The 72,089-nt window shown below is 43.3% G+C and overlaps 1 protein-coding gene across 2 annotated transcripts; it reads left to right on the top strand.

Annotated features, from left to right (window-relative positions):
* Nucleotides 1-20,508: 20,508 nt before the first annotated feature.
* MTG1 (mitochondrial ribosome associated GTPase 1) lies at nucleotides 20,509-60,935 on the top strand. Of its 2 annotated transcripts, none has more exons than XM_040320767.1 (12): nucleotides 20,509-20,665; nucleotides 20,764-21,048; nucleotides 30,743-30,807; nucleotides 33,551-33,655; nucleotides 36,554-36,634; nucleotides 42,407-42,463; nucleotides 42,632-42,722; nucleotides 42,876-42,937; nucleotides 46,404-46,500; nucleotides 48,035-48,116; nucleotides 58,214-58,326; nucleotides 59,739-60,935. In XM_040320767.1, the coding sequence occupies exons 2-12, from the start codon at nucleotides 20,964-20,966 to the stop codon at nucleotides 59,834-59,836; spliced, it is 936 nt and encodes a 311-aa protein (XP_040176701.1). In that variant the 5' UTR covers nucleotides 20,509-20,665; nucleotides 20,764-20,963; the 3' UTR covers nucleotides 59,837-60,935. The 2 variants fall into 2 exon arrangements, with proteins under 2 accessions (XP_040176701.1, XP_040176702.1); XM_040320768.1 differs by having other exon boundaries at nucleotides 20,509-20,675.
* The last annotated feature ends 11,154 nt before the right edge of the window (nucleotides 60,936-72,089 follow it).

The raw sequence follows: 72,089 nt of genomic DNA, 5'->3' as shown, positions 1-72,089 counted from the left end.
GACACTTTCGTGTTTAGGCACACAGGCTTGTTAACTGACCCCCTCAGTTTAGTTGATAGAACTCCTTCTTTTCATATAGGGTGGAGCATTCAGTTAAACAGATGGAGATCCGAAGCAAAAAGAAAACTCCAAGATAACAGCCATATGCAAATAAGAAAAAGAGAGCACAATAGTGTGATACTGTAACACAACTTTTAATAACACACTACAAATCTCCCAAAGAATGCACTCACAAAGGTAACTCTTGTTACAAGCAGTGTATAAATCCAAAAACTGACACGGTGTAAAACAAAAAATAAAGATATCCTCCAGGTGAACTAGTGGTCACAGCGGACCAACGAATAGCCCAAGTGTTACTCACAGCCCTTGTGCAGGTGTACTGGAGCTGCTGCTTAGGTAATTGAGCTGGTGGCAGATTAGACCATTCCACGTTCAAGCTTAGAAAGTTAGGTGTGCGGTTGTGACTTCAGTAATCACTCCCCGACATGTTTCATCGAAATGATTTCTTCATGGGGTTACTTACCAGCTGTCTAGTGCCGCTTTATATAGTTGCCAGGGTCCTCCCTCCCCCCTTGTGTTAATCAGTAGGCACGCATCATAACAAGCTGCAGCTGAGTGGACTTACGTTCCTCCCAGCCATGCTAACATGCAGTTGATCCGCTCATCCAATCAGAGCAGCATCATCGTCATGACGCTGTAGCTGGCATTCTTCCAACGTGGTGGAGGCCCTCAGTGGCGACGTTGGTGTATTACACCACATCCCACTGCCTAGTATCGAATGTAATGTCTAACCCCGATGGTTAAACTGGGGTATGACACTCAACCTGCCTGCAGTGTATTCCATAATGGAGGGATGAAAACCAAATATTGCTGACTGTCAGCTTTTCGGATGTCCCTATGACCACAAGTTACCTCTAGGGTCTATGCATACAGAGTATAGCAATATAAATTCAGAAACACAGAGTACATTGGCTCTCATTATTTAAGCACAAGAGCCAGCCAATTAGTGGTGTGTATAGTTATGAATGACATGTATACATATATAAAATATATATTATATAGCACTCTAAAATCTACAAACACATCTCTAGACAATAAGTGTATATACAAAATATAAATGATATTTTAAAAATTGTATATAAAAGAGTTGCAGATATTGTTATCCATATTAAAAATGCATAAAAATATTAGTTAAAAGATATTAATAGAAATAAACAATATATATAAAATAATACATATATTTTTAAAAATGTTAAAATTATTTAAAAACATTATATTAAAATGAATACTGGAAAAAGATAATAAACTGGGCCATGAGCTGTAAATGACATGTGTATAAATATACGTTAGTAAAACAAATAAATGCTCTGGTTTAGACGTAAGTGGGTGTACTACATCATCCCCATATGCATGCACTCATCAAAACTCTGATCATGACGGGTAGCCCAGTTGTTTGGCCCCCTTATATAAACATAGCTCATGATCATCCTATATATGTAAAAACGCATGTCTCAAATCTATTGCTCATAATTTAGGCATTGCTAATGAAGCAATTCACATCCAGTTCTATGTTTAGTCCCCTCGGAAAATGGCTTTTTAACAGGAAGATCCATTGAGTTTCGCGCTGCGACAGGTCTCTCACCCTATTTGAGCCTCTCCACGAAGGGTACACACAGTCAATGCCGCAGAACTGAGCTAACGAGGGGTCTTGGTTATGTTTTTCTTTAAAGTGGACTGACACACTATGATACTCGAAGCCTTTCTTAATATTCGCAAGGTGTTCAGCCACTCGAATCCGCAATAACCGCTTGGTTCTCCCTACATAAAGTAGCCCACAGGGGCACCAGATCAGGTATACTACGTAAGAAGAGTTACACGTAATAAATTCTTTAATAGAAAAACTCTTCCCATCACTACTCATGACCTGTTGTTTACCCCTGTTACTTGTTCGTACAGTTCTACAGCAGATGCATTTCCTACAGGAGAAAAATCCTTTAAGATCTATTCTAAGGGCCTGTTGGTCTGGGGGATCTAAAATCTTACGAACCACCTTATCACCGAAATTAGGAGCCCTAATTTATATATGTATACATGTCATTCATAACTATACACACCACTAATTGGCTGGCTCTTGTGCTTAAATAATGAGAGCCAATGTACTCTGTGTTTCTGAATTTATATTGCTATACTCTGTATGCATAGACCCTAGAGGTAACTTGTGGTCATAGGGACATCCGAAAAGCTGACAGTCAGCAATATTTGGTTTTCATCCCTCCATTATGGAATACACTGCAGGCAGGTTGAGTGTCATACCCCAGTTTAACCATCGGGGTTAGACATTACATTCGATACTAGGCAGTGGGATGTGGTGTAATACACCAACGTCGCCACTGAGGGCCTCCACCACGTTGGAAGAATGCCAGCTACAGCGTCATGACGATGATGCTGCTCTGATTGGATGAGCGGATCAACTGCATGTTAGCATGGCTGGGAGGAACGTAAGTCCACTCAGCTGCAGCTTGTTATGATGCGTGCCTACTGATTAACACAAGGGGGGAGGGAGGACCCTGGCAACTATATAAAGCGGCACTAGACAGCTGGTAAGTAACCCCATGAAGAAATCATTTCGATGAAACATGTCGGGGAGTGATTACTGAAGTCACAACCGCACACCTAACTTTCTAAGCTTGAACGTGGAATGGTCTAATCTGCCACCAGCTCAATTACCTAAGCAGCAGCTCCAGTACACCTGCACAAGGGCTGTGAGTAACACTTGGGCTATTCGTTGGTCCGCTGTGACCACTAGTTCACCTGGAGGATATCTTTATTTTTTGTTTTACACCGTGTCAGTTTTTGGATTTATACACTGCTTGTAACAAGAGTTACCTTTGTGAGTGCATTCTTTGGGAGATTTGTAGTGTGTTATTAAAAGTTGTGTTACAGTATCACACTATTGTGCTCTCTTTTTCTTATTTGCATATGGCTGTTATCTTGGAGTTTTCTTTTTGCTTCGGATCTCCATCTGTTTAACTGAATGCTCCACCCTATATGAAAAGAAGGAGTTCTATCAACTAAACTGAGGGGGTCAGTTAACAAGCCTGTGTGCCTAAACACGAAAGTGTCAGGCCATTTGTTGCGGTGAGTTTGCATTTCTGATGGGTGGTGGAAGCACGCAGTCACTGTGGTGTGGTGAAAGCACTTATTGAAGATCGGGAAGGATTTTTTCTTTTCCTTTGCTCTCCATTTATGAACTATTTATATATATTTTTTTGTTCACTTAGACAGTTCATGGACTTTATTTGCCAACCTGGTATTTTTTGATGCGATTTTTGCACGGATTTTTGGACACTTATATATTGACTCACTTAGAGGGTGGATTATTTATTTATTTTTCACTATGTCACTGTACCAATATTATATTTGTTGATATTTACATTTTCACATATTTTTTTGAGCGCTGTTTAATATCACATTTGGCACCTTATTTATAATAGGTATCACTGTATTTGCATATTAACTATTTTGGATTCTATAATTTTTAAAGCAGCAGCTCTTGCATATTTATTAATTTATTCATTTATTTTATAAATATCACTAGTGTTCACATTTATTCTCCAGCTACGCGCAGTGAGGGTGGCTCACATTAGACGGCCCTTATCTCCACCCCTTTTTTCTACAATTAGTGGGAATGCTTTAATAAGCATTCCCAGTATTGATATCCGTAAATGTATTATTCTTTTTATTCCGTACGTTTTTTGGTTCTGCGTAACTTCTGCATACTTTCAGCTATTGAGACCATTCAACTTTTAAAATGTTCATCTCGTTCAGCTAACGTAGGGACTTCTTTTTTTGTACTATTTATACTTTTTAAAATATTAAGCTTTTAGACACTTTTTTTTAACATTGAAGTCAATGAGAACATCCTTTTTACCGCTTAAAATCTCACGTGCTGCCAAAAGTTTCAGCTCCGTCATACTCTCACTTACAGACACCAAACAAACTTTAAAGCGGTCACAAAATATTCAGCTATCCGGCTATGACTTTTCAGATTGATATCTTTTATAGTTTTTGTGAAAAAGCAATTTACGTTTAGTGATTTTTTCAGAAAATTGTATCGATTATAATGTGTTCCTATGGGGATGATTTAGAATGGACGATGACATCACTAGAGTGGAGATCATTGAAAAAAAAATTATCTATAAAAAAAGGGGGAACAAATTGCTCTCACGCCCACAAGATCTACTTGTCATACACAATTTATATATCAAAACGTAGGTATTTTTGTCTGTTTTCAGGCAATGTGATCAGTTTTGTGATACGCATTTTACTTTTAGTTCCTGGAGCTTCTAAAGGACAAGAGTCCCAAAATTCCTCCCATTGACCGTCATGTTAAAACGTCTTTAACTACTTGCCGACCGCGCACCGTCATAATACGGCGGCAGGTCGGCTCTCCCAGGCGAGAGCCCGTAGCTATACGTCCTGCGCGTGAACGGCGATGGGGCGCGCGCGCGCGCCCCCCCGCCGTTCCCGATGATCAGATTCGTTTCAGAACTGATCAATCACCAGGTCCAGGCCAATAAAATCTGGCCTGGACCTGGTGATCACACTAACCAATGGTTGTCTTCCCCTGGCAATGTTTTGTAAACATTGGCAGGGGAAGTACTGCTCTCTCCCTCGTGCCGGTCTTTCCGTTCCAGTACAGCAATCAGATTTTTTTTTGATCGCTGTACTAGTGTCATTAGTGACAAAAATAAGTGTTTAGGTAATCAGTCTTAGGCCATAAAAAGTCTAGGGACCCCCCCTAACCCCCCCCAATAAAGGTTTAACCCCTTCATTACCCCCTGTCACCAGTGATCACAGTATAAGTGTCACAGGTGACGCAGTTTAGTTTGTTTATTTTCTATAGCATCAGGGCACCCGCCATATTTTTTGAAATAAAGTTTTAACCCCCTGATCGCCCGGCGTGTGATAAAAGTTTGGTTTTAGCGCCAGATAGGGTCTGCGTCGCCCCAGGCAGCGTCAGATTAGTGCCAGTAGCGCTAACACCCACGCACGCACCATACGCCTCCCTTTAGTGGTATAGTATCTGATCGGATCGATACCTGATCTGATCAGATCTATACTAGCGTCCCCTGCAGTTTAGGGTTCCCAAAAACGCATTGTTAGCGGGATCAGCCCAGATACCTGCTAGCACCTGCGTTTAGCCCCTTCGCCCAGCCCAACCCACCGAAGTGCAGTATCGATCGATCGATCACTGACACAAAACACAAAAACACATAACTGCAGCGTTCGCAGAGTCAGGCCTGATCTCTGCGATCGCTAACAGTTTTTTTGGTAGCGCTTGACTCAGTCGCTAACAGGTCAGGTGCTTTTTTGCCTGTGAATCTCACCACTGTACCCCTAAATTTAGAGCCCAAAATGGCAAATCGATGGTACAGTGATGAAGAGGCCTACTTGTTTATGAGCCTGTCAGATAGTGATGAGGAGGTCACGCATCTGTCAAATTCTTGCTCAGAATACGATCCTGTAGACGACAGTGGCTCCCTGACAGATAGCTCTGACGACGGAGTGGTCCCTGCTAGGGTCAGGCGTACCAGACCCCGATCTTCTGCTGTCGCTGAGGTGCAAGAACCGCAGGGCTCTCGTATGGAGGAGAGAAGTACTAGCGCCGCTATTCCTTCTGGTGAACTGGCAAGCACCAGCGGCCTAGTACATCCTGGTCATATATCCAGCACTGCAGTAACACTTGGTGACGTGGCGAGTCCCATAAGTGCAGTTCAAGCTGGAGAGGTGGCAAGCACTAGTAGTGTCCCGCTGCCACCAAGAAGAAGAAGACGACAAAGACAGGCCCGTCCCCATAGTGTCCTTCCTGCTGCATTCGCCAATCCTGATTGGGTACCCACCACTTCTGCAGCACCCGTACTTCCCCCATTCACTGGCCAACCCGGAATTCAGGTGAATACAGTTGATTTTACGTCACTGGATTTTTATTCGCTGTATTTCACCGAAGATCTCTATAGATCTATTGTGGACCAAAGCAATTTGTACGCTGGTCAATTCTTCGCAGCTAATCCCCAGCTGTCCCTTGCCAGAGATTGGAAGCCAATTACGGTTTCCGAATTTAAGATCTTTCTGGGCCTTTCCCTCAATATGGGCATTACTAAAAAGAGTGAGCTGCGGTTATATTGGTCCACGCACCCAGTTCACCATATGCCCATTTTCTCTGCCTCCATGGCCAGGACACGATACGAGCAGATCTTGCGGTTCATGCATTTTAGTGACAATGAACTCTGTCGTCCTCGGGGAGACCCTGAATTCGATCGGCTCTACAAAATTCGGCCCCTCGTAAACCACTTCAACGGTAGGATAGTGTGGGAATTGGTGTCACCCTTATTCGGAAAGGGGTACCACTTGTACGTGGACAATTATTACACAAGCGTGCCACTTTTTAGTCACCTTTTTGATTATGGAATTGGCGCATGTGGCACCGTGCGACCTAATCGCCGGGGCATCCCCCAACGGCTTGTAGAATCCCGTCTTAGTCGGGGGGAGAGAGCCTGCTTACGGTGTAATAATTTGTTAGCAGTGAAGTGGAGGGATTCACGGAATGTTTTTGTTCTGTCCTCGCTTCACGCAGACACGGCAGTCCAAATTCCTACGGCGACTGGTGTTGTGGAGAAACCCCTCTGTATCCACGAGTACAACCTTAACATGGGAGGGGTGGACCTCAATGACCAGTTGTTGGCGCCGTACCTAATTGCCCGGAGGTCCAAACGCTGGTACAAAAAAGTATCAGTGTATTTGTTTCAATTGGCTTTGCTGAACGCTCATGTGCTATACAGAGCTTCAGGACGGACTGGATCCTTCCTAAAATTCCAGGAAGAGATCGTCGAAGCCCTTCTGTTTCCAGATGGTGCTGTGCCCCACCTTCCCAACGCAAATGCAGTGAGCCGGCTGTATGAGAGGCATTTTCCTTTTGTCCTCGCTGGTACCCCTACCCAAAGAACCCGCCAAAAAAGATGTCGTGTCTGCAGCAAACTCGGATTTAGGCGTGACACCCGCTTTTATTGTCCCGACTGTCCTGACCAACCTGGTCTCTGCATTGGTGTATGTTTCAAACGCTACCACACACTAGTTGAGTTTTAGCGTAGGGTACAGCACCACACAGTCCTAGGCACACCAACACAGGGTCTCGGAATATGTGATGGCCATCACATTTTGAGAGACCATAATCTGCAACGTTCAGTTTATAGTTTTCATAAAAGTGAAAAAAAGTAGAAAAAAAATAAAAAAACACACAAAAACACAAAAAAAATATAAAATAAAAAATCCAAAAATAGTTGTGGTTGTATTTTTCTCCTCTCTTTATTGTTCTCTTATGTTCACTCTCTACTGTCCACTCACTATTGTTCTATATCTATTCTCTCTATTTTTACAATGTTTTATTGTATTTGCTTTGCAGGTATGGTATGTTATACTGTAATGTTTGTTTTATTGTTAACCATCATTTGCTTAGCAGGTACGCTATTCAGTTGCATCGCGGATTTATTTAGCGTGACAGCAACAGCGTTTGCTCCCACGATATATAAAGCCGCGACTCCAACGCTGTAGGAGGTGATTTCACCACCACAGTTAAAAAAAGAGCATATATGCCGAAGCATGGGGGCATTAGGGGCGGAGGAGCGATTTTGCTCCTAATGCCGCGTACATACGGTCGAAATTCCGACGGAGGCTTGCCCGTGGAAAAGTTCGACCGTGTGTACGCGGCATAACTTTTTTTGCGGGAGGATGCCCCCATGCTTCGGCATATATATTTTTTAGGCACAGGTTGCGTTAAAAAATGTTTTGTTTTGTTTTTGATATTTGCTTTGCAGGTATGGTATGGTAAGATCTTACTGTTAAAATGTAATGTTACTTTGTTATAATGTTAACCATCATTTGCTTAGCAGGTACGCCATTCAGTTGCAGCGCGGATTTATTTAGCGTGACAGCAACAGCGTTTGCTCCCACGATACATAAAGCCGCGACTCCAACACTGTGGGAGGTGATTTCACCACCACAGTTAAAAAAAGAGCATATATGCTGAAGCATGGGGGCATTAGGGGCGGAGGAGCGATTTTGCTCCTAATGCCGCGTACATACGGTCGAAATTCCGTCGGAAGCTTGCCCGTGGAAAAGTCCGACCGTGTGTATGCGCCATAACTTTTTATGCGGCGTACATACGTGTGTGAGCGGCATAACTTTTTTGCGGGAGGATGCCCCCATGCTTTGGCATATATAAATGGTGCATGTATGCCCATCATTAGAAGTGGGTGGATGAAGGGAGGTATTCTAATGGTGGGCATACCCACCGATCAATCTTTTTTTTGTTCAGCCAACAGGCTGCATGAAAAAAAAAAAAGATTACAATACATGTCCAACAAGAACCATCAACGTACTGGTATGTTGCTGGACTTTGAATGGTTATACCAGAATGATGCCTGCGGGTTTAGGCATCATCTTGGTATCATTCTTTTCAGCCAGCGGTCGGCTTTCATGTAAAAGCAGTCCTAGCGGCTAATTAGCCTCTAAACTGCTTTTACAAGCAGTGGGAGGGTATGTCCCCTCCCCGGATATAAACTGCGCCATTGGGAAAGTGGGAAAACATTTTATCACACCGATCTTGGTGTGGTCAGATGCTTTAAGGGCAGAGGAGAGATCTAGGGTCTAATAGACCCCAATTTTTTCAAAAAAGAGTACCTGTCCCTAACTATTGCTATCATAGGGGATATTTACATGCCCTAAGATGGCAATAAAAATTATAAAAATAATAAAAAAAAGTAAGGAACAGTTTAAAATAAAATTAAAAAAGCAAATTAAATAATAATAAAAAAAAAAAAAATAAAAAAAAAGCACCCCTGTCCCCCCCTGCTCTTGCGCAAAGGCGAACGCAAGCGTCGGTTTGGCGTCATATGTAAACAGCAATTGTACCATGCATGTGAGGTATCACCGCGAAGGTCAGATCGAGGGCAGTAATTTTAGCAGTAGACCTCCTCTGTAAATCTAATGTGGTAACCCGTAGAGGCTTTTAAAGGCTTTTAAAAATGTATGTAGTCTGTCGCCACTGCGCATTTGTGCGCAATTTTAAAGCATGTCGTGTTTGGTATCTATGTACTCGGCCTAAGATCATCTTTTTTATTTCATCAAACATTTGGGCAATATAGTGTGTTTTAGTGCATTAAAATAAAAAAATATGTATTTTTGCCCAAAAAAATGCATTTGAAAAATCGCTGCGCAAATACTGCGTGGTAAAAAAAAATGCAACACCCACCATTTTAATCTGTAGGGCCTTTGCTTTAAAATAATATATAATGTTTGGGGGTTCAACTTAACTTTCTTGCAAAAAAATAATATGTTTTTATGTAAACAAACAGTGTCAGAATGGGCTTTTTCTTCAAGTGGTTAGAAGAGTGGGTGATGTGTGACATAAGCTTCTAATTGTTGTGCATAAAATGCCAGGACAGTTCAAAACCCCCCCAAATGACCCCATTTTGGAAAGTAGACACCCCAAGCTATTTGCTGAGAGGCATCTCGAGTCCATGGAATATTTTATATTTTGACACAAGTTGTAGGAAAGAGAATTATTATTATTTTATTTTATTTTTTTTGCACAAAGTTGTCACTAAATGATATATTGCTCAAACATGCCATGGGCATATGTGGAATTACACCCCAAAATACATTCTGCTGCTTCTCCTGAGTACGGGGATACCACATGTGTGAGACTTTTTGGGAGCCTAGCCGCGTACGGGACCCCAAAAACCAATCACCACCTTCAGGCTTTCTAAGGGTGTAAATTTTTGATTTCACTCCTCACTACCTATCACAGTTTCGGAGGCCATGGAATGCCCAGATGGCACAAAACCCCCCCAAATGACCCCATTTTGGAAAGTAGACACCCCAAGCTATTTGCTGAGAGGTATGTTGAGTATTTTGCAGATCTTGCTTTTTGTCACAAAGATTTGAAAATTGAAAAAAGAAAAAAAAAAAAATATATATATCTTTCTTCATTTTCAAAAATAAATGAGCGCTGTAAAATACTCACCATGCCTCTCAGCAAATAGCTTGGGGTGTCTACTTTCCAAAATGGGGTCATTTGGGGGGGTTGTGTGCCATCTGGGAATTCCATGGCCTCCGAAACTGTGATAGGCAGCGAGGAGTGAAATCAAAAATTTGCGCCCTTAGAAATCCTGAAGGCGGTGCTTGGTTTTCGGGGCCCCGTACGCGGCTAGGCTCCCGAAAAGTCCCACACATGTGGTATCCCCGTACTCAGGAGAAGCAGCAGAATGTATTTTGGGGTGCAATTCCACATATAACCATGGCATGTGTGAGCAATATATCATTTAGTGACAACTTTGTGCAAAAAAAAAAAAAAAAAAAAAAAAGTTTGTCATATTCCAGCAACTGGTGGCAAGATATAAAATATTCCATGAACTCAAAATGCCTCTCAGAAAATAGCTTGGGGTGTCTACTTTCCAAAATGGGGTCATTTGGGGGGGTTGTGTGCCATCTTGGCCTTTTATGGCCTTCAATACTGTGATAGGTAGTGATCGGTAGTGAGGAGTGAAATCAAAAATGTATGCCCTTAGAAATCCTGAAGGCCGTGCTTGGTTTTCGGGGTCCCGTACGCGGCTAGGCTCCCAAAAAGTCCCACACATGTGGTATCCCCGTACTCAGGAGAAGCTGCAGAATGTATTTTGGGGTGTAATTCCACATATGCCCATGGCATGTGTGAGCAATATATCATTTAGTGACAACTTTGTGCAAAAAAAAAAAAAATTGTCATATTCCCGCAACTTGTGGCAAAATATTAAATATTCCATGGACTCAACATGCCTCTCAGCAAATAGCCTGGGGTGTCTACTTTCCAAAATGGGGTCATTTGGGGGGGGTTTGTGCTATTTGGGCATTTTATGGCCTTCAAAACTGTGATAGGTAGTGAGGAGTGAAATAAAAAAATTGCGCCATTAGAAATCCTGAAGGCGATGCTTGGTTTTCGGGGTCCCGTACGCGGCTAGACTCGCAAAAAGTCCCACACATGTGGTATCCCCGTACTCAGGAGAAGCAGCAGAATGTATTTTGGGGTGCAATTCCACATATAACCATGGCATGTATGAGCAATATATCATTTAGTTACAACTTTTTGTAATTTCTTTTTTCTTTTTTTTTTTTGTCATTATTCAATCACTTGGTACAAAAAAAAAAAATATTCAGTGGGCTCAATATGCCCCTCAGCAGATTCCTTGGGGTGTCTACTTTCCAAAATGGGGTCATTTGGGGGGATTTTGTGCTATTTGGGCATTTTATGGCCTTCAAAACTGTCTTAGGTAGTGAGAAGTGAAATCAAAAATTTGCGCCCTTAGAAATCCTGAAGGCGGTGCTTGATTTTCGGGGCCCCGTACGTGGTTGGGCTCCCAAAAAGTCTCACACATGTGGTATCCCCGTACTCAGGAGAAGCAGGAGAATGTATTTTGGGGTGCAATTCCACATATAACTATGGCATGTGTGAGCAATATATCATTTAGTGACAACTTTTTGTAATTTCTTTTTTTTTTTTTTTTTTTTGTCATTATTCAATCACTTGTTACAAAAAAAAAAAATATTCAATGGACTCAACATGCCTTTCAGCGGGTTCCTTTTGTACTTCCCTGCTATTTTAGCACCTCAAGAATTGAGATAGGCAGTCATATAATAAAAGCTGTGTAAATTCCAGAAAATGTACCCTAGTTTGTAGATGCTATAACTTTTGCGCAAACCAATAAATATACGCTTATTGGCATTTTTTTTACTAAAGACATGTGGCTGAATACATTTTGGCCAAAATGTATGACTAAAATTGAGTTTGTTCGATTTTTCTTATAACAAAAAGTAGAAAATATAATTTTTTCTCAAAATTTTCGCTCTTTTTCCGTTTATATCGCAAACATTAAAAATCGCAGAGGCAATCAAATACCATCAAAAGAAAGCTCTATTTGTGGGAAAAAAAGGACGCAAATTTTGTTTGGGTACAACATTGTATGGCCGCGCAATTACCAGTTAAAGCAGCGCAGTGGAAAATTGTAAAAACACCTCTGGTCTTAAGGCTGACAAATGTTCCGGTGGGAAAGTGGTTAAAATGTTCCTGCAAAACGCACAAAGACGCTCTTTTCTAAATCGCTGGCATGGCCACATTTTTAAGTTTATCAACATATCGATGCGTTCACAAGGGCCGTGTCTTTCAAACGGTGAAGTCGCTGTATTGATCGCATGTACGGTTGAGGATTTAATGAGGTTTGTTTGAAGGCGTAATTCATGTATTTGGTCTGTGAATTAAAAGGCGTTTGTAATGGAATTTCTTTCCATAAATAGCTTTCCTTACCTCAGTGCAATATTCCTCCTCACTGACCTGGGGGGGAGGGGAAACCTCTTGAGGGGGGAGGGGCGACCAGGAAGTCAGCATACTCTCTACTTTGCAGATAGAGAAAGGAGCTGTGTGTCCTAAAGATAGTGTAGTGGTTATGGTGAATGGCTTTGGTGCGGGCTCAGCAATTCAGCATTCCCACTCGCATTTTCCTCAGGGAATGCATTTTCTAGTTATATCTATAATTGCTACAGGTCAATATCCGTACTTCTTTCGGTCTTTCATGCTGGAAGTTGCCCTTACGCGATCATTAGAGCAAGTGTGCACTCAAAGGAAGCAAAGAGACTCCTCAGTGTAATAAACTTTGAAACAAATAAATTAAAAACAAAGAACTGTACTCACATAATATTCAGAGCTCACAGACCCTTAAACAGCATGTAAACACAAGAAGGTATATCAGGATGGCGGACAACGATGCTGCACCACAAATATCGTCACCACACTTCCGTCCTACACATTACATCCCATATCTTCCTCTGGGATAGGATCCTAGTGACAGTAGGTGGATAATCACATGCAACTAGTTTCAAAGCCATCTGTATACAATTAGTCATCTATATATATCATGTTTCTGTGTGGCTCCCTGTACCACGTTCCAATCGATATGCCGCAGGGTCAGTGCCATGTTAACGACACCCCAAATACAGGTCGCAAACGCAGTGCGTATGCCCACACTGGACCGCATGGTACTAAAGTACCATGCAATGCGGTTGCTGTGCGTTTCAAAAAGTAGTGCGTGACGTAGGCTCTTTACCATGTGATCAGCTGTGTCAAATCACAGCTGATCACATGGTAACTAGGAAATTGATTGGCTTTACCTCTACTCGTGCTGACAAGGCATGAGTAGAAGAGAGCCGACCGGCTGCTCTCCTGATGGGGGGGGGGGGGTCTGTGCTGATAATCCGCACATTGATTATCTGTGCAGACCCATTGAGGGTGCCCACTAGAGCCCACCAGGGATGCCCACTAGTCACCAGGGATGCCAGTGCCCATTGAAATGCCAATCTGTGCCCATCAGTGATTGCCTGTCAGTGCCTCTATTCAGTGCTGCCTATCATGCCATCTATCAGTGCCGCCTATAAGTGCCCATCAGTGTCGCTTATGAGTGCCCATCATGAAAAATGAGAGAAAGATGGATAGCCGCACTCCAAAGACCATTGAGGTTGTCTTTATTAACCAGTTAGCAACCGCCCTATAGACGAAATACGTCTACAAGGCGGTTGCTTAACTCTGGGAGGGCGTCAATGTACGTCCTCCCAGAATCGCGCGCCCTGTGGGGCGCGCACACAGGAATCTCCGTGACCGCCGGGTCCTCCGGACCCGGCTGATCACGGTAAATCGCCGCTGATAGCGGCGGTTTACCACGTGATCGCTCCGTCCAATGACGGAGCGATCACTAGTAAATAAACCGGCGTCATGTGATGACGCCGGTTCCTCCCTCTCCTCTCTGTACCGAACGGTACAGTGTGAGAGAGGAGAGGGGGAGAGCGGGTGGCAGCAGCAGCTGCTGCGGGCTGGATCTGTGACACATGCAGTCACAGATCCAGCCATCCATCCCTCCCTGTGCAATACTCTGCAATGCCCCAGCAATACTCTGCAATGCCCCAGCAATACTCTGCAATGCCCAAGCAATACTCTGCAATGCCCCAGCAATACTCTGCAATGCCCCAGCAATACTCGGCAATACACTGCAATGCCCCGGCAATACTCTGCAATGCCCTAGCAATACTCTGCAATGCCCCAGCAATACTCTGCAATGCCCCAGCAATACCCCAAAATACTCTGCTGCAATACCCCAAAATACTCTGCTGCAATACCCCAAAATACCCCGCAATACCCCACAATACTCCGCAATACCCCACAATACCCTGCAACGTTGCCTATGGGGATTCTTAGGTAGCGAAGTTTGGCGCCATTCCACAAGCGTGTGCAATTTTGAAGGGTGACATGTTGGGTATCTATTTACTCGGCGTAACTTCATCTTCCACATTTATGCAAAAGAATGAAGAAAAAATACAAAATTTACTAAATTTTATAACAGAAACAAAGAAAAATTCTTTTTTTTTTTTACAGAATTTTCAGTCTTTTTTCTCTTATAGCGCAAAAAATAAAAAACCCAACGGTGATTAAATACCACCAAAAGAAAGCTCTATTTGTGTGAAAAAAAGGACGAAAATTTTATTTGGGTACAATGTTGTATGACTGAGTAATTGTCATTCAAATTGTGAGAACACCGAAAGCTGAAAATTGGTCTGGTTATTAAGTGGGTTTACGTGCCCAGTGGTTACAGCAATAGAAACAAGGGAACAGCCGATGTGTTTCGCACTGGGTTAGTGCTTATTCATGGCCATGAATAAGCACTAACCCAGTGCGAAACGCGTCGGCTGTTCCCTTGTTTCTATTGCTGTAACCCTGTGATGTATTTGCTGTTCGTTTAATAAAGACAACCTCAATGGTCTTTGGAGTGCGGCTATCCATCTTTCTCTCATTTTTCATGCTTGCCTAGTGCACTGCCAGCACCCTCGGTATCCTGAGCCAGCCTGTGATTGCATAGCAGACCCACCTGGAGCGGTGATTTCTTTTCTATGAGTGCCCATCAGTGTTGCTTATCAATGCCCATCAGTGCTGCATATAAGTGCCTCATTAGTGCCCATCAGTGACAGAGAAAACTTACTTATTTACAAAGTTTTATAACCAACAAAGAATTTCAAAATTGTCAATCTTTTTTTCTTGTAGTGCAAAAAAACTGGTGATCAAATACCACCAAAAGAAAGCTCTATTTGTGGGGGGAAAAATATATAAAAATTTAGTTTGGGTACAGTGTTCCATGACAGCACAATTGTCATTCAAAATGCAACAGCGCTAAAAGCTGAAAATTGGCCTGGGCAGGAAGGGGGGGAAGTGCCCGGTATTAAAGTGGTTAAAAAGTATCTTGCCAAAATGACATTTCCACTGCAGAGGAGACCTGACTTGTATCATAGTGCAGATTTCTTCACCCACACAGAAAATAACATATCTGGGGGTGTTCTGTACACCAGCTATGTACACAACACCAAGTTGCATTGAATTTTACAGAAAATGACAGAACTGCAGTTTGAAAACGAAAGGCAATTTGTAAAGTATTAAATGACACTATGACTTCTGTAGCAAATGTTATATATTTTTTTTTATTTGCTACATTTTTTCCACAAAAGTGGTGTTACCCTTTAACCTCTTAGGCTTTGCACTGCAGCACACCATGCTCAAAGTAGGATGACCACATGTCCCGGATTGCCCGGGACAGTCCGGGCAGTGATGTAAAGGGGTCCAGAGGTGCAGGGGGCTGTGTGATGTAAAGGGGTGCAGAGGTGCAGGGTGCTGAGTAATGTAAAGGGGTGCAGGGTGCTGTGTAATGTAATGGGGTGCAGAGGTGCAGGGTGCTGTGTAATGTAAAGGGGTGCAGAGGTGCAGGGTGCTGTGTAGTGTAAAGGGGTGCAGGGTGCTGTGTAATGTAAAGGGGTGCAGAGGTGCAGGGTACTGTGTAGTGTAAATGGGTGCAGAGGGCTGTGTAATGTAAAGGGGTCCAGAGGTGCAGGGTGCTGTGTAATGTAAAGGGGTCCAGAGGTGCAGGGGGCTGTGTAATGTAAAAGGGTCCAGAGGTGCAGTTGTGGAGAGGGGGTACACAGTAGTAACAAAGAGATATTGAAGGATGCAGAGGTATGCAGGGAGCACAGTGGGGTGTTTTTACATTTTAATGTGGGGGGGGGGGGTGCCATAAATAGGATCCGCCCCGGGTGCCAAATGCTCTAAGTATGCCCCTGGGTAGACTCAGGAGCAAGGAAGTGACCATAAGGACCCCGTTTCACACCAAATGCGGCTTTGAAATCACTCAGTCAGTGAAATCAAGTCAGTGAGATTTCATGTGAGGCTTACCGACATCTGTGAGACTTCATGCACACGTCAATGAAAGTCGCACATAAATCGCCAAAAACCTTACAGGAACCTATTGAAAATCGGTGCAGGTCGGAGTCTCACCGATATGAATGGTTCCATAGCCAGAAATAGGGTGTCCTTTGTCATGCGACTTTGATCTGTCAAATCGCAGGACAAGTCGCCCCGGTCTGAATGGGGCTAATATACAGTAGATGCTGGTGCCTTGACTACAGCTGATTTGGCAAAAAGACAACCCAAGCATCTGTGTCTTATACTAATAAATGATAACTGATTCAGCATTACCCTACCTGTCAGCTAGTTATTTATTGCTACTCTGCTATCATGTATCCAACAGGAAACCAGAGAATTGTATCAAATACTTTGTGTAATTCTTCTTTGCTGGTGCCTATCCTATTTCTTATTATTTACACTGGCTCTGTAGGAGGGGGTCGGGGCAGAGCTCTGATAGTATGCTGCCTTGGAAAGGCTATACAATGGGAAAAAAATGGTATTTGATATAATATTCCATCTTTTACACTTATTGAACAGATAGAAAAGAATGCCAAACCCTTTAACCACTTAAGTCTCGGACCATTTTGTTGCTATAAGACCGGGCCACTTTTTGCGATTCGGCAATATAATAAGGCTTACCTGTAGGTAAAAAAAATATCTCCTAAACCTTTACGGTTTAGGAGATATTCCCTCGCAATGAGCCGCTGACTGCATCGGTGCATGGGCACTGGGGATTCTCGGCTTAAGGCCCGGCAGCCTTGCCGGAAAGAAATCTCCCGCACACGGGAGTGACAACATCATGGCTCCAGCCACTCACAGCGCTGGAGCCGCGATATCCGGAAGACACGCTGTGGCAACATGTCCAAAACACGTGCCCAAAAAAAAAAAAATGTTACAACTGCTTTTAAGGGTTATTAACTACTTGAGCCCTGGGCCATAGTCAAAAGACGGCCTCACGGTGGCTCTGTAAATCCAGGAAGACGTCGTATGACGTCCTCGGGTCCTCCGGCCACTGGGGGGCGCCCGCCCGTACCCGGCGCGTCCCCGAGATGCCGATGACAGAGCCAGGGACGTGGAGCTCTGTGTGTAAACACAGAGCTCCACGTCCTGTCAGGGAGAGGAGACCGATCTGTGTCTCTTGTACATAGAGACACAACATCGGTCACCTCCCTCAGTCACCCCCCTCCACACACAGTTAGAACACCAAGGAAACACATTTAAACCCTTCCTCACCCCCTATTGTTAACCCCTTCCCTGCCAGTCACATTTACCGTATTTATCGGCGTATACCGCGCACTTTTTTGCCCTGAAAATCAGGGCAAAATCGTGGGTGCGCAGTATACGCCGATACCCGCGCCGAGTTTGAATACTGCGCCGACATATACCGAGCGCAGTACACTCGGGTATAGTGGGTCAGTCTCGGCTCCTTCCGCGCTCACGTCCTGGACGTACAGGACGTCAGCGCGAGAGTTGCTGAGAATTGCAGACAATACACGAGTGTACTGCGCTCTGTATATGTCGGCGCAGTATTCAAACTCGGCGCGGGAGCCGCAGAAGGACGCCGGACCCGACGAAGAGGACACCCGAAGCCGCAGAAGGACGCCGGACCCGACGAAGAGGACACCCGAAGCCGCAGACGGACGCCGGACCCGACGAGGCCGCCGATGGACGCCGCGCAAGGCACCAAAATTGTAAGTACAAAAAAAACTTTTTTTCCACAGGATTCGGGGCAACTTTAGGGGTGCGCGGTATACGCGGGAGCGCGCTATACAGCGATAAATACGGTATATCGTAATCAATGCATTTGTATAGCACTGATCGCTGTATAAATGTGAATGGTCCCAAAAATGTGTCCGATTTGTCCGCCGCAATATCGCAGTCCTGACAAAATTTGCAGATCACCGTATTACTAGTAAAAAAAAAATAATAAAAAAAATGTCAGAATTCTATCCCCTATTTTGTAGTCACTATAACTTTTGCGCAAACCAATCACTATACGCTTATTGCGAATTTTTTTTTTTTTTTTTACCAAAAATATGTAGACTATGTATCGGCCTAAACAAAAAAACATTTTTTTTTTTTTTTTTTAAATGGGATATTTATTATAGCAAAAAGTTAAAAATATTGTGTTTTTTTTCAAAATTGGCGCTCTTTTTTTGTTTATAGCGCAAAAAATAAAAACCGCAGAGGTGATCAAATACCACCAAAAGAAAGCTCTATTTGTGGGAAAAAAAAGGACGTCAGTGCTGAAAGCTGAAATTTCGCCTGGGCAGGAAGGGGGGTATATGTGCCCAGTAAGCAAGCGGTTAAAGGAAAAAAAAAAATTCCTTTAAAATAACAAACATGTTATACTAACCTCCACTGTGCAGTTTGTTTTGCACAGAGTGTCCCCGATCCACGTCTTCTGGGGTCCCTCGGCAGCTGTCTCTGGTCCTCCCCGCAAGTACTGACCACAGTCATGCGAGAGCTCGCATGGCAGTGATTAATTGCGGGCGCGCTCCCGTGATACAGTAAGCGGCCATAGCCGCTCACTGTATCACTCGGCGCGCCGCGCCAATGGCTGCGCTGCTCTAAATCCATACGCTCTAGCCAATCAGTGGCCAGGCTGAGCGGGGAAGAGGATCTCGGGACCGCGCGGGACTTTCGAGGGGTCAGGTAAGTATAACGGGGGCTGGGGGGGGGCGGCATCATCGGAGGTTTTTTCCAGCCTTTTTTTATGTTTATTAAAAGTCAGCAGCTACAAAAAGTGTAGCTGCTGGCTTTTAATAAACAGACACTTACCTGCTCCACGGCTCCAGCGACGCGCCGGCCGGGGCTCCGCTCCTCTCCCCCCCTCTCTGGCCGGCGTCTTCATTCCAAGTGTGGGCACCTGGCCCTGACAGCTTTCGGCTTCACGGCCGGGCACCCACTGCGCATGCGCGAGCGTCACTGCGCAAGCACGAGCTGCGCCGTCCGATTGGACAGGCGATCGCCTACAGGGAAGGGCTGCAGTAAGGCGATTAAGCTATTCGCCTTACCAGCCCCTCGGCGGAAGGAGGAAGTGGGACAGGAAGTCCTCCTGAAGCCCCCACTCCCCCCCCCCCCCAAAAAAAATGACATGCCAAATGTGGCATGTAAGGGGGCGAGGAGTGGATTAAGCGGAAGTTCCATTTTTGGGTGGAACTCCGCTTTAAAGTAAAAACATGTTTTACTTTACAACCACTTTAAAGTGGAGGTTCACCCCCAAAAAAATAAATTTTTAACATTAGATTTAGGCTAATTACGGGAAGCAGAATCGGGTGTTTTTTCTTAAATCAATGTAGTACTTACCGTTTTAGAGATAGACGTTCCCCCGCGCTTCCGGGTATGGGCTGCGGGACTGGGCGTTCCTATTTGATTGACAGCCTTTCCGACCGTCGCATACAGCGCGTCACGAGTTTCCGAAAGTAGCCGAACGTCGGTGCGCAGGCGCCGTATAGAGCCGCACCGACGTTCGGCAACTCGTGACGCGCTATATGCGACCGTCGGAAGGCTGTCAATCAAATAGGAACGTCCAGTCCCGAAGACCATACCCGGAAGCGGCAGAGAACAAAGACTGATGTGAATGTACAAAATATATGTAAAGCACTGCTGTATTAAATAAATAAATACCAAATTGAGAGTGAGACCCCGGCCGCCCGTGACACTAATCTGAGAATAAAGCTTGGCTACATGAAACCTAAGAATGATGATTGCAGGATATGACTTCAGTCTGAAACTGGGGCTTTTAATACATAACATAGATCTGAAAGGTTTTGATTATTATAACATAATCTGAGATTGAGGCTTGGAACACGTGACAAAGGTCTGAGAGTGAGGCTTGGAATAAATGCGAGTAAAGCTTGGAACACATAATACTGATCTGATAATGAGGCTTGGAATACATGACGCGTATCTGAAAATGAAGCTACGATACTGATCTAAGAATGAGGCTTGGAATGCATGATATTGATCTGAGAGAGAGGCTTGGAACAAAACATACTGATATGAGAGTGAGTCTTGGAATGCATGATATTGATCTGAGAGAGAGGCTTGGAATAAAACATACTGATTTGAGAGCGAGGCTTGGAATGCATGATATTAATCTGTGAGAGAGGCTTGGAATAAAACATACTGATATGAGAGTGAGGCTTGGAATGCACGATATTGCTCTGAGCATGAGCACATGTCAGTGATCTGTGAGCGAGGCTTGAAGCCCATGACAGCATTCTGACATTGAGGCTTGATGTTTGAGTGCAGAAGGAATGAGAAAGTTACTAGTCTGAATGAAGGAAGAACACAAAGGTGAATAGAGGTGGTATGGGATGATTGCTGCAAATGATTGAGTGTTTTGTAACAGGGACACCTAAGTGACTGATATGAATGCTTTCATTGTTTGACAGGTAATAAGAACACGAGAAGTCACATTCCTCTTCGTTCGGACTGAAGGATTGCTGGAGTTTCAAGTATCACCTGATAGTAATAATGATCATTCAAATTGGAACGTGGAAATAAGTTTTTGCAACATTGTTGCTGAGCTCTGGGGACTCCGGGGTTACATTTGTTTGTCTCCCCTTAGAAGAGGAATCTCTTTATTTCCACGATGAGGCTTAGCAGTGTACTCCGCTTTCCCTATGACTTTGGTGGACGGGACGTGGCACACTGGTTCCCGGGACATATGGCTAAAGGTGAGGAGGGAGAAGCACACGTTGCTTTTGTTTGTGATTCTGTGTATTGGACGTGTACACACAGTGCGACATTGCATGGCGGAGATCTACAGAGCATGTGCAGGTTGTTAAAACGATATGATGTGTGTGTGTGTGTATGTGTATATATATATATATATATATATATATATATATAGGCTACATATAGGCTCTTCGTAGATCTAATGATAAAGAGTGTGTGTGTGTGTATATGTATATATATATATATATATATATATACACATACACATACACATACACATACACACACACTTTATCATTAGATCTACGAAGAGCTTGCCTGATTGGATATAGAATGATTGCGTAGTTCAGGTGGGCACAGATATTGTTTTTGTAATGAAATTATACAGTCAGATTATGTGTATGGTGGACCTAAATCGAATTCAATAGCAATACTCACTTTAGGACAAAACTGGACTCGCAGAGTTTTGTTTATAGGCAGAGCTGACCCGCCTTATAGGCTCACTATGCAAGCCGCTTAGGGCCCCGCAAAGCTGCGGAGGGCCCCCTAAATTACTAGTGGCCCCGTCTGGTGAGAAGTCATTTTCGGCCCCTCACTCCGCTTCTCAACTCGCTGGCTGCATGGGAGAAGAGGTAAAAAGTCAGCACCCTTGCTTCTCACTTTAATGTAAGATGTCATTTCCGACAGCAGAACACCCCCTCCCCCCACTTCTCAACTTTAATGTTTAATGTGACATGTCACTGTCGGCAGCGCCCTCCCTCCCGCTTCTCAACTTTAATGTGACATGTCATTTTGCTTAGGGCCCCAGGGAGGTCAGGATCGGCACTGTTTATAGGGTATGTAAATCCGAACAGTGAACTTCTCCTATTTGGTCTGTAAATCTGAACCCCGGGTAAAATAAAATGCTAGTTTTTGTCTGGGGGGGGGGGGGATAATACACTTAGCATATTCCTTGCTTAACTGGCAGCCAGCGCTCTTTTTCTCTCGGTGCAGCGTGTTTTGTGCTTTATGCTTTATGCACACAATTTAGGCTTTATGCACACAGCAGAAAAAAAAGGTAACTTTTAGGGGCTTTTTTTTTTTTTTTTTTAAAGTAGTACAGCCAAAGACAATTTTTTAGATTCCTGTAATCCGCTGTCAGCTGATGTCAGAGTTGTGGGCAGATACCGACCATATCCGAGCCTGGACCGGCACTCGGCAGGCTTATTTCAGCCCAGCACTCCAGTGAGCGCGGGGAGGCAGAGCAGGGAGCTCTAAGATCCGAGTGATCAGCAGCGTTTGGTCGCTCAGTTCTCAGCCTTAGCCTGCGGGGGATCTATGCAGCATCCACCTAGGTGGGTATGATTAAAAAGGGAAAAAAAAGTACCGTATTTATCGGCGTATACCGCGCACTTTTTTGCCCTTAAAATTAGGGCAAAATCGTGGGTGCGCGATATACGCCGATACTCGATTCCTGCGCTGTGTTTGAACCATTCCGCCGACATATACCGAGCGCAGTACACTCGGGCAGGCTCGGCTCCGCTCGCGGTCACGTCCTTTACGTGAGAGGAGCCGAGCCTACCCGAGTGTACTGCACTCGGTATATGTCGGCGGAGTGGGTCCAACACAGTGCGGGGATCGGCTGAAAAACACAGCGGGGAGGACACCACGATGGCCGCAGAAGGACGCCGGACTGGACAAGGCCGCCGATGGACGCTGGGCAAGACACCGACGAGGGGCATCCAAACTGTGAGTATTTCTTTTTTTGTCCAGGAATTTTCCTTCTAGGTTGGGGGTGCACGCTATACGCCGGGGCGCGTTATATGAAGATAAATACGGTACTTCTCTTTTAATGTCTCTGAATGAAACTCTGTTTTAGCCAATGTGTCTATGTGCATTGTAGCTTTTAGGGCATAAAAAAATAGGCCCCAAAAATAGCCTACATACATAAATTCATTCTAGTGGCTAGAAGAAATTAAAGCAGATCTTCGTTCTCATTTGAATCTTCCCTTCTCTGCACCCCTCCTCCACTCAGCTGTTCACATAGGGATTTTTATTAAAATACTTCTGCAATCCCCCCCCCCCATTCATGCAATGCAGGCGATTGATGTACACATTTCCCATTTTGCCTCCTGAGATATGCATGTCACATATCCTGGGAGGCATTCGCTTTCATTAAGAAAAGGGCAGGCCTAGTTGTTGTAAGTCATTGAGAGAGCTGCCGGTGGCTTCCTGGTGATGTCACACATGAAGATGGCAGCATGGGACAGAAGGGCAGAGGATGGCAACAGGACACTGCTGGATCCACTGGGTGAGTGAGTATGTTTTGCTGTGCAGGACCTGCAACCAGGTAAGCAGGAGTTTAGAAAAAATAAAATAAAGAGGGTAGGGTTAAAGTGGTTCAACTAAAAAAAAAAAAAAAAAAAAAAACACGTTATACTTACCTCCATTGTGCAGTAAGTTTTGCACAGAGTGGCCCCAAACGCTGTCTTCTGGGGTCCCTCGGCGGCTGTCTCGGGTCCTCCCCGCATCAGATAACCCCCCTCTCGGAAGTGCTCTCCCAAGGAGGTTACTTTGCCGGCGCGCTCCCAAGTCCTGCATTTGCATTCATAGACACGAATGCTGGACTGATGGCTGCACTGCTATCAATCTATCCAATGAAGTGCCAAGAAGCCGGGCCAAGATCCAGCGTGCTTTAGATGCGGGACTTTTGAGGGCTCGGGTAAATTAAACGGGGGGGGCTGTGGGGCCGGTAATTGGCACATGTTTTTTTCACCTTTAATGCAAAGGATGCATTAAGGTGAAAAAACAGTAAGGTTTACAACCCCTTTTAAGGTCCTTCAATATTCTAGCCAATAGAATCGGCTTAAATACACTTATAAACACTATACACATGTTTGTAAATGTGTGTAATTATGCTCCAAAACCAGGGCTCGACAAATCCCGGTCGCCAGGTTGCCATGGTGACTAGAAATAGTGTCCTGGCAACTTGGCTTTGTGAGCTGGCGCCATCTGGTGGTGGCCGTTGGTATTACAAGTTAAGCATTACAAGTTAAACAGCAATTCTAATGTAATTTTTCACTGCCGTCTTCTTCCCTCTAATTAGAACCCCCAAACATTATATATATTTTTTATCTTAACACCAATGGGTGCTCAACCTGTGGCTCTCCAGCTGTTGCGGAACTACAATTCCCATGAGGCATTGCAAGCCGCTGACAGGTACAAGCATGTCTCCCAAAGGCTGAGGCATTATGGGAATTGTAGTTTTGCAACAGCTGGAGAGCCACAGGTTGAGCACCCATGCCCTAGAGAATAAAATGGCGATCGTTGCAATACTTTCTGTCACGCCGTATTTGCGCAGCGGTCTTACAAGCGCACTTTTTTGGGAAAAAATTACACTTTTTTTTTTTTTTTATTAAAAAAATAAGACAACAGTAAAGTTATCCCCATTTTTTTTTTTTTTTTTTATATTCTGAAAGATAATGTTACGCCGAGTAAATTGATACCCAACATGTCACTCTTCAAAATTGCGTCCGCTTGTGGAATGCCGTCAAACTTTTACCCTTTAAAATCTTCATAGGCGACGTTTAAAAAAATCTACAGGTTGCATGTTTTGAGTTAGAGGAGGACTAGGGCTAGAATTATTGCTCTCGCTCTACCAATCGCGGCGATACCTCACGTGTGTGGTTTGAACACCGTTTACATATGCGGACGCTACTCACGTATGTGTTCGCTTCTGCGTGCGAGCTCGTCGGGACGGGGCGCGTTTTCTGGCTCCTAACTTTTTTTGCTGGCTCCTAGATTCCAAGCAAATTTGTCAAACCCTGTCCAAAACAATGATTTTTCTATAGTGGATTTTTCTAATAAGCTCCTGCCAGGAGGATCCAGCATAATTAGAAAGGAGTATTTTAATACATCCTTGTGCATGATTGGAGTAGCAAAGAGCCATGCAACTGGAAGGAAGTGTGAGGAATAAGACAAGTATAACCGATTCTTCTATACCCCACTGCAAAAGTCAATCGTTATTTGTATTAGTGATCAGCTTTTAAGGGTAAGGAAATCTTCCTACAAAGTTATGTAAAATGATGAAACCAAGTTTGCTGCAGTGCGTCTATGCGAGTTATGCAGCACAATGGACAGTAGCGTTGCATTGCGGTGCGCTGCAACTCGAGCCTGTTTCCTTGCTGCATCAGGCTGCCATTCAGAATTCTTATCAAAGCACGAACGTTTGCATGCTGTGGCACTAAAGAATTTAATTGCAGTACATTTTGTGTGTTGAGGCCTGCGGTGTTAAATCGGCTTATTTACTTCAAATAAGCTGGCAGTGCACCTCAATACACCAAAAATCAGACCTGTACCATAGTTTCTCTTTCGTTCATAGACGGACACAGCCTTCTTTGACATTGGGGTTATGCTTCTTCCTACCAGGAGAGTTTAGGCAGAATTTAACAGCACTTAAAGCGTTAAAACCTTTCCTTCGTGCCGCTCCTCCCAGGGGGCGTGGCTCCCCAGGCATAACCCACACCCTGCTCTAGGAGCCTCAGTTTATGGTTGGAGTTTCTCCGTTGAGCAACTCCGGTTTTGTTTGGGGTGTAACCTGTTTTGCTGTGTTATTTTCCCACCCCTCTAATTTTTTTGACACTGCTTGGGGACGTCCCTAAGGTCAAAGAAGGCTGTGTCCATCTATGAACGGAAGAGAAAATAGGATTTTTGTACTCACCGTAAAATCCATTTCTCTGAGTTCATAGACGGACACAGCACCCACCCCTCCTTTGTTTGTACTGCTTGTTACGAACTGAGGCTGCTAGAGCAGGGTGTGGGTTATGCCTGGGGAAGCCACGCCCCCTGGGAGGAGCGGCACGAAGGAAAGGTTTTAACGCTTTAAGTGCTGTTAAATTCTGCCTAAACTCTCCTGGTAGGAAGAAGCATAACCCTAATGTCGAAGAAGGCTGTGTCCGTCTATGAACGAAAGAGAAATGGATTTTACGGTGAGTACAAAAATCCTATTTTTCAATGCAATGCACACGTAGTTCACTACACGTAGTTGTGCACTAAAAACCACATTGGTTGCAGTGTGCTAAAGCACACATGCATTGCTGCCTGCTAGCTAAGTGTTTAGTTTTATTGTTATTACTGGCAAGAACAGGAGTAGAGCACCTTCCATACACTTTAGAAGTGATCAGGGTGGCTAGATAGCCACCCTGATCGCTGCTGTGTGCAAAACAGAGCTGGTACAGTAAGCATAAACCAAGCTCAAGGAGGAACATGTTCTTGACAGTCAAATGATTAATATATTTTAACACTGGGGGTTATTTACTAAAGGCAAATCAACTTTGCACTACAAGTGCAAACTACAAGTGCAAAGTGCACTTGAAATTGCACTAAAAGTGCACTTGGAAGTGCAGTCGGGGGACATGCAAGGAAAATAAAAAAACAGCATTTTAGCTTGCACATGATTGGATAATAAAATCAGCAGAGCTTCCCCTCATTTCAGATCTTCCACTCAGATTTACAGTGACTGCACTTCCAAGTGCACTTTACACTTTTTGTAGGGGCAGAGCCACAAAGATCTGCACCGGCGTAGCGTATCTGAGATACGATACGCCGCCGTAACTTACCTGGCTTTGGTTTGAATCCTCAACGAATTTCCGTTGTAAGTTACAGCGGCGTAGTGTATCTCTCACAGCGTAAGGGCATGGAATTCAAATGCTGCGGGTAGGGGGCATGTTTTATTTAAATGACGCGCGCTCCGAACGAACTGCGCATGCGCCGTCCCTAAAATTTCCCGACGTGCATTGCGCTAAATGACGTCGCAAGGACGTCATTGGTTTTGATGTGAACGTAAATGGCGTCCAGCCCCATTTACGGACGACTTACGCAAACGACGTAATTTTTTTTAAATTAGACGTGGGAACGACGGCCATACTTAACATTGAGTACGCCACCATATAGCAGCTTTAACTATACGCCGGAAAAAGCCGAACGGAAATGACGTAAAAGAGTGCGACGGATGTTCGTGGATCGCCGGAAATAGCTAATTTGCATATACGACGGAAACGCCACCCAGCGTACGCCTGTCGGATCTAACACAGATGCCGTCGTATCTTGTTTGGTGGATACCAAAACAAAGATACGACGCGCAAAATTTGAAATTACGCGGCGTATCAACAGATACGCCGGCGTAATTTCTTTGAGGATCTGCCCCGTAGTTTGCACTTGTAGTGCAAAGTGGATTTGCCTTTCGTAAATAACCCCCATAGTGTTCAAAATGTGCCTGTTCACACCTGAGTGTAATGTCGCCTGAAATCTTAAAGCTGGTAGCTAAAAAAAGTGCATGAGGTTCCTCTGAGCTACAAGCTTCAAGTATTATTGACCAAATTGGGATTGCCTGAAAAAAACATGCAAAAAATGCGCTTACATCTCGTTTTTCTCCCCTAGTAACTAGCTTTTTATTGCCTAAAACAATTAATATGAAATCTTAAAACAAACCTGCAAAAATGCTTAAAAACACTTGTACAACTGCTACAAAATCCTGTAAAAATGTTGGGCACTCAACAACAACTGGCAAAAGCTTTAAAGGGGTTGTAAAGGTACAATTTTTTATTTATTTATTTTTTCCTAAATAGCTTCCTTTACCTTAGTGCAGTCCTCCCTCACCTCATCCTTCCATTTTGCTTTTAAATGTCCTTATTTCTTCTGAGAAATCCTCATTTCCTGTTCCTCTGTCTGTAACTCCACACAGTAATGCGAGGCTTTCTCCCTGGTGTGGAGTGGCGTGCTCGCCCCCTTCCTTGGACTACAGAAGAGTCAGAATACCCACTAACACACGGCTCCTTTCTCTATCTGCAACGTATAGAGCGTCCTGACTCTCCTGTAGTCCAAGGCAGGGGGCGAGCACGCCACTCCACACCAGGGAGAAAGCCTCACATTACTGTGTGGAGTTACAGACAGAAGAACAGGAAGTGAGGATTTCTCAGAAGAAATAAGGACATTTAAAAGCAAAATCAAAGGATGAGGTAAGTGAAGGAGGACTGCACTAAGGTAAAGGAAGCTATTTAGGAAAACAAATTGTACCTTTACAACCCCTTTAAGTTTCATTCCATTTGTAAAGCTCCATAAAGTCCAACCTATGTGTGTGATTATATGTCAGTATTACATTGTATATCCCAGTATGTTGTAGTCGTCCAGGTGCTTATTTAATATTAAAAAAACATTTAGATAAGCACAACATACAAGGTAATACTGAAATATAATCGCACACATAGGTTGGACTTGTGTCTTTTTTCAGCCTCACCTACTATGTAACGTAAGTGTGAATGCAGCTTTACAAATGGAATGAAACTTAAAGCGGAGTTCCGGCCACAATTTCACTTTTTAAATATAAATACCCCTGTAATACACACGCTCAATGTATTCTAGTAAAGTTAGTCTGTAAACTAAGTTCCGTTTTGTTAGGTTGTTACAGCATTTAGACACTTTATAAAATAGAAATTGACTGGGGCCATCTTAAGTGTGGGCATCATGAAGCCAGACTGTATGACTTCCTGGATTTCAGCCTTGCACATGCTCAGTGCTGCACAAGCAGTGTCAGATCAGGTTTCAGCAGCTGTGCTGTCCAAGTCACATGATTCTTTGAGACTGGGGAGTGCACAGACTCCTGGAAAGTTACACCCACTACATTCCCAGGAGTCTATGCGGTGTAGGTTAGGAAGCATTAGGCACCTAGGTGCAGGAAGTGGGAAGATTAACTATTCTGCCTAGCAACAACACTTTGAAGGCATCTAAAAAAAATAAATACAAATTTTCGTAAAGGACTAATGACATTTTTTTTAAAACTACTGATGTAATGTTATATTTATGGGTGGAACTAAACTTTAAAGATCCAATATTAAGGGCCTGTTCACACCATAGAAACGCAGTCTGGATGCGTTTCTGCATGTGCGTTTTTGATGTGTTTCGGTGCATTTTTTCCCCATCTTCTTTTCTTTACCTTAACCACTTCAGATCTGTGCTATGGCGGAAAGACGGCCGCAGCGTGGACCTGAACTGCCGGGTGGACGTCCCTGGATGTCCTGATGTTTTCTTCCGTGTTGCGCGCATCGCAGAAAAGCTGTGCCCTCTGTGTCACGCGGGTGCCTATGCGCGTGCCTGGCGGCCGCGATGTCCGCCAGGTACTTGCGATTGGCAGTCACAGAGCCAGGGACATAGATCTGTGTGTGTAAACAGACATCCACGTCCTGTCAGGGAGAGAGGAGACCGATGCTGTGTCCCTTGTACATAGGGACACAAATCGGTCACCTCCCCCAGTCAGTCCCCTTCCTACAGTAAGAATCACTCCCAGGGAACACATATAACCCCTTCCTCGCCCCTGCCAGTCGCATTTACACAGTAATCAGTGCATATTTATAGCACTGTTCGCTGTATAAATGTGATTGGTCCCAAAATAGTGTCAAAAGTGTCCGATTTGTCTGCCGCAATATAATAAGTGCCCAGTAAGGAAGTGGTTAAATAAGGATATGTACTTTCCGGTACGTTTTTGGTGCATATTTAATGCTTTTTACCACGATCCAGTACAATTCTGTGCAGAAAAAAATGTTCTACTTTTTTTTTCCCCGTGACTGACTGCACTGGTGTGAACTATGCCATTGAAAACCATATAACCTACTATCCAATGCGTTTTTGATGCAGAGACAAAAAAAAAGTGGACTACATGTGATGTGAACTGGCACATAGCCTTTGCTTATAAAGTTACCGTATTTATCGGCGTATAACACGCACCCTAACTTTAAGAGGGAAGTTTCAGGATAAAAACTTTCCACAGCCCCCTGCATATAACACGCAGGCACAGCTTACCTTCTATTTCCAGGGTAAAAAAGTGAGTGTTATACGCCAATAAATACAATATATCTACCGTATTTATCGGCGTATATCGCGCACTATTTTCCCCTTAAAATAAGGGGAAAATCGTGGGTGCGCGATATATGCCGATAGCCACTTCCCGCGCTCAGTTTGAAATCTTGCGCCGACATATACCGAGTGCAGTACACTCGGGTACATTCGGCCAGGCTCGGCTTCGCTCGTGCTCACGCATAAACGTCACAGAGCGCGAGCGACGCCGAGCCTTGCCGAATGTACCCGAGTGTACTGCACTCGGTATATGTCGGCGGAGGCGTTCGAACTGAGCGCGGGAAGCGGGCACTCGACTTGAGGCGCGCGCTGGAGAAGCCGGTAGGATACCATCGAGGCCACAGACGGACGCCGATCCGATGGATGCTGGGAAGACACCAAAACTGTAAGTAATGAAATCATATAACATTTTTTTTTACAGGAATTTCGGGGGCAACTTTAGGGGTGCGCGGTATACGCGGGAGCGCGTTATACCACGATAAATACGGTATATCTCTCTTGCAGGTTTTTTTTAAATTATTTATATGTATATAAAAAAACACATGAAGCCCACCTTCTTCTTCTTTTTTTTTTTATTTTTTTTTTATTTTTTTTTAATGCAGATTTAGAAGAGGAGCAACTTTATACCGCTCCTTCTCCTTCTATAATATAGAAGTTAAATCTTTAAAAGGCAAGTCAGAAAGGTTTTGTGTTTGGTCATAAGGAGAATTAATATTTGTGAACTTTCTGCCAGATACAATAGATTAAACCTGGACTGTACAGTAACATATTGAATAAAACGTTAAGCAATTTTATTTTTTCTTACAGGAATGAAACAGATGAGGGCTAAATTAACAAAAGTGGACTGTATTGTGGAAGTACATGATGCAAGAATATCCTTTTTCCTAGTGCTGCTCATGTCTATATAGACATTAAATCCAGAAGCTTCCTAGTTTAAAAAAATTGTGCATGTATTGACTTTATTGTATTTTTCCATTAAAAATAATAGAAGCCGGTGTAATTGCTCTACACATGTATAACTGTGACCCGGTTTTCAAGGTGAATTATAGGACCTGCCATACACAAGACCAACTTCAGGTTCAGCCAGGCGCCCCCCTGGAACATCCCTGTCACTGTTTAAAAAAAAAACATGTCACATGTCTGTCGTCGTCGTCGTCCCCCCCCCCCCCCCCCCCAATCTACTTCTGGTGGGTAGATCCTATGCCTCATTCACACGGAGGACCGTTCAGGTCCGCCTGTCAGTTTTGACGGCGGACCTGAACGGCCGCTCCATGCAATCCTATGGAGCGTCGGATGTCTGACCCTATCCGATCCGCTAAAAACAGACGTATGGGGGGCACGTCCCCATCCGTCCATGCGGATCGCATAAGATCTGATGAAAACGGACATGCTGTCTGTTTTCATCAGATCGCTCCATAGGACACAGCGGTGCCTGACAAGCCCCTCCCCGCTCAGTGAGCAAAGAGGAGCTTGTCATCCGTCGGCTCAGCGGAGATCTGTGGACTGATCTCCCGCTGCGCTGTGTCCTATGGAGCGATCTGATCCGCATGGACGGATGGGGATGTGGCCCCCATACGTCTGTTTTTAGCGGATCGGATAGGGTCTGATGTCAGCGGACATGTCTCCGCTGACATCCGACGCTCCATAGGGATGCATGGAGCTGCCATTCAGGTCCGCCGTCAAAACTGACAGGCGGACCCGAACGGTCCTCCATGTGAATGAGGCCTTAATGTTCCAGAAATCGGCCCAACATAATGATGTGGCAACTCGCAGCAACATTATCATGTGAGCCCATGGTGGAGGGGGAGAGCTTTGATGCCCTGGGTTTAAAGGAAGTGGCCTGAATGATGCCCATTATTCAACCTGGAAAAGGAGTGCCAAAATGTACAGCTCTAGAGCTCAGGTACATATAGAAGCTTCAGATGCTTTTTTAGGAGCTGTGAGGGATCTGTTCATTTATTTTTATACCGTATTTATCTTGCTATAACGCGCCCCGGCGTATAGCGCACACCTCCAAACTAGAAGGAAAATTCCTGTGTCTTGCCTTCCGTCCATCGGCGGCCTTGTCCCGTCCGGCGTCCTTCTGCGGCCATCGTGGTGTCCTTCCCGCTCGATCCCCACTTCCCGCACTGTGTTTGAACCACTCCGCCGACATATACCGAGCGCAGTACACTCGGGTATAGTCAGGCAGGCTCGGCTCCTCTCGCGTAAAGGACGCACAGGACGTGACCACGAGCGGAGCCGAGCCTGCCCGACTATACCCGAGTGTACTGCGCTCAGTATATGTCGGCGCAGTGGTTCAAACACAGCGCTGGAAGTGGGTATCAGTGTATATCGCGCACCCACGATGTTTCCCTGATTTTCAGGGCCAAAGAGTGTGCGGTATACGCCGATAAATACAGTACCTAAAGTGGAATTGTGCCTTAATTGCAGTAATGAAAAGTCAGAACACCAACCTAGCTGTGCTGTAATGTCTGTAGGGATGTGAATATTTCAAAGCTGGGTGAGCAGAAAAACAAATCCTTTGGCAAGTCAAACATCTCCCAAATGTGTTTTTAACTTTAACTAGTTACAAAAGGTTGTTCAATAAAAATGCACTTTCATTAGCACATATGAATAAATGGCTGCCCTATTGGACCCTTACAGTGAAGTCATTGAAAGCAGTAATGGGATTCTGGAGCATTAGTCGTGTCTTGGCTATACAGTTTTTAGAACATTGGGGGGGGGGGGGGGGAGAGGAAAAAGGAATTTTCTCGGTGCAATTCATATTTATGTAACAATGAGAAAGAAATAGTCTTTGGTCGATAATGTATAAAAATACAAATCAATAAAAACACTGATCCTATTAAGTATTTATAACACAATATGATGGTAACGATTTAGCAGGTTGCGGTTATGCCAAGATGGAAAAATCACAGAATCCCAACATGCTTCGCGAAATGCGCTTCTTCAGGGGAATGCGATGGTCAATCATGCTATTACAACCAAGCTACCCGCTGGACCAACTGTCCAACCACCATCGGAGGCATGGGATCAAGATGTGAAACCCCCAATAGGGGGAGGAGCGTGACGAACGCACCACAAAGGACGCTAGATGAGGAATAAAAACAAATAGACTATGTAAGGGCAGAGGACAATGTGATTCATTACTGGCAAAACCCAAGAATGTCGATCTGGGCACAGAAAGTTGCTGTAAACCGTCGCACACAAGTCCCCCTGCTCTCTGCCTTCTTTCTCATTGTTGTATAAATATTAATTGCACCGAGAAAAAAACTTTTTCCTCCCCCCCCCCCCCCCCCCCCCCCCCCCCCCCAATGTTCTAATATCTTTGTTTGGGATGTGGCGCCTATTCGTATTGGTGATTGGACTATATTAGTATTGGCTATACAGTATTTCTATATCAAGTTAATGGCACTTTTTTATAAAAATAAATAATTCATTTGAAAATGCATGCATTGGTAATTGGTTTTCAAACTTTTAAAAGCTAGCGTGTGCACATGTATATACTTTGTAAATATCATATTTTTTAACTAGATTGGCCATTGTGTGTTTTTAGGTTAAGTGTTTTTTGTTTCCCTTTTTATAAGCTCAGAGACTGTTCCTTAACTAGAAAACATTCCTTTATCTGGTCGAAATCCTTTCTTTAAAGAGCACCTTGGAATTAAGCCCCACCTTCTTATACTCAACAAACTGGACCTAGCTGACCTGACTCATCAAAATGTAAAAAATAAGTAATACTAATAATGGGACAATGTAATTGTAGAGGCAATACTTTCTCAAGCAAAACATTATCCATTGTAAACATTGTTGGTGTTATATCTGAGCACTTTCAACAGCAGCTTGGAATGTTGTTTTCATACATATGTAAAGTACATCTAAAACCAAGAACTACTATGTAATATATTGCAGCTTACCAGTTCTTTCTTTTATTTATTTTTTCCTGGAGATCCCTCTAGTATTACACTTCCTGTTCTAGAGTGACAACGCTCAGTGGTCATACTTTTTCCATGGTACATGGTTCCAGCATTGTCACCCTAGGCTGCTATCCTGGTTTGGACTACAAACTTACTGTATCTTTCTCTCTCTCTCTCTTTTTTTCTTTTTCTCTTTCTTCATCTCCTTTTTACATGGGGTAGAAAGTTGTGTAGTTCCCAGAAGATAGCTGTGATAGCTGATGGTATTGTTTGAGCTTTCAATTCAGTAAACAAGAAGTTACAAGATACTGTATTTCTATTAGGATGGACAGATATACAAAAATGTATTGGGTCTGAAAAACAGAAAATTTATTCCACTACCACATTTTAGGACTAGTAAGCTGCAATATATATTTTTTTATTTTTTTTTGGTGGGAGGGTGGGGTTTAAAAATGCCTTAATGCAGGGGTCGACAATATCCGGGCACCAGGTCGCATTGGCGACAAGAAATTGTGACCTGGCGCCTACAAGGCCGCAAAGCCACGGCCTCAATTACCAGCTGCCGCGATCGCGGCGGGGGGAGGTGGGGGCGCACGGAGGCAAATGATCCTGTGTCTCCGTGCGCCCCCAGCCGCGTGATCGCGGCAGGTCCGCGACGGCCGGTAATTGAGGCCACGGCTTTGCGGCCTTGTGAAGTCCCAAGCTCTTCGGAAGCTTCTGTGAGCTGGCGCCACCTGGTGGTGGCCGTTGGCATTACATTACATTGGCATTGCAGCAATTCTAATGTGTGTAATTTTTCACTATTTTCACTGTCTTCTCCTTCCCTCTAATTAGAACCCCCAAACATTATATATAATATTTTATTCGAACACCCTAGAGAATAAAATGGCGATCATTACAATACTTTCTGTCACGCCGTATTTGCGCAGCGGTCTTACAAGCGCACTTTTTTGGGAAAATAATACACTTTTTTTTAATAAATAAGACAACAGTAAAGTTACCCCAATTTTTTTTTTATATTGTGAAAGATAACGTTACGCCGAGTAAATTGATACCCAACATGTCACGCTTCAAAATTGCGTCCGCTCGTGGAATGCCGACAAACTTTTACCCTTTAAAATCTCCATAGGCTACATTTAGAAAAATCTACAGGTTGCATGGTTTGAGTTACAGAGGACGTCTAGAGCTAGAATTTTTTTTCTCTCTAACGATCGCAGCGATACCTCACGTGTGGTTTGAATACCATTTACATATGCGGGCGCTACTCGCGTATGTGTTCGCTTCTGTGCGCGAGCTCGTCGGGACGGGGTGCATTTTCTGGCTCCTAACTTTTTTAGCTGGCTCCTAGATTCCAAGCCAATTTGTCAAACCCTGCTATGGAATATACGTTAGTGAGTTTAATGTGCCCCTCCCTTAATTATCATTATGGAAATTATTTTAAAGAAATCAAACACTTTATATTGACAAGATTACTTTGCGGTTCACTTTAATGCTCTCTTTCCCAGCAGCACATACTCTATTTTCTTTGGTCCCTCGCCATTTTATTTAGGGGTCAGGAGCAAAGAAAATGCCAAGTACTTTATGGTGGAGCATGTGACCTACTTCCCTTCCTCTTTTATGTGACAGTGCTGGGGCTTGGGTATACTTCCCTTTGCAACAAGTAGGCTGAGAGCTGATTGATCAGCGGTCATGTAATTCTTTTGCTGTTTTGATATTGTGTTAAACAACCAGAACAAAACATTATTTCGAAAAATACCTTGCTGCCTTTATTTGTCAATCATCGGTGCCACTTTTGGTATTTTGGTATTTTTGAAGTTGTGGATCGATTAGGGCAGGGTTAAACACACTGAGTTGGTTTGCTGTCTGTGTCCCACTGGGAAGATTTCACAGTTGTCACCAGAAAAAGTGTCCCCATCGGAAGAGTTACCCTCCCTTCTTGCTCTAATCACAGCTGTAAAATGTTTAATCTTCTGTCACTTTAATTCTCAATGATAATGGTTACCAGGAAAAATTAAAGTTGGTGATTCTCCCTAACAGAGACACCGAACAGTAAAAGCTTGACAAAAATCTAACCTTTCCCAACTGTGTCAAACTAAAAACAAATTTTGGCCTTGGTGAGTTAACTCCATTGTCTAAAACAGTGTTTCTCAACTCCAGTCCTCAAGGCGCCCCAACAGGTCATGTTTTCAGGCTTTCCATTATTTTGCACAGGTGATTCGAGCAGTTTCACTGCCTTAGTAATTACCACAGCTGTTTCAATTGAGGGAAATCCTGAAAACATGACCTGTTGGTGCGCCTTGAGGACTGGAGTTGAGAAACACTGGTCTAAAACTTCTCTCTATACTAGGGTTGCCACCTCATCTCTTTAAACCTATTCACGTATGGATTTAACAGGTTTTCAGGCCAATTTAATGCAGAAAAGGCACCAAGTGAGTTTAATTACCACCTTAATCAGCCAGAAAACCTGTATAGTTTAATGTGTGTTTGGGTTTAAAGGGATGAGGTGGCAACCCTACTCTGTACAGCCCTAGATAGATGTCTGGTTAGCTTGTGTGATATGCAAAGCCTTGGCAGCGATGAAGAGTACCTAGTCTAAATTATTGTAGCTAAAATATCATTTTTTTTAGTGCACGGGAGATCCGAGAAGCTTAGACTTTGTCATGCCTCGCTTATAAATGTTCTGTTCTGGTCTTGTCCTTTTCAGAGGATCATCACACAGCTAAGAAAGCAGGAAGTTGGAAAGGTTATATACACAGACTGCATACGGGAGGAAAACGTCAGGAAGGTAAGGCCACCTTCTTGACAGTGTTGTCCTTTTTATCTATTTTTCTTAAAAGGTGTTGTAACGGCTACCCAAGTAGTGAGGGGGTATCAGCCGTTGTAGACGTCCTTTTTCCCTGGCAAGTTGCGATATGCAAGTACAGCTGGTATAATCCCATCCACGAGATCCAGAGGGAGAGAGTCAGGTTCAGCTGTAAAAGGAGCAGAATAATAGTCCCATAGAATGCCCTTTCAAGAACGAGACGGGGCTACGTTTTGAAGGGTCAAGTAGACTGTTTTAATGGAATATTTTTCTGGTTTACATCTAGTTACAAGCTGTTACAGGAACAATGAAAATCTCTGCCCCCTCCTCACACAGGGGGGCTTCAATACAGATACTTTGAAATAATGACATCCCCTTGAGCTAATCAGTATCTAGACATTTCAGCTCCGAGCTATGTTTAACATGACCTGACCAGACACATTCCTTTATCAATAGAATTCAATTAACCTTTAGAACAATACACACTCACAGATAATCCCATCAGCATACACCTGACAGGAGACTGCTAACTTGTAGTACAATACACAAAAGAGAGTCAATTAGCTGAAGAAGGGGACATTAGAATTTAGCAGTGAAAGAATTACTCTCCAATTAACCCTTTGTATGCCTCACTGCATGATGATTATAGATGTCCAGGCAGAATACATAGTTCCGTTACAGGTGTACTGACACTTTTGCAAAGAAATTATAAATGTACCCATATTCGTGAACACTGAGCCATATTCGTGAACACTGAGCCTATTGGGGCGTGAGAATGTTTGATTGGAAGCTGTGATTCTTGGACTGCATACTAGTTTCGGAGCACTCATATGGGTTTATTTGATCCTAGAGCTAGTATGAAACTGTAAGGGATACAGGTTTTCAGCAATGATAACCAGATCAGTAGGCTGCATACGGTTATATGAACTTTATTAACATAAATATCACTCTACCAACACAAGTAAACCATAAACAATGTAAAGTGACAAAATAAACGCAAAGCAGAAACCCAACTAACTGTGTACAAATGGAGGGAGCAAACCTGAGCAAGGCAAGGTCAGGACTGAGACAGAAAACAAGGGGAGCCGAGCAAGGTACGGAGTACTGGGTGCAGGCAGCAGGGTACTAGAAGCATATCACAGGAATAAGCAGCAGGTACAGGTACAGGAACAGGATCAGGCAGGGACACAGGAATAACACTGAAGGACTAAACTTCAGTTAAGAGTGGGATTATCTACCTCCCAGCAGCCATCAGATGCAGCCTAGTTACATGGATAAGCTGGTTGTTGGGGGACACCCCTACAAACGGAAGAAAGATTTCCCAGCACACTTGCCAGCCTGCAAAACAACCAAACTGGTCCTGTCTAACAGTTTACGTTAAAAATAGAGGGTTTTGTTTGCACACATTTGCAAATATATGAGGAAGCTACTTGCCTACGCCAAGAGATACACACAGTGGCGGTTGGTGAAGTTTTAGGATGGGGGGGCGCAAGACCCCGCCCTTCCACATTTGGTCCCTCCCACTTCTCATAAGCCACACCCCTTATAGAATCCACCACTCCGTCCCCTGTATTCCACACTCATAGTGTCAGGAGTATACAGCTCAGCATCACAGCACAGAGTATACAGCCCCAGCATCACAAATCATGGTATATAGCGCAGCCTTACAGATCGGTGCAAACAACGTAAAAAATTACACTGTTGGTAATGAAGGACTCGAAATGGGCAGGAGATTAGCAGATACTGCACAAGATTACCAGAGACTGCGGACATACTGCATTACTTGTCCTGCGACTTGGGACTTGAACCTTGCATGACAAGTCGTACCCCATTTTTTCCAATGAGAACCGTTCATATCTGTGCGACTTCAAGTCACAGCGACTTCAAAGTAGTCCCTGCATTACTTTGGTCCCACTTTGATAGGACCTCCAGAATACACAGGCATTGCTTTAAGTCGCATTAAAATTGCGGTAGAATTGTGCAACTTTCAGACTGCGTTAGCCTGAAAGTCGCACTATTCTGCCACAATTTTTTGCTGCGATTTTGCAGCACGACTTGAAGCAATGTATTCTGGAGGTCTATGGAGCTCAAGTCACATCAAAGTGGGATAAAAGTAATGCAGGAACTACTTCAAAGTTGCATAAGCGGGTGGGGTGGTGTGCCGGCCGCCGATGTTGGGTATACAAGTACTTTAAATTGCAGGTGTAGCCCTGGCATAGTTTCTACCTGTGACGGACAAGCACAAGAATATGTCACCAGTGCAGCCACTGAACCCTCAATCCATAACCACCACACCAGCTACAATAATGCAGTGCAGACACGTAAAACTGTGTGTTACACAATAGTGTACACAGGTAGAATAATTATGGATTTATTAGCATAAGGGTGCCAACACACAGCCCCATGCCATCTGCATTAAGCAATCCACATTCAAATTTATATATAAATAAAACTGCCATGTATATAACCTTAAACCACTTTTCTATAAGCTATAACTTAGCAATGTAATTAGGATTAAGGAAATGTCACCTATTGCAGCAGTTACTGGGCGGCATTTAGTGATGGGCACTGGGCTGGAACTAATATTTATTGCTAATTGCAGGGTATCGGGTCACTGTGACAGATTGGGTCTGTCTGCGGGAATTTATCAAGGCTGGATGCATTTATCTGTGTGACATGCTGCCATCCGTCAATCCACGTGTGCTAGGGCCTTCAGCAATGACTGGGTTAACAAGTTTAACACCATTGAAATAACAGAGTAGTGACTGTGGTGCTCAGTGAGGGAGAGGCATGCCTGGGATTCCACTGTCTGGGCTCTGGTCATGCTGCTGCAGTTTGTATTACAACATAATGTAGTTAAGAGGGGAAGACATAGCTCTGCTTACCTGTTCCCCGTCGGGACGCACTGAGCTCGAGAGTGCCGACGTCACTTCCTGTTTTTCCAGTGACGTCGGAACGAGCACAGAGACGAGCGCGTGCACAAAGAAATGCACCCGCCCGGCCATAACAATGCTACTGGCATCGCACCGGAAGCAAGTGGCGTAATCGGCAGCGCCACAAAGGCATATTTTGGCTGCCAATGTAGCGCCACGTCTGCAATCCCGTGATTGAACAGACGTGGCGCTACTCCTACCGCACTATGCCCAGCGCGCGGACACAGTGCACATAATTACCTATTTTGGATTTTTTTTTTTTTTTCTTAAAGGTAAAGGTTTAAATTTTTTTTTTTTTTTTTTTTTTTTTTTTACAGACTGGGGGAGGGGGGGGCCGCGCCCGGGCGCCCCCTATGGACGGGCCGCCACTGCCTCTGTATATACTGCGGTCCTAACTCCAAATTTCCAGAGCCTCCATAGTAGGAGCACATATAAGAATGGATAGATTAAAGGCAGGTATACCTGGAGGGAGCCCACCCCTCCTTAAGCACAGGGATGCAGTGGATGCCCAGCAAGAGCACAAGGGCAGCAAAGGCATCCAGTGCATCCTGCACCCAATCCGTCCAACTGTACGAAGGCATCATGTGTGAAGGAGTCCTCAATTACAGATTTGTCTGAAACATCTAACATTTCAGTAAAGTATTTCAGTTTATGACAGGTTTTCATCTTGTATGTATCCTCTCAGGATATTTTGACCCATAATTTGCACAATGAAGATGCCCAGTTTTTAGTAGTTGTCAAGGTACCTTGCAGTAACAGAGGTTTCTCAAACTTATGGACACCCAGAGGTGGTTGGTCTAAATTTGTAAGGTTATTTGGTGGTGGTGCTACAGGTGTACAATAATAGGTAGCAGATATGGCTCACAAGCTCCATGGCATCTATGAATGCTCCTATCCCATTGCAAAATCCTCAAATAGCAGTGGTTTCGGATGAAACCGAACAGGCGGCCGGGAAGCAGGAAGTAACTGAAGGGTTCTGTGGAGCACAGAACAGAAGTGCTATCCCTTCCAAAAACGTCACTAGGGGGTGCAGAAACGTGTTTCAAGGCTGCCCAGCCCACTTTGTCAAGCTATGATAGGGGTCTGATCACCGAAATGTATTAGTAGTTTTTATCTTGTATTGACAATGTAGCCAATAAAGGTTACCTTATTCGGAATGAGAGTTGCTCGTTTATCTTGTATACTCCATGCAAGTGTGGCGACACTGAAGCCTGTTCACCAGTCCTTCCAATGACTCTACAGGTCATGATTGAGCAGTGCAGATTTATTTGTTACAATGGAAAAATGTTGGTTTGCTAAAAGTAAAATAAAAAATGTAGCCCGTTGTGTGAAGAGCCTGCATATTTAATCAGCAAATATGGCTACTTCCATGTGTAGGTTTGCAATATAATTCCACACTATAAATTTGTTTCCAAAACCACAATGATAAAGCTAAGGAATTTAAAGTTGTAACATACCAATGTATATTAAAAAAAAAAAAAGGTAAAACCACGATAGTTTCTTGTGCAAGTATAACTAAAGCCTAAACTTTTTTTCTTTTTGTAAATAGTGGGGAAGGGTTAAAGCTTCTGTAAGGTTGCCATGTGTGTCCCATCAATGGGATTTCCCTTCACTTCTTGTTCCATAGACTTAATAGGAAAAGAAAAGGAAATCTCTCCAAAGTTTCTGCCATTTGAAGGCATTCTCTTTCAATTTTTGGGGGATATCTTGGAATGTGGGATTTCACTTTCTGTCCTAGTGACAATGGTTATTGGGACAACTGGAGAGGGTGAATCTCCCAGCATGGAAACAGAGAAATCAAAAACTTGACAGGGTTGACAACTCTGGGAGATTGGGTTTTTAAAATAATGAAATATTACAATGTGTAGCTTTTGCTTATATCGGCATTTTATACTTTCATTAGGAATAACAAATACTAAGGGCCAGATTCTGAAAGGACTTACGACGGCGCAGCGCCATGTACGCCGTCGTAAGTCCTAATCCGAGCCGTCGTATCTATGCGCCTGATTCTTAGAATCAGTTACGCATAGATATCCATTAGATCGGACAAGCGTAAGTCTCTTATGCCGTCGGATCTTGACTGCATTTTTTTGTTGACCGCTAGATGGTGCTTCCGTCGAATTCCGCGTCGAGTATGCAAATTAGCTAGATACACGAATTCCCAAACGTACGCGCGGCCGACGCAGTAAAGTTACGAGGTTTATGTTAGGCTTTTCCCGGCGTATAGTTGCCCCTGCTATGAGGCATAAGTGCGGCGTTCCAATGTTAAGTATGGCCGTCGTTCCCGCGTCGAAATTTGAAAAAGTTACGTCGTTTGCGTAAGTCGTCCGTGAATGGGGCTGGACGTCATTTACGTTCACGTCGAAACCAATGACGTCCTTGCGGCGTACTTTGGAGCAATGCACACTGGGAAATTCCATGGACAGCGCATGCGCCGTTCCGCAAAAACGTCAATCACGTCGGGTCACAGTAGTTTTACATAAAACACGCCCCCCTGATCCAAATTTGAATTAGGCGGGCTTACGCCGGCCGATTAACGCTACGCCGCCGCAACTTGCGGAGCAAGTGCTTTGAGAATACAGCACTTGCCCGTCTAAGTTGCGGAGGCGTAACGTAAATCGGATACGTTACGCCCGGGCAAAGATACGCCGCTGACTGAGAATCTGGCCCTAATTGTATGTCTTCTTTTGTCATTCTTTTGATATGGGTATAATGGCTTGCAAGTATTGTATTGATTTTAATAACTTGATAGTTAGATTTCTGTGAGCACTTTTCTTATGAAGTAAAAAAAAGTTTCTTTTAATTTTGTATTTTTATTTAGATTGTTCCAGCAATTACAGAGCGCATTGAATGTCATCCCCGATTCAACAGAGCTGAGGTCAGTGGCCGACAAGTAAAAGTTGTTGTCATGTGTTGAAATATTCCAGTAAAATGAAAATGCATTGCAGATGTGTAGCGTTTCACTTTTGAAGATCTTATTTCTGTATTATCTTTCTGATTTTAGCAGAATTTTACTGTAGGATAAATTATTTATTGGCTATTGCAGAATCCAGAAATCTGCATCATGGTAACTGGAATTCCCAACGTTGGTAAATCTTCTCTAATAAACGCACTGCGAAGAATACATCTGAGGAAGGGTAAGTTCCCCATCTTATATTTAGCTTAATTTACTGTATTTTTATTGGCCTCCTTCCAGGTCGTCGTTGATTCATATGCACATACAGTAACTACAATTTAGAATGGTACCCTCCTGCGCACCATTTAATGTACACTTTTTCTCTATGACTCAGGAAAGGCCTCTAGAGTTGGTGGCGAACCTGGAATTACCCGCTCAGTGCTGTGTAAAATACAGGTGAGAATTGGTGTGAGCTGTTGCTTGCAGTTGTCTAAATGGCACTAACAAATCCGAAGGTATACATACACATTAGATGATAGGCTCTCAGGCCTAGAGATGAGTTTGGGCTTAACGCAATCGCTCAACTCTGTTTTTTTTTTTTGTGCTGATCTTGGCGCCTAATCTCTTCCACCCTCAGCAGACTGTGAGCAGAATCCTCCCTCTCACAGCTATTGGCCCCTGCTTCTTCTGGTAGAAGTGATGCTGCAGTTATTCCTTTTTTTTTTTTGGATGGAGTGGAGAGGGATTAGAACACCTGTCAGTTTTTTTTTTTTTTTTTTGCCAGTTTGTACCCCCATTAACCACTTAACCCCCGGACCATATTGCTGCCCAAAGACCAGAGCACTTTTTGCGATTCGGGACTGCGCCGCTTTAACTGACAATTGCGCGGTCATGCGACGTGGCTCCCAAACAAAATTGGCGTCCTTTTTTTCCCACAAATAGAGCTTTCTTTTGGTGGTATTTGATCACCTCTGCGGTTTTTATTTTTTGCGCTATAAACAAAAATAGAGCGACAATTTTGAAAAAAATGAATATTTTTTACTTTTTGCTGTAATAAATATCCCCCAAAAATATATAAAAAAAATATTTTTTTTCCTCAGTTTAGGCCAATACGTATTCTTCTACATATTTTTAGTAAAAAAAAAATCGCAATAAGCGTTTATTGATTGGTTTGCGCAAAAGTTATAGCGTTTACGAAATAGGGGGTATTTTTATTAATATATTTTTTACTAGTAATGGCGGCGATCAGCGATTTTTTTTTTTTTTTTTTCGGTACTGCGACATTATGGCGGGCACTTCGGACACTTTTGACACATTTTTGGGACCATTGGCATTTTTATAGCGATCCGTGCTATAAAAATGCATTGGATTACTATAAAAATGCCACTGGCAGTGAAGGGGTTAACACTAGGGGGCGGGGAAGGGGTTAAGTATGTCCCTGTGTGTTATCTTACTGTGGGGGGGGGGGTGGCCTCACTAGGGGAAACACTGATCCTCTGTTCATACATTGTATGAACAGAAGATCAGCATTTCCCCTGCTGACAGGACCGAGAGCTGTGTGTTTACACACACAGCTCCCGGTCCCCGCTCTGTAACGAGCGATCGCGTGTGCCCGGCGGCGATCGAGCCCGCTGGGCACACGCACGGGAGTCGGGGGCGAGCGAGGGCGCGCGCCTCCGGCGGCGCGCACGCGCCCCCTAGTGGCGGCTCAAGGAGCCGCCGTATAGCTACGGGCTCTCGCCCAGGAGAGCCGACCTGCCGCCGTATAATGACGGTGCGCGGTCGGCTAGTGGTTAAGGAGATTCACCCTCTATTGGTCCCATTTACCATTATCATTGAAAGTAAAAGAAATTGCCCACATTTTGGGTTGTCCCCAAAAAAGTAATAGAGGGGAAATCTTCCAATGGGTACACTAGTTCTGGTGACCTGGGGGTCCCCAAGAAATTACCTTGATTTACAGGGATTTCCTTTCACTTCCTGTTTGGCTATGAGACAGGAAGTGAGGGGAAATCTCCGCAATCGGAAACCAATGGCGAAAAAAAAAAATTAACCTTGCTCTATCCAAAATGAAAAAAGTTTTGCCTATAGTTCCACTTTGAGGGCCAGGGTTAAACACAACCCAAGCCTCTTTGTACCTATGAGATACGCTTTGATTGCTGTGCCACAAGAAAGAGTCTCGCAAACACACCTAAACCTCAGCACAAAAGAAAAAGTTTCCATTACATAGATTTTTGTTAACTCTTTGTTTAAACCAACATTTATAGAATAATTTCAATAAATAGTCAGGGACTGCTTGGCAACCAGCAACTGTTAAGTAAATGTAGACAGTGAGAAGTATATAATAGAGTGCAGGGTCAGGAATACTGTATATAACGCACAGAGCGCTGCAGTTGGTGCCATGTTTAGAAGTACATAACACAGAGAGCTGAGGTCAGTAATATGTAATGCAGAGGACAGGATTGGGTAATGCATAGTAGGGGTTAGGAGTACAAAATTACTCTCCACCACTTTACTCTTTCCGCAAAAGTCACCCCTTCTTCTAGCACAAATTTTCTTATTCCCCTCCATATCCCTCCTCCCAGCGCAAATCACCCTTCCCAGCTTAAACATCCCTTCACTTAAGCCCTCCTCCTGCTATTACAAATCCTTTTATCCCCCCCCCCCCCCCCAGCACAAATCCTCTTCTCCTTTCCAGTAAAGATGCTTTTTCCCTGCAAACACCCTCCATCCAGCACAGATCCTAATATTCCCCCACACATGCCTTAGCTGCAGTGACTCCAGGAGATGTTCTTCCATCCGGACTCCTTCTCCTGTTCTCCCACACACACAGTAGAACATTGCTCCCCCCCAGACCACAGCTCACAGGAGTCCAAAAAGTTGGAGTTAGGAGTTTGTGTTAGAATTGACTTTGAAAGACACCTGAGCTCATCTCTACCCAGAACCGGAGTTGGGGCCAATGTGTTGGAATTAGTGTTCAGACAGCTTAGAAAACCTTGTCTGATCGCTATAAATACCCCCCCTGATAAGTAGGTGGTGGTGGAATATTCAGAGAGGAGCAAAGGGGAGAGAACGTCTGGAAATTTGGCAGGACTTTATTTTAACAGCTTGTTAACACCACCCTCATAAAGAACAGCAAATGTATGAAAACAAAGCTAATGTGTGTCCTTCTGGACATGTCGTAATACTTGTGGCCAAGGCCGCCATCAGGGGGGTATAGGCATTACACCTGTAAGGGGCCCGATGATCCCCAGGGGCCCAACTGGCCCCCCTCCCGTTTAAAAAAAATAAAAATTCAATTCAATAGTCCCCAGGGCCACCTACAGGCCCAGCCGGCCCCCCTCCCAGTTTTTTTTTGCATTACATTTGTAAGGGGCCCATTGGACCCCAGGCCTGACACGTGATCACTTTATGTGCCTCCGTCATCTGCAGCTCTCCTCTTTCCTTCTCTCCCCCGCCGGGTCATGACGGTGCCACTTTGCTCCCTGCCTCTTGCCCTCCTGCTGCTATCACAATTGTAATATATTCATACAATCCCCTCTGTTCAATAATTACATGTGTCCCAGTGTATGTGTTTTATTTTAAAAAAAAATGACAATTTCTAACTTATTTCACAGCGCCTCCCGGTGCTCACGTGATTGCTCAGCTCTCTCCTCCCGATGTCAGTGGGAGTTCTTGGGGCCCCTCCCACTGTAGTTGTCAGCCCGGGGGAGGAGAGAGTCGTGCAGTCACGTGAGTGCATATTTCTTTTATAAATCGCATACACTGAGGCACATGTCGTTTTATTAAACAGAGGGGATTGTATGTTCATAATTGAGTGGCTTTACAACCACTTTAAGTTTAATAAATGCAAATGGATATTTGTAGTTCGGGTAAAATCAAGGCAGTCTCTCTCATTACTTTTTTTTTTTATATATCTGTGCAGGTATCTGAAAATCCTCTTATCTACCTCTTGGACACTCCGGGTGTTCTCTCCCCACGTATTGAGAATGTTGAGACAGGAATGAAATTAGCGCTATGTGGTAAAACAGTGTTTGTTGTGAAACTATGAAATGACACATTACAGAATTAAGTCAGACTTAATTAACTATTGAACCTAAAACAGTCTGTACACAAATTGAATCTTCTTTCTGAATTCTATCTGTCAGCATGGGGGGTGATAACTTGGTGAAGCGATAGGTGTACAAAAGCTATTTGCCACTGTTTGCTTGCTATTGATACCATATTGTGGACTAGATGTCTGTGCTGGGTTGGAAAACAGACACTCTTCCTATAATTCTGCACAGAGCATGTCAGGGGGGGGGGGGGTGTTTTGGGATTCTGTTTCTATATCGTCCCTAAAAAAAAAAAAGCACCATAGGAAGATTGGCTATTGGGATATAGTTTAAGGCAAGGCTTCCTGAAATTTCAGTAGCCCTTTGTTAAGTCCAAGTTAGCGGATATCCAAGTGTTAAAAGAATAGGGACATCTTTGCTATTGCAACTTATGAAACATGTAGCAGCCTCCATAATAAGTCCAAAAACGTAAGCAAAGCTGTGAAAGTGCCTCAGTGACAATAGAATACAGAAAGGATTTTATTTTAATCTTAGGTACTTTCCTTTCATCATTGTATTGATGCTGTCTAACCTCAATGAGACTGTACTCTATAAAATGATTGTAGTATTGGTATTGTACAGTCAGAATTTGGTGGCAGCAGATTGCACAGCAAAAGGATGAAATTAAGGGACAGGTTTTCCAAGTATGGGCTATGGCTTGTTTGGTAGTGAAGACAAATTGTGAGATATCTTATGTTTCATTGTGTGAAATAATAAGGGAAATCTATGGTCACGGCATATATTTTCATTTTACATCATCAGCTGTGTCATGGCATTACAAACAAAAGTTATTGACAATCCAATATAAGCTTACTTGAAAAATCTTATTTTATGTTGAGTGCTGTCTGCTGGCCACCTCTTTCCACAATTTCCTGGATTCCCTGCATGCTTTGCAGCTTCTCCTCTGCTTTTTCATTGCTAAGGACTACATATCCCATGGTACCTTGCTGCCTGCAAGCAGTGATTCCTGTCCTGACTTCACCTCCTGAAACGTCTAATTTTAGCACCTCTGTAGTTCATAAGGCAGGCTCTGAAATGTGACGCAGGACCTAATGAATAGGTGTCACAGGATTCAAGGAAGTAAATGTGTGGAGATCTTCACAAAATTTACAAACTTCCAAATTGTTCAGATTAATTGGAGTAGGCTGGAAATAATTGAAGTTCAGGGTGGAAATAAATACATGGTTTTACATATTGGATTGGATTGGATTGGAATAAATACTTATAGAGCGCGGAATGCGAGTTGTGAAACTCGCATCTATACATAGATATGCTTTAAGCCTGGGTTTATGGAGGAAGGTATTCCATGATTTTTTGTGAATATTAAGTCCAGAATTAATCATTGTGTAAAGTCTGATCATACACCTGAAATTTTCACTGCAGAATTCTGTATAGTAGCATGTAAACTATTTGATAGACTCTTTGTAAGAGGCAGGGGTTTAATATCACTTTTATTTTTTAGGAACAATCCTTGATCATTTGGTGGGAGAGGAAATGATAGCCGATTACCTCCTTTATACCCTAAATAATTACGCCCAACACAGGTGAGAATGGAAAATGCAATAATTTACAGTATATTACTATATTCTTGGTAATCTAAAAAGTCAATTTAAATTCATACCATTGAAGTAACACGGATGATTTAGCACCACGTACAATAGAAATGGACATTAGCACAGAAACTGTAGGCCATCCCTAGTTTATTATCCCCTAATACAGCAGCTTAGTGTCCCTAGCAGGATGGATATTTCTTTCCAGCTGTTTGAAACTTCATGAGATTTTTCTTTAGTTCAGTTGCTGTAGATTCACTCTGGATCTTCAAATCCTGCATTGTCTCTGCATTTACTCATTGAACACAGTTTGCCCAATTTGCATGACAAATTCTGTAACGGTTCTACAGGTTGTTCACTGCAGTGCACACCTGAAAGTACCTGGTTCTGACCTCTGCTACATGTATCTTACTGCAGTGGTGGAAGGTCACGTCAGATGTACTTTCCAGGGCTAGACCCGGGGCAGTTGCCGTAAGTACCGGTTCCGTCTTAAAGACTCACTGCTATGTGTGGTAAAGCTGTCAGGAAAGGGGTATCTCCACTTTTATCCTGAGGTTCTTGAAGCAGCCTGACTACCCCAACCCTGGGACTTGAAGCTTGGTTACCATGTTCCATGTTTCCCAAAGAAAACTTGTGAGCTTTTACTGCTTCTAATCAGTCCCCTGAGTTTAAAGGGTTTTTTTTTGTGTCTTGGGACATAAGAGGCTTGCCCTTTCTGACACCCATAAACTTCTGCCTGAGAGATCAGTTTTAGCCTTTGTATCTGAACCCTCTTTCCTCCCTTCTGGTGTTTTGGGTCCTGATGTTATCACAGTAGACCTCTTTACTCCAGTTATGGAAGAGGCTATGTCATATTTCACTCTGTTCACCTACAATATTTCTAAACCTCTGAAGAAAGGCCTTTAAGGGTCCTGTCTCATCTCCTCTGGGGTCTCTAATGTAGACCTACTAACTAACTTGACATCCTTGGAGCAGCCTGAGGAGATTAGGCTGTCAAATTATTTTCCATCTTTCAAAGGTGGCTAAAAAAAAAGACTACGTGAGACACATAGCAAAGGAGAGTAAAAAAAAAATATCCTATAATTTTTTTTTAGATATGACAGTAAAAAAGCACATTGTCCACATATAATATACAATAATGGGAGGATGGTTACAGATGACATAGAGAAGGTAACTACTAAATTCTTTCTTCTGCTGAAACCATCACAGGATTGTTGATAACACATTACAGGACATACCCCTGTGGCTAAGAGAGGCCGGAGTCAAGGAAAGACTAGATAAGCTTAACACAAATCAATCAGCAGGACTAGATGGCTTGCACCCGAGAGTCCTCAAAGAACTCAGGTTATAGCTAGACCATTATTCCTAATTTTTGTGGGCAGCATACTGACAGGAATTGTACCAGCTGATTGGAGAAAAGCCAATGTGGTACCAATATTCAGAAAAGGGCAAAGACATATTCCTAGGAAACTACAGGCCAGTCAGCCTAACATCAATAGTAAATAAATTATTGGAGGGGATAATAAGGGACTATATCCAAGAATTTGCTGAAGAAAACGGTATCATCTAGTAGTAATCAGCATGGGTTTACGAAGTGTCACCAATCTGCTAACATTCTGCAAGGAAATGGGCTGCCATCTAGATGGGTGGGGCCTCTGGATGTGGTGTATCTGTATTTTGCAAAAGCATTTGATACAGTTCCCTATAAATGCTTAATCTACAAGCAGAGGTCTGCAGGCATGGACCATAAGGTCTGTTCTTGGATAGAAAACTGGTTACAGAGGCACGTCAAAAGGGTAGTGATAAAAAACGTGTACTCAAACTGGTCTGGAGTGGTAAGTGGGGTACCCTAAGGGTCTATTTTGGGACAAATTCTGTTTATTTTTTCCATAAATGATATAGAAGATGGGATACATGGCTCAATCTCAGTTATTGCGGACAACACAAAAATTAGCAGGGCAATAACTTCACATCGGGATATATACATTTTACAGAAAGACCTGAACAAAATAATGGAGCGGGCAACTACATGGCAAATGAGGTTTAATGTGGAGAAATGTAAGGTAATGCACTTGGGGGACTAAAATCATAAATGCAAACTACTCACTAGGCAGAGAACCTCTGGGGGAATCAAGGATGGAGAGAGATCTGGGGGGCCTAGTGGAAGACGGACTGAGCATGAGCAATAGCATGCAATGTCAAGCTGCAGCTACCAAATTCGGCAGAATATTAGTATGCATAAAAAAGTTAAGGGCTACAAATTCACCTTTTAACTTGCCTTTTATTGGATATCGGGTGCTCCTTTTCACCTACATTTACTATTTCATGTGGAAACAAGGCCATACCCAGAGGCAGCGGCCTAAGGCCCCCCAAAAAAGGGTTTACCTCCACCTTCCTGTGAAATTGGGCAGAAATCTTTGGAAGGGAACTCTTTCAAACTGCTCCCGCCGTCACCTACTCCTGCTGTCACCTATCCATTGACCTACCACTGTTTTGAGTTACTACCCTTAAACCTTCCTTGGTCCCCTCAATGTCTTACAAATCTTCACACTACCTTCCTTGGATTGCTATATAAGGGGCATTTTCACATGCGTGGAGGTTTTACTGTTTTTATTTAAATTTCTTCATGGTTCCCAGACTCAAAGTATGCATTTATTCCATTCTGGACTCAAAACATTGAATGAGTTTGTAATGCAAGGCTTTCTCCCTGGTGTGGAGTGTCGTGCTCGCCCCTCCCTTTGGACTACAGGAGAGTCAGGACGCTCTCTACGTTGCAGATAGAGAAAAGAGCTGTGTGTTAGTGGACGTCCTGACTCTCCTGTAGTCTAAGGGAGGGGGCGAGCACGACACTCCACCAGGGAGAAAGCTTCGTATTACTGTGTGGAGTTAGACAGAAGAACAGGAAGTGAGGATTTCTAAGAAGAAATAAGGACATTTAAAAGCAAAATCAAAGGATGAGGTAAGTGAAGGAGGACTGCACTAAGGTAAAGGAAGCTATTTAGGAAAAAAAAATTGTACCTTTTACAACCCCTTTAAGAAGGCTGCAGCCACTCTTGTGTAGTATTGCCTGTCTTTCAAGGATCTCAGATAAGTGGTTAGAGTCCCTGTTCTTTTTAATTAATTATCCATAAGGGTTGGCCTTGCCATCTAAATTGGTACTAGCTTTGCTGTCTAATCCCTGGATGTTGACCAGCAATTTGTCAAATGTGTTTGATAAGATGATGCTGGCATACATTTTATTTTTTGCAATGCAGTGGTGGATAACCGTTGTGTTGTCTTGCATCAGTCTCCTGTCAGTCCAGATACAGACAATGCTCCAGCTAAATGTTGGTCTGCAAGATCAATCGTCCACATGGGACACAATTTGTTTGGGGCTTCGCTGGATGATCTAATTAAAGATTGGAAGGCAAGGATTAACCACAGAAATCGGTACCATTCCTCCTCTCTATAAAATTCATCCATCTAGGACTTATGCCTCATCGGTTTCTAGAAAAGCCTTGACAGGCCAAGAGTTTCATGGTTTTTTCAGATGAGTCCTCTGCAGCAGGAACATCAAAAGAAGGTTCACAGACTTTCATGCATGAGATTCCCAAGGTAGTTTCCCAAGGTTAAAAAATGGACTTCTGTTCCCTTCCTTCTGCTCCTTTCTACCTACCTCTACCATTCCGTGTGGAAACAAGGCTGTACCCAGAGGCAGCGGCCTAAGCCCTCCAAAGAACGGTTTACCTCCACCTTCCTGTGAAATTGGGCAGAAATCTTTGGAAGGGGAACTCTTTCAAACTGCTCCCGCCGTCACCTACTCCTGCCATCACCTATCCATTGATCTACCAATGTTTTGAGTTACTACCCTTAAACCTTCCTTGGTCCCCTCAATGTCTTACAAATCTTCACACTACCTTCCTTGGATTGCTATATAAGGGGCATTTCCACATGCATAGAGGTTTTACTGTTTTTATTCAAACCTCTTCATGGTTCCCAGACTCAAAGTATGCATTTATTCCATTCTGGACTCAAAACATTGAGTTTGTACACCCTCAGAGGTTCAGGATGTAATCTCCCCAATTATTGATAGTGTCACTTTATTCTGGAATTTTTGCAGCCCTTCTCTTCATGATTTCATTTTTCCAGTGCATCAGAATTTTCTGCACTTCATTTTGAGAGACTGAAGCTTTTAGTTGGGGTGGTTCCACTAACCCTATCTTCAATTCCATGAGTGTTCTCCAAGATTCTTGCTTCACTTCTGGCCTATTTCCACTTGAGGGACATTCCCAGCATTGATTTTTACCTGGAAGATCTTCTCCTGAGAGCTGAAACAATTATTGTACAATTGCTCCAATAACTCTGCGAGCATCATGAATCATCAGGGAGGAACAGAGTCCTGCAGCAGTGAGTAAGTTCAGGTTTGTATATTTCTGGTGTGGATAACTGGATAGCAGATTTTCTTGGCTGACCCTGTGGTAGGATGAGGGTGGCTTTGACTTTCTTGGCCGACAAAGCTTGGCCTTGTGTGGGGCTCCAAATCTAGACCTCTTTGTGCCCAGATTAAACCATAAAGTGGATAGGTTTGTCTCCAGGTCTCAGGATCTGATGGAGGAGGCAATTCGTGTTTTGTGGGATTGCTAGATGCAGATATATATGTTGCCTCTCCTGAAATTGCTTCCTCCTTTGCAGATTTTCCGATGACAGAATTCTTGTCCTGTTCATAGTTTGGAACTGGTCATGGAGAGTGTGGTGCCCAGGTTTTGTTTGGTCGCCTATAATCTGTGACTGCTCCCAGATTGCTGAGACTTGTTGTAACAAGGGCTTGCATCCTGCTTCTTGGCCACTAGCTTTAGTGGCATGGCTGTTGAAGCCTAGGTATTGTTTATAAAATTAGTCGCATCAACTATGCTGAAGGTTTCTAGGTCTTACTAGGTGGATGGTTCTGCCTGTACTGATGCCATGTATGACTGCAAAGTTTTAAAAGTATTCTTCTTAGGCTAGGTACCTGTTCTGTTGAGGTTGCCTGCCCCTATTATATAGACTGCTTTTGGATGTACAATGGTACTGGTTGGATTCTATGCCACTCAATAGACGATATTCCTTTTTTTCCCTTTTTTTTTTTTACTGCTTGCTACAACTGAGGCATGTCTGCTGTAGGGCAAATTTCACTCATCAGCCATAACATTAAGATCACTAACAGCTAAAGTGAATAACATTGAAATAACAATGGCATCTGAAGATCGTTGGGATATATTAGACAGCAAGCAAATATGTTGTCCATGAAGAAAAACTATTGGATAAGCATCTGAATGACCACAACATACAGGAATATACAATGTAATACTGACATATAATCACACACAGGTTGGACTTGTGTTTTTTTTTTTTTTTCAACCTCACCTACTATGTAACCAAGTTGATGTGTTGAAAGCAGACAAAAAATGGCCATCACAGTTTCTCATGTACAGTACAGACCAAAAGTTTGGACACACCTTCTCAATCAAAGAGTTTTCTTTATTTTCAGGACTATGAAAATTGTAGATTCACACTGAAGGCATCAAACTATGAAATAACACATGTGGAATTATACATAACAAAAAAGTGTGAAACAGCTGAAAATATATTTCATAGTCTAGGTTCTTCAAAGTAGCCACCTTTTGCAGCAGACACATCTCTAGAACTGTTAGGCCCCGTACACACGACCAAACATGTATGCTGAAACTGGTCCGCGGGCCAGTTTCAGCATACATGTTCGGTCGTGTGTAGCCGCGAGCGGGCCGAATTCCAGCAAACATTTGCCCGCCGGGCCTTTTCCCAGCGGGCAAATATTCCTGGACGTGTTTTAAAACCGTCCGCTGGAATCCTGCCCGCTCGGACATGTACGGTCGTCAGTACAGACCTACCGTACATGTCCGAGCGCCCGCCGTCCCTCGCATGCGTCGAATGACTTTGACGCATGCGTGGAAGACTTTAAATGGCAGGCCCGCCCACGTCTCCGCGTCATCGTCGCGGCGACGCCCCGCGTATTGTTTACGCGCGGACTTCTGTACGATGGTTAGTACAACCATCGTACAGAAGCCCTCTGGCAGGCATGTACGGTGAAAACGGTCCGACGGACCGGTTTCATCGTACATGTTTGCTCGTGTGTACCGGGCCTTAAGAGGAGACTGTGAATCAGGCCTTCATGGTAGAATATCTGCTAGGAAACCACTGCTAAAGAAAGGCAACAAGCAGAAGAGACTTGTTTGGGCTAAAGAACACAAGGAATGGACATTAGACCAGTGGAAATCTGTGCTTTGGTCTGATGAGTCCAAACTTGAGATCTTTGGTTCCAACCCCCGTGTCTTTGTGCGACACAGAAAAGGTGAACGGATGGACTCTACATGCCTGGTTCCCACCGTGAAGCATGGAGGAGGAGGTGTGATGGTGTGGGGGTGCTTTGCTGGTGACACTGTTGGGGGTTTATTCAAAATTGAAGGCATACTGAACCAGCATGGCTACCACAGCATCTTGCAGCGGCATGCTATTCCATCCGGTTTGCGTTTAGTTGGACCATCATTTATTTTTCAACAGGACAATGACCCCAAACACACCTCCAGGCTGTGTAAGGGCTATTTGACCAAGAAGGAGAGTGATGGGGTGCTGCACCTGGTGACTACCTCTTGAAGCCCATCAAGAGAATGCCAAGCGTGTGCCAAGCAGTAATCAAAGCAAAAGGTGGCTACTTTGAAGAACCTAGAATATAAAAAATATTTTATTTATTTTTATATTTAGTTTTGATGCCTTCAGTGTGAATCTACAATTTTCATAGTCATGAAAATAAAGAAAACTCTTTGAATGAGAAGGTGTGTCCAAACTTTTGGTCTGTACTGTATGAGGCTGCGTAGCCACAGACCAGTAAGGGTCCCCATGCTGACATGTTTCCACAGCCAAAAGCACCTACCATTGGCATGTGAGCATCATAACAAGACCAGGGAGCAATGGAAGAAGGTGGTGTGGTCTAATGAATCATGGTTTCTTTTACATCGTGTGTGTGTGTGTGTGTGTGTGTGTGTGTGTGTGTGTGTGTGTGTCACTTACCTAGGAAAGAAATGGCATCAGAATGCAGTATGGGAAGAACGAAAGCCAGCAGAGGCAGTGTGATGCTTTTGGGAAATGTTCTATTGGGAAACCTTTTATCCACCATTCATGTGGATGTCACTTGACATGTACCACCTATCTAAACATTGTTGCTGACCAAGTACACCCCTTCATGGAAATGGTATTCCCTTATGGCCGTGGCCTCTTTTAGCAGGATAATGCGCCCTGCTACACTGCAAAGATGGTTCAAGAATGGTTTTGATGAACACAACAACAAGTTTGACATGTTGACTTGGCCTCCATATTCTCCACATCTCCATCCATCAAGGTATTTGTAGGATGTGCTAGGAAAACCAGTCTGAGCCATGGAGTCCCCACCTCCATAATTTACAGGACTTAAAGGATCTGCTACTGAAGGCTTGGTGCCAGATAGCACAACATACCTTCAGAGGTCTAGTGACATCCATGCTGTGATGGATCGGGGCTGCTTTGACAGAAAAAGGGGGTCCAACTCAATTTTTTTTTTTTATTCTTCGTTCTTGTTTAAGTTTGAAACCCCTTTAATTTTTTTTATCAAGGTCTGTCTTTACTCTGACAACCTCACCAAGACAGAAGAGATAGGAAATCCAACATTTTAGAGTTGTCACCAGAACAATAGGGACACCTGTTCTGTTTTGTTCACAACTTCATAAGATGGTAATTTTCTTTCACTTTGTAGAAATTCCTGCTCACTTGCTGTTGTGTCTATGAGACAGATTGTGAGATTTCCCTAATGTGACACAGACAGTGAAAAAATCAACCATTTTAACCATTCTACTCTATCCAAAGAAGGCTTTACATTATATTTCAAATATAATTTTAAAACCTCAGCATAGTTTCAGAAACTGCCATCAAATCTTACCGGAGGACATAATATTTGTGTGACAGAAGGCAAGAACTCCTGATTTCCTTCACAATAATCCTTGCAGCTTTTGTATTTAGGGCCTATTCAAATAGAACGAGTGTTGCATTAGCCAGCCAATTTAAAAATGACCAGCCTGTCAATGCATCATTAGACATAACCAAATATGTCCTGTTGCATCTTTTTGCTGTGCAGTGCATGGTGGTTACATAGTAGGTGAGGTTGAAAAAAAGTCCAACCTTTGTGGGTGATTATATGTCAGCGTTGCATTGTATATCCCTGTATGTTGTGGTCTTTCAAATGCCTGTCTAATTGTTTTTTGAAACTATCGAAACCACTGCATGTGGAAGGAATTCCACATCCTTGTCGCTCTTACAGTAAATAACTGTCTACGTAGTTTAAAGTTCAACCTCTCTTCTCATTTTAATGAGTGGCCATGTGTCTTGTTAAACTCCCTTCTAAGGGTGAGCTCTGGCGTGTTCGCATAGAACACATGCAGAGCCCGCCAGGAAGTGTGCACGGCGCTGTGCTAATCACAGCCAGGGAGACATTGTCCTGATGCTCATCCTTACTCCCTTCTCAAGCGTCTCTAATCCAGAGAGAATAAGTTCAGTTCTCACAACCTTTCCTTATAACTAATATGTTGCCCTTCTTTGTACTCGCTCCATTTCCAGTACATCCTTCCTGAGGACTGGTGCCCAGAACTGGACGGCATACTCCAGGTGCGGCCCAGACTATTGTAAAGCAGGAGAATTATCGTTTAATCTCTGGAGTTAATCCCCTTTTTAATGCATGCCAATATTCTTTTCTTGCAGCAGCTTGCATTGCATGCCATTGCTGAGCCTGCTATCTACTAGGACCCCCAGGTCCTTTTTTCATCCTAGATGAGGTTCTCAACCCCCCCAGTGTATAGATTGCATTTATATTTTTTTCAACCCAAATGCATTTTAAAAATTTTCTACATTAAACCTAATTTGCCATGTAGTTGCCCACCCCGTTCATTTGTTCAGATCTTTTTGCAAGGTTTCCACATCCTGCGGAAACGTTATTGACCTGCTTAGCTTAGTATTGTCCGCATATACAGAGACTGAACTGGTCCCCACCCCTGACAATTCTGAGTACTCCCCATTTATCTTACCACCCTCTGAACTTGCCCTTGTAGCCAGTTTTCAATCTATGTACTCGCCCTATGGTTCATGCCAGCGGACCTTATTTTGTACAGCAAATGTTTATGGGGAACTGTGTGAAATGCTTTTGCAAAATCCAGATACACCACATCTACGGGCCTTCCTTTATCTAGATGGCAACTCGCCTCCTCCTAGAAGGTTAATAGATTGTTTTGGCAAGAACGATTCTTTATGAATCCATGCTGATTACTGCTAATGATACCGTTTTCATTACTAAAATCTTGTATATAATCCATTATCATCCCCTCCAAGAGCTTACATACTATTGATGTTGGGCTAACTGGTCTGTAATTCCCAGGGATGTATTTTGGGCCTTTTTTAAATATTGGTGCTACATTGGCTTTTCTCCAATCAGCTGGTACCATTCCAGTCCATAGACTGTCAGTGAAAATTAGGAACAATGGTCTAGCAATTACTTGACTGATTTCCCTAAGGCCCCGTACACACGAGAAGACATGTCCGATGAAAACGGTCCATTTTCAACGGACATGTCTCCTGGGAGCTTTTGGTCTGATGTGTGTACTACACACCATCAGACCAAAATCCCCGCGGACAGAGAACGCGGTGACGTAGAAGACACTGACGTTCTCAAACACGGAAGTGCAATGCTTCCACGATTTCCATGTCCGATTTAGGTGTACTAACCATCGGACATGTCCGACGGACATGTTTCCAGCGGACAAGTTTCTTGGCATGCTAAGAAACTTTTGTCCGCTGGAAACCTGTCCGCTAGGCCGTACACACGGTCGGACATGTCCGCGGAAACTGGTCCGCCGACCAGTTTCAGCAGACATGTTCGACCGTGTGTACGCCGCCTAAGTCACTTGGTGCTCTGTGATATACCTACTTTCTGAAGATGAATTGTGCGTTTCCTTGTGTTGTGGTCTAGCAGTCACTCTGTGCACTGTTCATTTTTTATTTATTTTTTATTTATTTTTCAGCTATGTGCAGCATTATGAACTGGAAGGACCATGTGATGACATTGAGACACTCTTAAAGAAAATTGCTAAAAAGCTGGGAAAGACTCAGGTGGTGAAAGCCATCACTGGTACTGGTAAGTTTTCAGAATATCCAGATGGCTTTTCATTCCACTAGCATTCTACAAGAATGTTGATTTCACCCACATGTAACACCTTTTTTGTTTAAACTCTCTTTGATTTCAAGTATTAGCAAAAAAAGCAAAATGCACAGCTTATTAAAAAGGACTTCTATTATTTTATATATGTTGAGTAATGATGAAATATTAAAGCAAGTCAAGAGTAGGTAAACTACAGTACTGTGTAATATAGGAACTAGTCAATGAGTTCTAAGCATTGCTTTTGTATCCACAGAAATTTAAATTAAAACATATTCTATTATATATGTGTATATGTAGTTGTATATTGCAATTTACATAAGGATCCTGTCAAGCTCTATTAAGACTGGGTTCACATATATGCGGTGCGTGACACTGCATGTCATTTGGATAGGAATTGCAACACATTCACATGCCATATCTGTGCGGTGCAATTTGAGACATTCATTTGTATGTCTCAAATTGCACCAAATCCACGAAATCCCCCCGCACTGGAATCGGATTGCATGGGTGTCCACACCTATACAATCCGATTAGGTCAATTGCAATGTGTTTTTCAAATCGTTTTTGGGTGTTGTTAACTTAAAGCGGTAGTAAAGCCGCTGCTGGATTTTTACTCTTCCTCTATAAGTGTGCAATGTTTGTTGTCCGGGGGACCTACGGTCGGGGAGCACCAATTTTTCAAACCCGGGAACCCCTTCCATAGACTCCCATGTTAAACGTCAGTCTAGTCATGGACACAGTGAGGCATGGGCACAGTGAGGCATGCACATGGATACTCAAGTCAATAAGTTTTCCCATTTTTTTTTTTTGTGGTAAAATTAGGTGCCTTGGCTTATATTCGGGTCGGCTTATACTCAAGTGTGTATGTGTGTTTGTATATATAATATAAATTGGTCACCCCCTGGGGATGGGAGGTTTTCCACCCTCCTCCCTTTCCCCTTGCCCCTCTTTGCCCCCCCACCACCACCACCTTTTTTCCCTTCCTTCTTGCTTGTACTGCTTTCTTTCTATTAATTTAGGTTCTTTCATACATATTCTTTTTCTTATTCCTCTTGCGGGTACTGTAGATAATATAATAAACTCCCTGTTTATTACTGGGTGATGTGTCCCAGAAGGTTGACAGCAGAGAGGGGGGACATACTGAACTTCCGCTATTGCCTGAGTGAGAAATGCGGATGTGGGAGCGTGTACCTTTTGGGAAAGAGGCACCCGCTCCCAGGGAAAAAAAAACATTCAATAATGGTGGGGGGAAGAGCAGAACTTTCAGTTGTACCTTTTTGAACCACTTTAAGCCAAAGTGGTGACTGAACATGTTTAGTGTAGAATCATGTACAAAATGTTTGCCATGTAACTTAATAACATGTATCCTTTTTAATTGCCTTTTAAAGGGAACGTCAACATAACTATACCAAACTACAGCGCTGCTGCTTATGACTTCATACGTGCTTTCCGCAAAGGAGATCTTGGCAGAGTGACATTGGATTGATAAAGCACAAGTGGACTTGACATCTGCAGAATATGCTTTGTGGCACTTGGCAAAGCGAGATCCTTTAGATGAGAACTGTTATGGGTTATGCTAAATTTTACAAATTTCAGTCAGTCATTGATATGACTGCTGTGTTGCCTGGCTCTTTTTATATGCCTTCTGGAATTGCTTGGGTTAGCAAGGATTACAACGGTGTGAAACTCGCAGCCTCAGGATCGGCTGTTTAAATCTCAGGGCATTGTATGTGAACAGGCACCTAGAAAGGCTACCAAACACAAATCATAATTAATTGGACATACAGGTACTCCTCACTTAATGACCAGGTTCTGTTCCAACGACCTGGTTGTTAAATGAGTAGCCATTTAATCATTTTTTTAAGTAATCTTTACTACTGTACTGTATTGTGAAAAATGTCTAAACGCAAAACTCAATAACGTTGTTTTAAGTACAGAACACAAATGAAAATTATGTACTGTACAATGAAGTACATCGCCTCGTTCGGGTGGGGAGAGCTGGTCATAAGTCCGATTGGTCTTTAAACGAAGAGTACCTGTATGTAATCATTCTTCTGAGCGTACCTGGCACTTGGGGATCCACACAGAACCTGGCTGATAAGATATAGGGGAGATAAGTTCCCTGGGAATAGGTGGGTGCTACGCTGTGGGGGGGTAGTGTATAGGGAGGTTGGGGATGGAGGGAAAGTATTCTCTGCTTTTCTTGGTACAGTGCATCTGGAAAGTATTCGCAGCACTTACATTTTTCCACATATTGCAAAATAGATTAAATGCTTTTTTTCCCTCCAAATTCTACAAACCATGCCCCCATAATGACAGCGTGAAAGATGTTTGTTTTAAATCTTTACAAATTTATAAAAAAATAAAATCACATGTGCACAGCTTTTGCTCAATACTTTGTTTAAGCACCTTTGGCACCAATTACAGCCTCAAGTTTTTTTGGGTATAATGCTTCAAACTTGGCACCTATTTTTGGGCCGTTCTCTCATTCTTCTTTGTTGGACCTCTTAAGCTCCATCAGGTTGGATGGTGCACAGCCATTTTCAGATCTTTCCAGAGATGTTCAATCGGGTTCAAGTATGGGCTCTGGCTGGGCCACTCAAGGACATTCATAGACCTATCTTGTAGCCACTCCTTTGTTATCTTGGCTGTGTGCTTAGGGTCGTTGTAATGTTGGAAGATGAACTTTCTGTTATGAGGTCCAGAGCGCTCTGGAGCAGGTTTTCATCAAGGGTGTCTCTGTACATTGCTGCATTCATCTTTTCCTCGATTCTAACTAGTCTCCCAATTCCTGCCACTGAAAAACATTCCCACAGCATGATGCTGCCACCACCATGCTTCACTGTAGGAATGATATTGGCCAGGTGATGAGCAGTGCCTTGTTTCTTCCAGATGTGATGCTCGCCATTCAGGCCAAAGAGTTCAATCTTTGTTTCATGAAACATGAGAATTGTATTTCTCATGGTTTGAGAGTCCTTTTGGCAAACTCCAGGCGGGCTGTTGTGTGCCTTTTTACTGAGGAGTGGCTTTTGTCACTCTACCCTACAGGCCTGATTGGTGGAGTGCTGCAAAGATGGTTGCTCTTCTGGAAGATTCTCCTTTCTCCACAAAGAAACGCTGGAGCTCTGTCGGAGTGACCATCGGGTTCTTGGTCACTTCTCTTAAGGCCCTTCTACCCCGATTACTCAGTTTGGTCGGGGGGCCCGCTTTAGGTAGAATCCTGTGGTTCCAAACTTCTTCTATTTACGGATGATGGAGGCCACGGTGCTCATTGGGAACATTCAATGCTGCTGACATTTTTCTGTACCCTTCCCCAGATCTAGACGGGATAGCATCGAGGCACAGGAGGTCTACAGAGCCTTCCTTGGACTTTCCCGGGACCTTCTAAAGACAGGTGTGGGCCTTTCCAAATCATGTCCATTCAACTGAAGGACAGGTGGGCTCCAAGTTGTAGAAACATATCAAGGATGATCATTGAAAACAGGATGAACCTGAGCTCAATTTTGAGTGAATACTTATTATGTGGAAAACGGAAAGAAACTGCGCTATATTAAAAGAGGGAAAAAGACCTGCAACGTAGTCAGTCTATTCACTCCAGGTGCTGCGATTACCGTGTAAACAATAAATGCAAGAAATAAAATATGAGAAAAATATAAATCGTGCTACCTCTACAACCCTTCTTAACAAACATACATATACAAGTACCGGTAATATTTAGTGATGTATATGGAAAGCTCACTGCTGTATCAAAACGGTGAAATATGGTGGCCACTAGGGTGCACTATGCAGCCACCTCAACACCCCTCAATAATAATATAAAATTGGTGATTGAAAGGAAAAACCAAATAACACTTTGATCAGAAAACACAAACTGAAATATCACTTTCTTATTTTGGACACGTTTGCAACTAATCTGTAATGTGGCACAGATGCACAGGTGTTTGACATCTCTCCTGCTAAACATTTATGGACTTTTTATTGTCAATAATTTGGACTATTTTTATTTAGAGCTATTTAATTTCAGTTTGTGTTTTCTGATCAAAGTGTTATTTGGTTTTTCCTTTCAATCACCAATTTGATATTCTTATTGAGGGGTGTTGAGGTGGCTGCATAGTGCACCCTAGTGGCCACCATATTTCACTGTTTTGATACAGCAGTGAGCTTTCCATATACATCACTAAATATTACATACTTGTATATGTTTGTATTTATTAAGAAGGGTTGTAGAGGTAGCGCGATTTATATTTTTCTAATACTTATTATGTACATGTGATTTTTATTTTTATTTTATTTTTTTTATAAATTTGCAAAGATTTCAAACAAAGTTCTTTTCATGTTGTCATTATGAAGTATTGTTTGTAGAATTTTGAGAAAAATAATAAATTTAGTCCATTTTCAAATAAGACTGTAACAACAAAATGTGAAAAAAGTGAAGCGCTGCGAATACTTTCTGGATGCACTGCAGATGCTATATCCTTTGTGGTATTTTTGCTAGTATGTTTTTTTTTTGGAAGTACATCCCCTGATCTTGGGTATAGGCACCATTCACATTCCATTCCCAGGATCTGACACGTGAGGGTTTTTTGACACTGTATATGAACACCAGCTCGATATTTAGAAAAGATTGATCGTTGAAGTTGTAAGGTCAAATGTGTTTTTTGTTTTTTTTATCTTAATGCATTCTATGCATTAAGATAAAAAGCCCTTTGTGTGCAGTAGCCGCCCCAGCATCCCCTAATACTTACTCTGTCCAGCGATGTCTACGATTGTCTCTGCCATCCAAGACCCTCCCTCCTGATTGGCACAGCAGTGGCGCTATTGGCTCCTGCTGCTGTCAATCAAAGTCAATCGGGAGAGAGAGGGGGCCGGGCCGTAGCTCTGTGGTTCCCCCCCCCCCCCTAATATAAAAATAACAAACATGTTATACTTCCCTGCTCTGTTGCAGTGGACTTGCACAGAGCAGCCCAAATCATCCTCTTCTCAGGTCCCTCTTTTGTGCTCCTGGCCCTTTCTGTTGAGTGCCCCCACAGAAAGCAGCTTGCTATGGGGGCACCTGAGCCACAGGTCAGTCACAGCTCCCCGTTTTCCATAGACACGGAGTCCCGCCCCCTCTTTCTCCTTATTAACTAGCTGAATTTGACAATAGTGGGAGCAAATGGTGCCGCTGCTGTGTCTCAGCCAATCAGGAGGAAGAATCTTGGATGGCTAAGACACTTTAAATATTATTTTGTTACGTTATAGCAATGTACATTTTGTAAACAATGTATATTTATTAAATAAAGTTTGCCCTTTTCTGTTGCTGTACATTTGTATTTGTTAGTGGCTTGTAAGAAGAACAAATATGTGATTCTTTCCCAGGTTAACAAGATGGGCAGTATAATTTAAAGCTGAACAGGCAGATATAAACACGCGATAATTTGGTTCTGTATTCATTAGATTTAATTCAAGTGCATGTCCAGGCCAAACTTCTTTTTAGATGGATGAGACCCCCCTAGGGTTTTACTGCTTTGGTGACATACTGTGACAGTGGTGATCGTTTCACCAGACAGAAAGTGAGAGAAAGTTGGTAGCGGGGACACAGCAAGAAAAGGCTGGCTCGTGTTCTAACCTTCTGTTAGAAATGAAAATACTTCAGTAATTAGACTGTCTGTGTTAAGCCTCATGCACATGTGTGGATTGGCCTGTCACGGGTGAAGCATACAGCCCCACTCCCAGTAGGAAGTCTGTGTTTGGTATGGGGCCCTAAATGCTGGCGGAACTCGGTACACAGCATCCATCCACCATGTATTTCGGCCTGCCATAGATTTTGAGAGACTGCTGGCAGCGGGGCTGGATGCTGCATCTGTGCCCTCCTGATGCCCAAAAATGGCGACATACCAAACCAGCCATTTACATGTAACCTTACTGTTGGAGATTTGGTGATTATCAGAAGGCCTGTACCCTCTAAATCAAGACCTATATGTTGATCGACCAAAAACACAGATATAGGACTGAGAAATACTGTAAAGTATTTGCAATTTATATAAAACATACCATATTTTTAGGTTTGGTGTATATTGCTACTCCCAGCATCATTTGCATCTTCACTTATTTTTACAAGTGTTTTTTTTTGTTTTGTTTTTTCCCTACAGAGGAAGTAACATCTGGGGAAGCTGTCTGGATTAAACTTTACTAGGATCATTTGTAGGTTGCATTCAAAAAAGCATTCCCTATATCAATTAAAGTGGTAGTTAAATTGGATTTCCATCCTGAAAAAAAAAAAAAATTGCAAGAAAATGCTGCAATTTTTTTTATTTATTTTTTAATACTCTAATACTTTAATACCTGAAATTCCTGTTGCTATGCAGATGTTCCTAATCTGCCTCTTCCTTATCTGTGGTGGGTCTCCTTCTTGTGAATGGGGAGCACTGCCTTCTGTGAACTGTGTATCCCAGAGAGCAGCCGCTCATTCACAAAGCGGCGCAAGCGCAGTATAAAAACGGGCAGTGAAGCCGCAAGCTTCACTGCCTTTTTCCCTTACTGAGGATGGCAGCATGGGACCTGCAATGATCCGGATCAGCATCGGGGGGGTGGGACATGCTCCTGCAAGGAAATATCATATTGTGATAGTATGCATCACAAGCTAAAGCAAGGAGCGGGGCGCCTCTGAGTATGTATCAATAAAACATTTAATAAACAACAATATCCACTCACATGGGGGAATGTAGAGTTGCATTCACCAATCACAGCTGGGCTGAAGAGGTGGAATGGGACTGCAAGTCTATCTGAGCTGGCACCACATCTAGTCCTGGGCAGGAATGCGTGGGATGGCTGAGCACAGCAAATGTCCTTCAAAGACCCAGTTTGGTCATACCACAGGCAGGAAAAAAGGTCCATCTGGCGTTGGTATGGGTTCCAAAAAGTAAAGTGGATAAATGAGAGGGGTTAGACGTCGGGGCTGGATAGCTGGCTGTGCTGTGACTAACAAAGTTCGTCTGACTTCCGTGTTGTGATGGGGAAACACGGCCGTGTGATAGAAGGCCAGAACAAGACTTGGACAGCACAACAGAGCACGGCGCCGAGCTATGACGTCCGCAACGCGTTTTAGAGCAGGCTCGCTATTGCTGTAGAAACAGAAGCACTCCTTTCTCAAGCATCCGCAACCACAAACTAGCACATTATGAAAAGCATACTTTGAAACTAAGCCCTCCAGTGGCACACTGTCACAGCTGCAGAGGTTTCCATCTTCACTTGTCCTTCCTTCTGGGTTTACAGGCACTGGAATAGCTGAGCCGCAATGACGTCACTCCTGCGTATGGCCACGGCACACAGCTCCTGAAGGATTGACACGGGCAGGCCGTTCCTACAGAGCATATGCACCAGTGATGTTACCAGCTGCTGCTCACTGGAATATCTCAAACGGTGCATGTTTTAGGAGATATTCTTCTTACCTATAGGTAAAAAACAAAATGTGGCGTTTACTTCCTCTTTAAAACAAGTCTGTGCTGGATCTCTCCAACTCATTACGGTGAAAGGTGAAGCCATCAACTTAAAGTGGTTGTTAAGCCACAGTCATCTCTTTTTATAATCCTTTTTGTCTCCTAATTCTGTTTTATAATAAAAAAAATGCCATCTATACATGGTTTCAGAGTGCCACTCTCGTGACCAGCTGGCTCTCCCCTCGCCCGATGACAGCTAGAGCGGAAGAGGCCGAAAATCTCCCACTGACATCAGTTGTGAGGCGAGAGAAGAAAGCCAGCTAGTCACGTGAGCGGTGCCCTGAAATCAGATAAAGACTGCTTTTTTTTTTTATAAAACGCAGACGGCCACACAGGGTTAGAAAACAAACAGGATTATATAAAGCATTAACAGTTATTTCAGCAGCAGCAGGGCGGGGGGTCCTGACACGGAGCTGACAGACAGGGAGGGGAGGAGGACACAGGAGACCAGAGAGGCGAGCTGCGGATGACAGAGGCACGCAAACTGACCACGGTGTCTGGGCTTTTTTTTTTTTTTTACCTGAATAACTAGCTTTTCATTGGCTAATATATATTAAATGGCAAAAACATCTTAAAAAGCCGGTTAAAACAACCAAAGATGGTTAGCTCAAGTGTGATTGCAGCCTTAGAATGTGAATCCTCTGGTTTACCGACTGAAACAGTGACATGATAGCTGTTACAACCGCAAAAGCACGATAACCACAAATATCAATCGAGAAAACCGTGTAACGCAAGCTCCTCTGCTTAGCAACAGTGTAAAGAATAGTAACAGCAGATCTCACATGGTACAAATTGCTTCCACTTGAGTGGCTAGGAATGAAAACACTCAGACTGCGAGAAACCTAAGAATAATTAAGTGCTGCCAGGGTATTCTATTGCTTCTTTCCTGGGCAAATAATTTTGTTAAAATCCAGTGGTAAGATACAGGGAGCTTATGGCCAAAGAGACAGAATGAGGATGCACATGTGGGATGTCAAGAAGGGAGCCCAAAGCAGTATTTTTCCCCTCCCCGCACCAAAATGGTTGCTAATGGCAACCCACAGATGCGATTGCAAATGGCAACCTACAACCATGGTTTCCAGCAGCCCTTTTAATACAAACAAGCAATACATTTACCAATTCAGAATATCTGTTTATCATGGCATAAATTCAGGGACCTTTATTTAGGTATATATATATATATATATATATATATTTTTTTTTTAAATAGACATGCAGGGTTAACTTTTAGTGCGGGAGGGTCTATGAGGTCATTCTTACCTCATGGCTTTGTACATGTATACACTTTTTATTGTTGGTACTATTTACAGTAGTTGTAAAGAGAATTTTTATTTTTTTTGCCTTAAAGCATTCTCTGCCTTAAGGTAATTAACCTTTCCATTTAACTTTTGTGTATCTAGGACGTAGATACGGGGGGGGGGGGTCCAAAATCACCCCACCCCCCCAGAGTATATGCTGTCAGTTGTTTTTGCTCTGTGAATGTCAGTGGATGGGTGCAGATATCTATTAAAAGAAGTCCTAGCAGCCAGTGGACTCCCAAAGTCCCTGCTGTAACCCTACCCACTTTTGTCGCTGACACATTTTACTCACCCACTTTTTTGATTAAAGTACAAAATATTGTGTTTTTTTCAAAATTTTCACTCGTATTTTGCCTATAGTGCAAAAAATTAAAAAAAGCAGACGTGATCAAATACCACCAAAAGACAACTCTATTTGGGGGGAAAAAAAGAACATAAATTTGTTGTGTCAGTATACAACCTCCTCCAGTCTGAACATCAGATATCAGATTTTAAAGCCATGTGTAATAAACATGGAACTATTTATTAAAACACATGTAACAGATATCCACTCAGGGACAAGACTGAGGGCGTGGTAAACTGTCCAATCAGCAATAACACAGGTATTCAAACATTTGAACAATAAAACCACCTTATCAGCAGGGAGGACTTTTGGCGAAATCCCTCCCCTCTCTGCCCTGTCCCCGGTTTACGTGGCCACTCATTTAAATTAGAAGAAAAGACGTTTAACCTTAAACTACGTAGAGGGTTCTTTACTGTAAGAGCAGCAGGAATGTGGAATTCCCTTCCACAGGCGGTGGTCATCGATGGTTTCAAGAAATTACAACATACAGGGATATACAAGGTAACACTGACATATAATCACACACATAGGTTGGACTGACCATTGAGTCACTCGGGCACTGCCCAAGGGCCCCATGCCACTAGGGGGCCCCATCAGGGTTGCCAGGCTCAGTAAAACCAGGGACAGTATGTAAAAATCGATGTTTTTTTTACATCTGTCCCTGATATGTCCGAAACCGACATGCTTTTGATGTGAAAATCCCGAGATTTTAGCTGCCCCGCCTCTGTACTGCCTCCTGGCGTGGTGGCCATCTGTAAGCCCAGGGGCGCAATAATCTATTATGCGGGGGCCCCATGAGTTGTCAGTCCGCCCCTGAGTGGAGGTTCACCCAAAAGTGAACCTCCGCTTTTGGGAACCCTCCCCCCTCCAGTGTCATATTTGACACCTTTCAGGGGGGAGGGGGTGCAGATACCTGTATAAAACAGGTATTTGCCCCTCCGCGTCACGCAGGCCCCCCCCCCCCGGGGAAACACTCGAAGAACGGGACCCAGTGGCGACTCGCGCATGCCCCAGACAGATCACTTGATAGAGATGGGCTCAGGTAAGTATTAGGGGGCCGCTACACACAAGGTTTTTTTTATCCCAATGCATAAATTGTAGAGCTGCATGATTCTGGCTAAAATGAGAATTGCTATTTTTTTGCTTAGAATAAAGACCACGATTCTCTTGGCGTAACATAACATACAGAAAAATACTGTTTATTCATTTTTTTTTATTCATTAAAGTGTATTTTTTCCCTAAAAATATTGGAAGAACCGCCATTTTATTATCTATTGTCTCTGCTAAAATATATATATATAGTGTGTTTTGGGGTTCATAGTAATTTCCGAGCAAAAAAATACAGATTTTAACTTGTAAGCAACAAGTGTCAGAAAAAGGCTCAGTCTTTAAGTGGTTATACTGACTTCATTTACAGACCGAAGTTCATTCCTTTGATCTAAAAGAACTAAATGATACTTTGTTTTATAGTTATCTCCCAGCACTGACAATATTGTGATAAATTTGGCAGGCTGCTTTTTTTTTGGTTTGTTTGTTTTTTTAACAGCTGTCAACTGAGAGCAGAGAACTCTCTGCACTGAATCAGGGAAATGCTGCATTTTGATTGTGAGGGGGGTTGAATCGAGAACGTGATTTTTTTTTTTTAACAGTTAATCGTGCAGCTCTAATAGAATGCATTAGGCTCCATGTACATGGGACGTTTTTACAACTGCTCCTATGTGATAAAACTTGACAGATAGTAACCCACGTTTAAAACGTAATTTTTCCTGCGTTTAGCGTCGTTTTGCCACGTTTGCGTTTAGAAGCGTTTAAAATATATATGTATATTTTATTTTCAAATAGCCAAAAACGAAAAACGCCTATAAACAAAATGCTGCTAAACGCGGGTTGCTGCATTTAGCCACGTTTAGCCACGTTTGGCATCTGAAACGTGGAAATCTTCTGCGTCTGAACCCATTTTTTTTGCTTTCAAAGAAACGCTGTTAAATGCAACTGCCTAAAAACGGCAATAAACGAGACTGTGTACATGGTCACATAGGATAACAATGAATGAGATTATGGGGCCCCCAGGATATAGATTATGGGGCCACAAAGTATACACATACAGTATGCATACACAGTATACACACAGTATACATACACAGTATACATACACACACTGAAAAGGTACCAGAGAGGCGGGGCAGCCATAATCCTGTGATTTAAAAAAAAAACACAGATTTTTAGATACTGTTCCTGGTTTAACTGAGGCTGGCAACCCTGATAGGGCCCCCTAGTGGCATGTGGCCCTCGGGTAGTGCCCGAGTGCCGAATGTTCAGTCCGCCCCTGAAGGCAGGCATGGTCCAACCGCTGGCTTGTATAAAAAAAATTGGGCAATTTTTTGCCATTTTGATTTTGCCAAGGCACCCCTGAAAAAAACTGAAGTCACCCCGGTTGAAAGAGGCTGATTCCGATCATTAAAATAATGATGCTATGTCAATGTTATGTGTATTTTGTTCAAATTTATCATCTTTAATATTTGAATCAAGATCTAATGTTGAGCTATAGAAACATGTTGAAAAACTCATCACTTTCTATGGGGTTTATTACTGTAGATGACATTTTTTGAATGCCTTTTATTGCCCGCAAAATGGTACTTCCAGCTTTACAAGTAGGGCCCTCTGATTCCTTGCCCACAAAATGGTACTTCCAGCTTTACGCGCAGGGCCCTCTGATTCCTTGCCCACAAAATGGTACTTCCAGCTTTACGAGCAGGGCCCTCTGATTCCTTGCCCACAAAAAGGTACTTCCAGCTTTACGAGCAGGGCCCTCTGATTCCTTGCCCACAAAAAGGTACTTCCAGCTTTACGAGCAGGGCCCTCTGATTCCTTGCCCACAAAATGGTACTTCCAGCTTTACGAGCAGGGCCCTCTGATTCTTTGCCCACAAAATGGTACTTCCAGCTTTACGAGCAGGGCCCTCTGATTCCTTGCCCACAAAATGGTACTTCCAGCTTTACGAGCAGGGCCCTCTGATTCCTTGCCCACAAAATGGTACTTCCAGCTTTACGCGCAGGGCCCTCTGATTCCTTGCCCACAAAATGGTACTTCCAGCTTTACGAGCAGGGCCCTCTGATTCTTTGCCCACAAAATGGTACTTCCAGCTTTACGAGCAGGGCCCTCTGATTCCTTGCCCACAAAATGGTACTTCCAGCTTTACGAGCAGGGCCCTCTGATTCTTTGCCCACAAAATGGTACTTCCAGCTTTACGAGCAGGGCCCTCTGATTCCTTGCCCACAAAATGGTACTTCCAGCTTTACGAGCAGGGCCCTTTGATTCTTTGCCCACAAAATGGTACTTCCAGCTTTACGCGCAGGGCCCTCTGATTCCTTGCCCACAAAATGGTACTTCCAGCTTTACGAGCAGGGCCCTCTGATTCTTTGCCCACAAAATGGTACTTCCAGCTTTACGAGCAGGGCCCTCTGATTCCTTGCCCACAAAATGGTACTTCCAGCTTTACGAGCAGGGCCCTCTGATTCTTTGCCCACAAAATGGTACTTCCAGCTTTACGAGCAGGGCCCTCTGATTCTTTGCCCACAAAATGGTACTTCCAGCTTTACGAGCAGGGCCCTCTGATTCCTTGCCCACAAAATGGTACTTCCAGCTTTACGAGCAGGGCCCTTTGATTCTTTGCCCACAAAATGGTACTTCCAGCTTTACGAGCAGGGCCCTCTGATTCCTTGCCCACAAAATGGTACTTCCAGCTTTACGAGCAGGGCCCTCTGATTCTTTGCCCACAAAATGGTACTTCCAGCTTTACGAGCAGGGCCCTCTGATTCTTTGCCCACAAAATGGTACTTCCAGCTTTACGAGCAGGGCCCTCTGATTCCTTGCCCACAAAATGGTACTTCCAGCTTTACGAGCAGGGCCCTTTGATTCCTTGCCCACAAAATGGTACTTCCAGCTTTACGAGCAGGGCCCTCTGATTCCTTGCCCATAAAATGGTACTTCCAGCTTTACAAGAAGGGCCCTCGGATTCCTTCTGTATCAGATTATTTTGTAACTGTACTGTCTGCCCTCATGTTGTAAATGCTGCACAATCTGTTATAGTAATCCTGTATAATAATAATAATAACAACATGCAATGTTCAGGTCTGATTGAACACATTGCAGCACATGAATGTGAATGAGCCTCAAAATTAGAAGGTTTCATTTGATACCACACAATTATTTGCAATTGTATTTCTATATACTGAAAATGGGAAGTAGAGGGCGCTAGACCACCCAGTGATGAATCAATTAATCATTAGTGAAGTGATCATAATACAAAACTTAACAATAAAAAGATATAAATATTGCAATTATATAGTGTCACTTCACTAATATATTTGCAATATTTATATCTTTTTATTGTTAAGTTTTGTATTATGATCACTTCACTAATGATTAATTGATTCATCACTGGGTGGTCTAGCGCCCTCTACTTTCCATTTTCCCTAATTACAATCAGCATTGTCTAAGAGGAGCAGCTTTATTATCTATTAATTTATTTTATATTTTTGGCGCTGAATTCACCTTTCTCACTATTTCTATATACTGCAAAAAAAAAAATGATTCTGTATCCGTGTTGTAAATGTACAG

The sequence above is a fragment of the Rana temporaria genome, chromosome 8 (assembly GCF_905171775.1).
Source record: "Rana temporaria chromosome 8, aRanTem1.1, whole genome shotgun sequence".
NCBI classification, from domain to species: domain Eukaryota; kingdom Metazoa; phylum Chordata; class Amphibia; order Anura; family Ranidae; genus Rana; species Rana temporaria.
Note: the sequence above shows the minus strand (reverse complement) of the source record. Positions and strands in the feature narration are given on the sequence as shown.

Bases quoted from the DNA above. Each gene is read 5' to 3' on its own strand.
- MTG1 (XM_040320767.1), top strand. From the start codon at position 20,964: ATGAGGCTTAGCAGTGTACTCCGCTTTCCCTATGACTTTGGTGGACGG. The intron at 33,656-36,553 runs GTAAAAAATAAG...TGTCCTTTTCAG, and splicing joins CTGACCTGACTCATCAAAAT to AGGATCATCACACAGCTAAG. The intron at 42,938-46,403 runs GTGAGAATTGGT...ATATCTGTGCAG, and splicing joins CAGTGCTGTGTAAAATACAG to GTATCTGAAAATCCTCTTAT.